The 72,089-nt window shown below is 38.0% G+C and overlaps 3 protein-coding genes and 2 pseudogenes across 4 annotated transcripts; 3 read left to right on the top strand and 2 right to left on the bottom strand.

The window, feature by feature from the left end:
* Positions 1–4,208: 4,208 nt before the first annotated feature.
* Positions 4,209–9,795, top strand: LOC143574422 (DNA repair protein UVH3-like; annotated as a pseudogene).
* A 22,508-nt stretch (positions 9,796–32,303) lies between these two features.
* On the bottom strand, positions 32,304–38,854 carry LOC143574421 (uncharacterized). Its single transcript, XM_077059047.1, has 8 exons — positions 38,485–38,854; positions 37,895–38,410; positions 36,632–37,808; positions 36,185–36,538; positions 35,849–36,086; positions 33,133–35,621; positions 32,903–33,045; positions 32,304–32,807 (listed from the first exon to the last, which is right to left on the bottom strand). The coding sequence occupies exons 1-8, from the start codon at positions 38,709–38,711 to the stop codon at positions 32,423–32,425; spliced, it is 5,529 nt and encodes a 1,842-aa protein (XP_076915162.1). The 5' UTR covers positions 38,712–38,854; the 3' UTR covers positions 32,304–32,422.
* A 14-nt stretch (positions 38,855–38,868) lies between these two features.
* LOC143574420 (uncharacterized) lies at positions 38,869–43,278 on the bottom strand (the record flags this gene model as incomplete). Its single annotated transcript, XM_077059046.1, has 8 exons — positions 43,207–43,278; positions 43,045–43,095; positions 42,861–42,959; positions 41,427–41,963; positions 40,150–41,343; positions 39,720–40,047; positions 39,282–39,537; positions 38,869–39,154 (listed from the first exon to the last, which is right to left on the bottom strand). Coding segments are annotated over exons 1-8 (2,823 nt in total), but the record flags the coding sequence as incomplete, so codon positions are not given.
* An 8,738-nt stretch (positions 43,279–52,016) lies between these two features.
* Positions 52,017–53,266, top strand: LOC143574419 (RING-H2 finger protein ATL46-like). The gene has a single exon (XM_077059045.1). It carries the CDS (start codon positions 52,017–52,019, stop codon positions 53,034–53,036), a length of 1,020 nt encoding a protein of 339 aa, XP_076915160.1. The 3' UTR covers positions 53,037–53,266.
* A 4,422-nt stretch (positions 53,267–57,688) lies between these two features.
* Positions 57,689–63,272, top strand: LOC143574418 (DNA repair protein UVH3-like; annotated as a pseudogene). Its single transcript, XR_013142587.1, has 16 exons — positions 57,689–57,776; positions 57,896–58,163; positions 58,239–58,408; positions 58,491–58,608; positions 59,032–59,109; positions 59,200–59,253; positions 59,335–59,519; positions 59,599–59,971; positions 60,059–61,114; positions 61,206–61,400; positions 61,489–61,574; positions 61,660–61,849; positions 61,938–62,074; positions 62,161–62,245; positions 62,330–62,728; positions 62,805–63,272. The product of XR_013142587.1 is annotated as a DNA repair protein UVH3-like (transcript).
* Positions 63,273–72,089: the final 8,817 nt, after the last annotated feature.

Below are 72,089 nucleotides of genomic sequence, written 5' to 3'. Positions count from 1 at the left end.
AGGAACTTAACATGAGGCAACGCCGATGGAACGAACTCATCAGCGATTACGATTGTGAGATCCGGTATCATCCTGGTAAGGCTAATGTGGTAGCCGATGCGCTCAGCCGAAAACCCTGCCAGCTTAACTGTATCTTGTCGCGCACCCAGCTTCACTTTGCGCCGATTCAAAGCAACCTTGAATCGCGTATTCGTGACGCGCAGCGCGCATCCATCAGTAATGGTAACCTTCGCGCCGAGTTAGCGTGTGGCGCGGAAACACATTTTGTGCCCAATCTGAGTGGAATTCTCTGCTATCTTAATCGCATCTGGATTCCTTGTGATGAGAATCTTCGCGCTGATATCCTGAGTGAAGCGCACAAATCTCGGTATTCTATTCATCCCGGCGCTGATAAGATGTACAAGGATTTGCGCATTACTTATTGGTGGCCCGGTATGAAGAGGGATATTGCTGTGTTCGTAGCTAAATGCCTGACTTGTTCTAAGGTAAAAGCTGAACACCAACGCCCATCTGGTTTGCTCGAACAACCAGAAATTCCTACGTGGAAATGGGAATGTGTAGCGATGGACTTTATTACCAAGTTACCTTTGACAGCAAGCAAACATGATAGCATTTGGGTAATAGTGGATCGTTTGACTAAGTCTGCTCACTTTCTGCCCATTCGTGAAAACTACCGTGTTGAGCAACTCGCGCAGCTTTATGTCAAGGAAATTATCTGCCGCCATGGTACTCCTTTGAGCATCATATCCGATCGCGATGGCCGTTTTATATCTCGCTTTTGGAAATCTCTCCAATCTGCGCTAGGAACTCGCTTGGACATGAGTACGGCATATCATCCTCAGACTGACGGTCAGTCTGAGCGAACTATTCAAACTCTTGAGGATATGCTCCGATCTTGTGTTCTTGATTTTGGAGGTAATTGGGATTCACACCTGCCTTTGATTGAGTTCTCCTATAATAACAGCTATCATTCCAGTATTGGTATGGCCCCATTTGAAGCACTTTGCGGTCGTAAGTGCCGCTCCCCGATTTGTTGGAGCGAAGTGGGTGAAGCTCAAATCACAGGACCCGAACTTGTTCAAGAGACAACCGATAAAATCGCCAAGATCCGTGATCATCTGCTGACTGCCAGAAGCCGACAGAAGAGTTACGCAGATCGTAGGCGGAAGCCTCTCGAATTTCAAGTTGGTGATCTTGTTCTCCTCAAAGTGTCGCCTTGGAAATGTGTTGTCCGCTTTGGGAAGAAAGGTAAGCTTGCTCCTCGATATGTTGGACCATTCAAGATTCTCGCGCGTGTGGGAAAAGTTGCCTACAGACTTGACCTGCCGCCCGCGCTCAGTAATGTGCATCCAACGTTCCATGTATCCAATCTCAAGAAGTGTTTAGCCGACGAGAATCTTCACATTCCACTTGATGAAGTTCAAGTTGATGAAACTATGCATTTCGTTGAGAAGCCTGTTGAGATTATGGATCGCGAGGTAAAGCAAACCAAGCGCAGTCGTATCCCTATCGTGAAAGTTCGCTGGGAGTCCAAGCGCGGAGCCGAGTTTACATGGGAAAGGGAAGATCAAATGAAGATCAAGTACCCGCACCTGTTCTCTGCGCAACCTACTTCGAGATAAATTTCGGGACGAAATTTCTTAAAGTAGGGGAGACTGTAACATCTGCCCCGATCCGACCCGACCCAGGTACCCGTTTCTCTGACCCGATCTCTTTCTTTTATGATTTAATATTTATTTATACTTATATTTTACTTTTAATAATAATATATATATATTTTACTTTCCCGCCTCTTCCTCTCTTTCTTTTCGCCGTCCCATCCCTCTTCTCTCTTTCCGCCTTCTGTTCCCTCTTGTCGCTGTCCCGCCCTTAAGCCTTGTTTCCCTCTTTTTTCTTCTAACTCTTTGCTTGTCCTTTGTTCCTTCCCGCCTAAGGTTGTCTGCGCAGCTCCACGCGCCAGACTCCTTACAAGGAAGCCTGCGTGAAGACCATCTGTTCCAGCGATACGCGAGACGAACTCTTCTCGCAGCGCGCTAAGAATTGTAATTCTTCTTGCAGCGCGCGAAGAACGGTAGTTCTTCCCGCGACGCGCTAAGGATTTGTAGTTCTTCTCGCAGCGCGCGAAGAACGGTAGTTCTTCCCGCGACGCGCTAAGAATGGTAATCCTTCCCGCGACGCGCTAAGAATGGTAGTTCTTCCCGCGGCGCGCTAAGGTTTGTTCTGTCAGCCTTCTCCCTCGCGCGTGCGCTCAAGCCTTCTCGCGCTAAACCCTTTGAGTTTTCTTCTGTTGAATCTAGCCGTTTGCTTTTGTGATGTCTTATCTTTTGAGCTGTTGACCTAATCTGCTTTATGTCTGAAAAGTTACTTTCGGCGCAGCATGCGCACCAACCCCATTGGTTGGCAGAAAAAGTGACTGACATTATCTTTTGAGATCTGCTTTTTCCTTGCTTGACCGGTACCTTTTTCTGATCCGCCCATGCTTTTTACTGTTCCCTGTCAGCCTTTTTCTCTTTTTCCCTGCTGCCATATCTTTTGATATCTTTTGTTTTTGGAATCTTTTGCTTTTTGAGATCTTTTTCCCCTTTTCTAGGGATTGTGTTCCCTAGGGTTTCTCTATAAATAATAATAATATTTTCCTAACACTACACACACAAAACACTTAATCTCTCCTGTTCTCTCTTGCTCCTTGCTCTCTCTGCCGCCTCCTCTCTGCCTCCGTCTTCCTCCCTGTTCTGCCCTGCTTTTCCGGTATATATATTATATATAATAATTTACTTATTAATTATGCTAACTTATAATCAAGACTTAAAACAGATCATTAAAACAATAATCTTATTTTTAGGTTAACTTGTGCTTGTTTAAAGTTGGTTCTTGCCTTATCTTACACCGCATCGTTTATCAAGTGAGTAATCTCGTATCTAATCCCTTTTTATTTTTAATGTTTTGGGATGTTCATGTGTTCGTACAAACTCGAGTCTTAAACTTGTTTATGAACTTTAGTCGCGCAGTATCCCATGTGTTGAGGACGTTTACTTGGCTGTTTATTTGTATGTGTGTATCATTAACCGCTTTGTTCGGCCTATTCCGAAGTTTTCATGGATCCATTAGATGAACACGGGAGACCTATCGTTTACGGTTTTCTTTGTTTACACTTGCACAGATGTTTTCTCGTTTTTGTGCTCAATTGGGAGCACGGATTGAACTATGAACTATGAGCTATGATCTATTTAGGCTTGATCACAATCTGATTGCACCCTTGTTAAACACCAGACATACACGTGTTGCGCGCAGATTTATTGTTATCTATGTATTGTATTAAACTTGATTTCTCACCAACACGCAAGTATTTGACGTTTATTTTAACACATGTTCAGGTTTGCAGTAGCTGTTTTGGAGCTTGTGGACACATAGGAAGTTTTATTTATTTTGGACCTAGATTAAAATGTATCAAGACAAGTTATTTGTTGTTCTAATATTTTGCCTTATAATATATTGATTTATGTTATCTTGTGTTTACCTTGCGCGTGCGCGAATGAATGTATTTATTAAATATTGACACCCAATAGTGTCACGAGTAATGAAACAATATGTGGCGCCCCGATGTATAATCCGCCTTTGGTCGGGGTGTTACAACAGACGTCACAAATATCATAGAGGAATTAATAGAGGTAAAAATCTTGTCGACATGGTATGTTGAAATTGATAAGCTAAAATATGACCCATATATTCAGTTATGTGAAATATATTGACCATATCCCAAACTCGATTAGTTAGTCTATATTTTTGTAAACACAAATCTTTTTTGGTGACATCATTTACACAAGGGTTTCAATCCCTAGGTGTGGCATATTTTTAAGTACTCTAGTGGAAACACAAGTTCAATCTCTACTTATGTTATTTTTTGTGATTATAAGAATAAATGGTTTGAGCTAGATCTTGTGAGGTTCTTGGTTCGAATACCGAGTCCACTAGAGTTTTCGTCACACCGTGTTTTTTGTCTGAGAATTCTGCTCTTGTGATGACACAACCTAACCGACATGATAGTTTCCTGGATACGCCCGACAAACTCTAAAGCCAATATAAACCGTAAAGGTGTATGACGGTGTCGTTTCAGCTTTCAATAGTCCACCCACTTTTACCCCCAAATTCACAAAAATTGGCGGCAACAATTAACAGAACTGTTAACCTAAATCAGACAACAACACACCATGGGCGTCCACGGTCTGTGGGACCTGCTATCTCCTGTCGGCCGCCGTGTCTCCGTCGAAACCCTCGCCGGCAAACGACTCGCAATCGGTACAACAATTCATATTCTTTAATATTAATAAAAACACGTCAACCATTATTAGTTATTCAATTTAGTTATTTCCAGCTCAATTAGTATATGTTGAAATGGTATTGAATTTGTTTTACAGATGCCAGCATATGGATGGTACAGTTTATGAAGGCGATGCATGATGAACAAGGAGAAATGGTGAGAAACGCTCATATTCTAGGGTTCTTTCGTCGAATTTGCAAGCTGCTGTTTTTACGGACAAAACCCGTGTTTGTTTTCGATGGCGCCACGCCCATGGTTTTCCGAAACAAGGAGAAACAAGGAGGACGGTGATTGCGCGTAGGCGCCAGCGCGAGAATGCGCAAGCCAAGATTCGGAAAACCGCTGAAAAGTTGCTGCTTAATCATGTCAGTAGTTTGTTTATAATTTACACTATTAAATTAGGGATTTTTAAGTAATGAGAAGTTAATGTTATTGTATAGCTTAAGGCGATGAGGTTGAAAGAGTTGGCGAATGATTTGGAGAATCAGCGGAAGAGTAACCGGGATAAGGGTAAAACGGTGGTGATGGATAATGATGATTGTTCTGGGAGTAGTGCGAAAGCGAATCCGCCGGATGGTAAGGTTTTGGATCAAGAAGCTTTAGATGCAATGTAAGAGCTATGAACAGTTATCGTTTTTTGTATTGATATTTGTTGTGGAATGGATTCGGATGATGTGAGTTTTGTTTTAAAGGTTGGCAGCGTCGATTGAGGCGGAGGAAGGTGAAGGTTTTATGGGTGAGGCGTCTACGTCTGGTGCTGGAGATCTTGCGGAAGATGACGATGAAGAAGATGATGAAGAGATGCTACTTGTAAGTTATCTTAGTTAAGGTTATAAGATATGTAGGTCTTTAATGAGTGAAGTTATTTGTAGTCTGAGCAGCTGAATAACAATTTTACAGCTCACTACTTATGTGAATTTGTAAGTAAATGTGTATTTTTTTTTCTAACTTAAGTAAAGGAAAAAGTTAGAATATGTGTTAGGCGAACACGTGAAAATGTTAGGTGCTACTAATTACAAAGGTTTTTTTATTTTTATTTTTAAAGTATTTTGATTAGAAGATATAGCGGTATGTAGATGGACAAAGCTTGACATGTCCTTCATATTGAAGTACAGTCGATATGTTACTCTTGTGATGAACACTTAGCTCATGAAAACTACAGAAGAATGCACTTATAATGTTTTTGGTGGTTTATTGGTTTTTAACGTATCTCCTATCTAATCAATTATTCAGCCAACACTAGAAGGAAAGATTGATCCTGCTGTTTTAGCTTCTTTACCACCGTCTATGCAACTTGATCTTCTAGTGCAAGTAAGTACACATGTTAACATCCATCATGTCTTTTGTGAGTTTCAACAACTTTCGTTGATTGATGTATTTTAATATACGTTTTTGTTATAGATGAGAGAACGGTTGATGGCAGAGAATCGGCAAAAGTATCAAAAAGTCAAGAAGGTATTTATTTTTTTTAACGTGGTGACTAAATGTTTATTGCCCTTGCAAGATCTTCTGTGTTACATGTTTCTGTGCTTGTAGGCCCCTGAAAAGTTTTCTGAACTGCAAATAGAGGCTTATCTTAAAACAGTCGCCTTTCGTAGGGAGATTAATGAAGTGCAGAAAGTAGCTGGTGGAAGGGGAGTTGGTGGGGTCCAGACTTCACGGATAGCATCTGAAGCAAACAGAGAGTTTATCTTTTCAACTTCTTTTACCGGAGACAGACAGTATGTATTCAGTTAATAATTTACACTTTTACAGCGCCCCTTGTGGTTCACTTGTTTAGTAACAAGCTTCACTGTGTAGATCCCTTACATCTGCTGGAGTTGAGACAACCAGCAACATGCAAAGCCAGATAGCAACAAGGCTATCATCTATTGGTTCTAGTGTCGGGTCAACCACCAAGTCAAACGGAGCAGTTGAGTCTATCATAAATGGGCCAAAAAAGGCATTTACTGAAGATGTTGAGACATACAGAGATGAAAGGGGACGTGTACGAGTCAGCAAGGTGAGAGCTATGGGAATTCGTATGACTCGTGACCTACAAAGGAACCTGGATCTAATGAAAGAGATTGAAAAGAATAAGATTGATTCGAATAAACTTCCTGAAAGCTCCAACTCCAAGCTTTCTGAGACTTCATATCAGGATCGATTCGGTTTCTCCACCAAAACAAATCAGGTGTCTACCCCACTTAACGGAACATCGATAGAGGTGTCATTTGATGACATTGAGAAGCAGTTTGCAGACAGTGTTAAAACAAATCAGGAATCTACTCCTGTTAATGGAACATCGATAGAGGTTTCATTTGATGATGATAATGAGAAGCAATTTGCAGACAGTGATGATGATATATTTGTTCAGTTAGTGACTCCTCATGATACGTTATCTGAGAAGCAGCCCGTTATTAACCTTTCAGATTGTGAACGGGAAGACGGAATGCCGGGAGAAGTTAAAGGCGATGAAAGTGAAGTGGAATGGGAAGAAGGACCTTCTGATAATAATCCTGATTTGGGCTCTGCACATGAGTTAGAGCAAACGGAGCCTGCTTCAAAAGGTGATTTGCTGGAAGAAATGGATTTTCAGGAAGCAATTAGACGAAGTATGGATGATGCGAGGCACCAGAAAGATACCGATGCATCATCTGCACCTGAAGCGTGTAAAGATATTGATACTCCAAGATTATCCTCAGAGATTGCTCTTCCAAACAAATCATCTGTTGATGTGGATGCAACTACTTTAAATGATCCAGATTTAATGAAAGTACAGATGGAAACTTTGTATCAAAGCGATCAAATGCACCACCATGATTTAGTTAAAGCTGCAAACGATGATCATAATTCTCAAGGAGAGAGACATGTGGAAACAACTGAAGAAGAAAGAGTTAGTGAAGATAACCTTGGAGAGAAGGCTGACATTATCACAAGTTCTGATAATATATCTAGTACTCGAACCCATATTTCTAGTTCACATGATAATCTCACTGGGCCTCAGCAAAGTGAGGTTAAAGACCAGATGGTTGACCATGTTTCCGAGCCACTAGAACCTAAAGGAACTTCTTCTAACAAGTCACAATCCGAATCTGATATCGTGCAGAAGGTTGCAGAGGAACGCGACAGTAATGCAGCTCATGTGCAAATACAAGAAGATGCCAACAGATTTGTTATCAATGATCTGAGCGATGAACAGGTTGAAATCGCTAAGGCTAATATAGAGGAAGAAATGGCAAATTTAAACAAGGAAAGCATCGATCTTGGTGATGAACAAAGAAGGCTTGAACGGAATGCAGAGTCTGTAAGTGGTGATATGTTTACCGAATGCCAGGTAAGCACAAGCAGTCTTTTAGCATCTTTAGAGCCCACATGATACAAATGCTAATAGAAAAGAAGTTAATTTCTGTTTATATATGTTTCAGGAGCTTCTTCAAATGTTTGGATTGCCATATATCATTGCTCCAATGGAAGCGGAAGCTCAATGTGCATACATGGAACTTGAAAAGCTTGTTGATGGAGTTGTCACGGATGACTCTGATGTGTTGTTGTTTGGGGCACGAAGTGTTTACAAAAACATATTTGATGATAGAAAATATGTAGAAACATACTTTATGAAGGTATGCATCAAATATAACTAGTGTATTTTTGTAGAATTTATATATAGTTGAATCTTATTGTATCTGTTGCATATTAATATGGTTTTAGGACATTGAAAAGGAGCTTGGCTTAACGAGAGAAAAGTTAATCCGTATGGCAATGCTTTTGGGAAGTGATTACACTGAAGGTATCAGGTAAGACAATCTTTGTCATTTGTTTTATTTTGTTTTGAAACAAAATATTTTTTGGGTTATCTGATTATTATGCAATATCGTGTAGTGGAATTGGCATTGTGAATGCAGTAGAAGTAATAAATGCTTTTCCCGAGGAAGACGGGTTTCAAAAATTTCGTGTGTGGATAGAACCTCCCGATCCAAGTATCCTTGGTAAAGTTGACTCGTCAAATACAAGGAAAAGAGGGTCAAATGCCAGTGTTGATGACCTGAAGCAAATTTTCATGGACACACATGTAAAATAAATTTGTTTCTCGTTCGTATCATTATTTTTATAACGATTTCTTCATCTTTGATCTCAGTTTGAATATATTTTATATACAGAGAAATGTGAGCAAAAACTGGCATATTCCTTCTACGTTTCCAAGTGATGCAGTGGTTTCTGCATACGCGTCTCCACAAGTAGACAAGTCAACAGAACCTTTTTCATGGGGAAAGCCAGATCTATTTGTTCTTCGCAAGTGAGCGTTTTTTATTAAATATTTTCGTACATAGTGTAACTTAGTTACTCTGTTTCTAATGTTTGTTGATCTTTGTTTTTATAAAGATTGTGTTTTGAGAAGTTTGGTTGGGGTTCACAGAAGGCGGATGAGTTACTACGACCTGTTCTAAAGGAGTACAACAAACATGAGGTGCTCCATCTTCATCATCCTAATTTTTAATTAATTTAAAAAGTTCAGGAAAAATGTCTGGTTTTGACCATTTGTTTTGTGCAGACTCAATTGCGACTGGAAGCGTTTTACACTTTTAACGAGAGGTTTGCTAAAATTCGTAGCAAGAGGATAAGCAAAGCAGTGAAAGGAATGGCAGGGAGTAAAAGCTCAGAGTTAATGGATTACAACGAGCAGGCAAATGTATCCAATGGGAACAAGAGAAAGAAAGTTAAGCATGCAGAAGATAATAATGATATAGAAAAGTCAGAATTGTCTGTTCATGAGAGACAAAGTAAAAAGACCAAAAGAGGTTCAAGTGTTAAAGGAACTGGTAAATCAGTTGGAAGAGGAAGAAGAAAAAAGAAGAATAATCTCGAACTTTCTGGAACAAGTTCTGATGAAGAAAACCAGAGTGACCATGTGCAACAAGTGCATGATGAACATAAACTCGGACCACGGAAGGTAAACACACGCTTTAAATTCAGAAATAAACAGTTATATGTCTTTTATCACTTTCTGATTAACTTACTGTTATTATCAGTCAAAACGTGTTAAAAAGTCAGTGATATCCACATACAATGAAGACTCTGAAACCGATGAACCTACAACACAAGATCATGAGGTGACGCTTGACACTAGTTTGGAGACCGGTGTCGTCGATGCTGATGTGGCGGATGTGGGTAAAGATTGGTGTCAAAATGACGAAGATGACCCGGAGGCGGAATTATCAAAAGAGTACCTTCAAATGGGGGGTGGGTTTTGCTTGGAAGAAGAAGAGGAAAACAAGGAGTCAGGAGGACCTAGTTGCAGCTCTTCAATTGAACCGTTGAATGAACCAGACTCTGACCGCAGAGGGTCAGGGGATGCGGAAGCATTACCTAGCCAAGATGATGCAACCGGGTTAGCGGTGGGTCAAGGTCAAAACAATGAAGAGGATGATGAAGGGATTAGGCCTGTTAGTTACTTTTCTGCTATGCCTAACTTGAGGAGAAAGCGAAAGATGGCATGACTTGCGTTCAAGGGCTTTTTGAGTTATCATGTTTCTTCAAACCCAAGGGTTTAAACTTGGTTTGAACTTTAGAATGTAATAATAGTGACTTGTATTTTTAACTAGTTTAGTTTGTATATCTGATAGGTTTATTTAAACGAATATAGTATATTTGTTATATAGGTTTGGATCAAATATAAATGAAATTAACGCGCTAAATGTGAGAATCAAGTAGAGTAATTATAAATACAAGTAGAGTAATTATGTAATTACTCTATGATGTAATTACATAGTAACCCTACTTGTATATATAATTACTCTACTTAATTCTTACGTTTAGTACGTTAATTTCATTTGTACGTTAACCTTCCCATTTGTTCTATATTATTAATACTAGTTTGAGACCCGTGTATTACACGGGTAATTGTTGAAAATTTTGAACTTTGACCATTAAGTGAAATACAGTTAACAAATTGATCATATATTGTTAATACAATTAAATTAAAATTACATAAATTACATAACTAATATTACACAAATATGTTACAAATAGATAAAAACTTTCTTTTACACTACATTTGTGATTGTATTAGCAAGTATACATTTTTTTTTATCAAAAGTCAAAATCTTTAGAGGAATTTATATGGGAGATATGAGGGATCAAACCTCACTATCACCAATTTATATGAGAGATATGAGGGATGACCCTGGCTTGTCAGGGTTCGAGTCCTGATCTCACACGATTTTACCGGCTTCTCACTGTCGTGCCGTTTGACTGGCGTGGGGGTCAGGTTTTATCCGGGGAATCCCTCAATAGATGGACCGCTAGGGGCTCCGTCCGTCCGGACTCGTGGCCGGCTCGGGCTACCTTTAGCCAATGGAGAACGTGTACGGAGTACCCGGCGTTATTTAATTTGGTCGTTCCAAAATAAAAAAGAGTTAGATTGTTTAAATAAAAGGTATAGCAACGTGACCAAAGTGGCTATTAACTATGATTAAAAGGATTATGACTTTGTTTAAAAGTCTTATTAAATTGGTATAATGATACTTTTAAGAATTAAAAACAAATGCTTTTCAACGCACCACTCAAAATTTGGAGAGAAAATAAGTATAGACCTACACCTACCTAGATAACAATTATTTTTTAATTGATATACTCATACTCATGATATTCGAATATAATATCCGTTTAATGTTTAATATCTTCAACGAAATTTCAATCTAGACTAGATGTGACGTTGCGACGCGATATCTGTTTTTTCCGTACACGAAACCTTGATTAGAACTTATCATGAATTTAAATTAATATTTTTAATTGGCTATTGAAGTTTTTTAAGTATATATGATTCTATGATTTTCTAGGTTAGAGACATTATGATGGATCGGGAATTCATACCGAGGCACCATCATTAAAATCGCATTCAATGCAACTTTTATTCAACACAGCTTTTAATCTACTGCCCTACACGTAAGAGTGACATTGAACTTGACAAGAGTGCCTAACCTTTTAATCAAAATAGTAGTGCGAGTACATGTGGTCCAAATGTTTCTAGGGACCATCAATGGTGTAATTATAGAAGGATGAAATTTGTAAAGACAAAAATTACTATATATAGAAGCGCGAATTTGAAGAGAGCGTTTTTTTGTATTATAATGAAATTTGTCAATTAAACAAAATTTCGCAGTCGCTGATGAGCTAGATATGAACAATCTTTTAGATATACATTATTTGATCAATACACAAACACTACCCTCGATAAAACTTTAAAAGTGATTTAAATGGATTAAAAGTAAACCAAAGAAAGAACGTAATTGTTTTATATATAGATATTTAAACAATCATGTCATCAATCATATAAACCCTTAATCCTATCGCTTTAAATGTTAAAAATATTTTTAAAGACATCAAACAACTTTAATTTGTTACGTGATGTGTAGTGAAACACACTTACTTTCCTTATGATTTTATTATGGTTTTTATGTTTATTTGTCTATTTTATGAAAGTATTGGGGGCTAAGTGCAATAATTTACAAAGTTTAAATGTTATTTGATAGTTTATGAAAGATGGTGAAAAAAGAGTCAATTTGGAAGATTCTAGAGGACTTGTTGGTCAAGTTTTAAAGCTACAACTCAAGGCCCAACCCAAGCCCACAAGTTAGAAGCCTTAAGTAATATTATATGAAGATAATTAAAAGAGTTTTCAGCCATTAAGCCAGCCCTAATCCCGAAATTAAAAAAAAAAACCCTAACCTCTTCACAAGGTTGCGATCGGATAGCAGCAGGAAAAGAAAAAAAAAAGAAAAAAAGGAGGCTGTTGGCGGCTGTGACGGCTGGAGATCAAGGAGGACATCAAGGAGGATCTTGGTACAGTAGCTAGGCATCAATAACATTCCTAATCTCAGCCAAAAACCCTAAGTAATCATCTTTAATCTTTGGTTATTGTTCAAGAACCCTAACTTTGTTGAATTGGTCTTTTATTTTGGATTGTTTTGCAAGTGATTGATAGTTTGACTTGTGATTGATTGTGTTTGAATCTTGAATGAATTTGATCATGTTTAAGTTGATGTTTGTGATGTTTTTCTTAAGTATGCATGGCTGTCCAAAATCAATGTTAGGCTAAACTTGCTTGTTCTGCCTAGAATAGATGATTGTTGAGTAGTTTAGACTTGTATAATGGATTGTTAATGTTCAAGACTTGAATTATTGATGTAAAGTTTAACTAAACCATAAATTAGATTGTGTGTGATGGCTGTGTTTTATGTTTTATTACTTATAATCCTCTTGCATTAGTTAATTGAATTAGTTTTGATTAATTGATTGCTTGTTAGACTCTTGACTTGGTGTTTAGGGTTTATTTGCGGGGTGTACAACCGTAGGGATAAGTGGGTAATATAAATCATCTAAAATCAGTTAAAATACACCTTATTTGAGACCGAGAGGTGATAAGAAGTAATATTGTCTCGTTGCTTTTACTTGTTAGAATTAAGACCGCGCGAGAGCGGGTTTTTGTCTTGTCAAGTTTGAGTGTTTATGTGCAATTAGTTGGTTTAATTTGGGTTAAGTTAAATTGTTCCTCTATCCTTGGTGGCATAGTATTTGTCTCCATTAGGATAGTGTGTCGATGAGACCAAGAGGAGAGTCGTCATTTGAACACGTTAATAATTGTTTTTCCGGTTTATTCTTTAAAATCAATTAAAATAAGTTGGAGTTTGTTAGAGAGACTGAGAGGTAATTTGACTTTCTTAAACAAGTTTTAGTTGTGTCATCTTTTATAACCGGTGTCGTGAATATTTTCAATCCGTTGTCTTGTTATTTCTATCTACATGATTCATTCCTAGGTAGACGTCTTTATTCATTGAATTTAAACCAAAGTTTTCAAAGTTTTGTCAAAAGTTTTCATTCAGTTAAGTTAAGTAGTTAAATAAATTTTAAAATAAATCAATTAAATATTTTGGTGAGTCTTGGTTAGAGTTTAGTAATTATAAACGTTTTCACGTGTCTTCGAGTTCGATATCCGGACTTTCCTCATCTGTGCTGTACGCGACCAGTACACTTGCCGTTTGTGTGAACTAGGATAGATTGTTTGGTTTTTAAAGCTTAGTTGCGACTTGTGTTTTATTTATATATATATTTTCGCACATCAAGTTTTTGGCAAACGGCATACGTTTGTAAGCAAACGTTCCGTAAGGGCAGGTGAAAGTGGTTTTCTCCTGGTCGTCTATCTTTAAGGATGCTCATCTGTTCGTTAAGAGTTGCGATCGTTGCCAGCGTGTCGGCAACATTTTTCACGAAACGAAATGCCCCAGAATGCCATTCAAGTTTGTGAGGTTTTTGATATTTGGGTTATTGATTTCATGGGACCGTTTCCATCTTCGCGTGGAAACAAATACATACTCGTGGCCGTCGATTACGTGTCTAAGTGGGTTGAGGCCAAAGCTCTACCCACCAATGATGCCCGAGTGGTAGTCCATTTTCTAAAAAGTCTATTTGCTCGTTTTGGAATCCCGAAAGCCTTGATCAGTGATCGAGGTACTCACTTTTGCAACTCGCAGATGGATAAGGCGTTGAAGCGTTATGGGGTCACCCATCGGCTTGCGACCGCCTACCACCCACAGACTAGTGGGCAAGTGGAAGTGAGTAATCGGGGAATCAAACGTATTCTCGAGAAAACGGTTGGTTCAAATCGTCTGGATTGGTCCAACAAATTAGATGACGCTCTGTGGGCCTTCCGTACAGCCTACAAGACTCCGACTGGTTCCACACCATTTCGGATGATTTATGGAAGGCCTGTCATCTTCCTGTTGAATTGGAGCACCGCGCTTCATGGGCCCTTCAAAGGGTTAATCTTGATTTACCCGCTGCAGAGGGTAATCGTTTCCATCAATTACATGAATTAGAGGAGCTCCGGGATCACGCATATGCACAATCATTTCGATATAAGGAGCATACGAAGGAACTGCATGACAGGAAATTGAAGGGTAATAAGCAGTTCAAGTGTGGGGATAAGGTTTTACTGTATAACTCACGGTTGAGGTTATTCCCGGGAAAGTTGAAATCCCGATGGTCGGGACCGTTCACGGTCACTGAGGTTTTCCCGTATGGCACGATTGAGATACAAGATCGAAGCGGGAGGTTTAAGGTGAACGACCATAGATTGAAGCACTACATAGGAGAGCCGATAACTGATCAGACAGTCGAGGTGTTCTACCTTGACTCATTCACCGAGGAATAGTCGTGATGGATGCATCATTCGGGAGACAGCCCGAGTTGTAGAGTTTGTATTATGATTCTTTTTATTATCTGTTTTTATTTGTTTTATTTTTATTTATATTTATAAAAACATAAATACAAAAAAAAAATTAAATATTTAATAAAAAACCAAAAAATTAAAAAATTCAAAAACATAAAAATATGTTTACTTCTTATGTTTTTGTTTTCTGTTTCGTACGCCGCTACATGCGAGCGAGTTTGAGTTGTTACAGGTATTATTATGTGCATGGTAGCTCTGATGGCGTTTTGGAACTGGTTCACCCGAGGTTGCGGCTGCGAATGAAATGCTATACGGTCGTTCGTTCGAATCATACACAACTGATGAAGAATTTGCATATAAACCAGGGGAGTAACCCGTTCTCTATTTTAATTTCTGTTCTTTAAAGTTTTAATTTTATGCTTTACATTTTATTTTTATTTTATTTCTTTTCCTTGTTCTCATCGAGGACGATTTCGTTCTAAGTGTGGGGATGGGAATTTATTTTACTTAGTTGTAGAAAAAAATATATAATAATAATAATAAAAAAATTAAAAAAAAAATAGAAAAAATTTTAAAAATAAAAATTTTTCACTTGTTTTTCGTTTTCGTACGTTGTTCAAGTTGATGTTAAAAAAAAAATGTCCCTTGTTTTTAGCTTCTGTTGCATTAAAGTGGGAGATGATGATATTTATCGGAAATCGGTTTTTCAAACTACTAATAATATGAGATAAATAAAAGAAAACGCACTTAACTTAGGATGTGTCGGTAGGCTCAGCCTTGAAAATGAAAGGACAAATTTGATAAAACAGTTAAACGGAAATCTTTTGTGGGTAAAGCGTTTTGTCCGTGGAAAATAAGCAATGAAAGGTCGGGCCATACTCAAGCCTCAAATTTTGGTATGAAAAAGTGGAAATATCATGAGTTTTAAAAATTTGAATACGTTATCATATGATGCTTGGGTAGGTTTAACGTTAGAGTATGCCGTGTAGCCTGTGATATAAGTCTTAAAATGCTAGTTTAGTGTTTTACACCTCATTGGCGTATGGTTTTATAACCTTAAATCCTGTATTGATGGGATGCTTCGGGTCCGGAGACCATGGGTCTGTATGCAATCTATTTAGCTGGGTATTCACAATTCCTAAGTGGGGTTGTGGATATTTAAAATAAAGCCAAAGAGCAAACCCTTATAAGTCTATAAACATGATCATAAAAGTACAAAAGTACAAATACACTACAGACTTGATCATCCACGCTGTTAGCCATGTGGGGTCCCCTTGCTCGCGTCTCATTACCATTAAGAAACGGACCACAAGGGACACGCTACATGTAAGCCCTACAGATGAAATTTTGCATACTCACCTATGGTTATGGATTTGGGGTATTGCTTGATAACGGGGGTATGTCATGTTGTGGGGAGCACTGGCTATAAATAATTGAACCTTAATCGTATCTAATGGCTGCTTGGTAGACTTTGATGCTTAAGCTTAGGTGGATAAACAATACCCTTGATCGTCTTAACTATTCATAAATATTGCGCAACAAAGTTTTAATTCTGCTAACTTTGAGGTTTAAGTCAAGTTGGGGTGGTCTGGTCCGGTAAAAGCTAAAAATAAGCGGGTCTTAATTGTGTAAACCACTAAGTAATATTATTGTCGAATCTTATTTGTCCCGGTAAAGATTAAGGCATGGGTTTAGGTGGACAACAATATCGATGATCGCGGTTTTTGCGTTTTTCTGAGCTTTAAAATATAACCTATATGTTTGATTTAACTTTGATTTTCCGATTCTGATCCAACTGCAGTCAAATCTTTTTCACGGACGAAAAAGTCTTAAGTGTGGGGATGTTTGATGTGTAGTGAAACACACTTACTTTCCTTATGATTTTATTATGGTTTTTATGTTTATTTGTCTATTTTATGAAAGTATTGTGGGCTAAGTGCAATAATTTACAAAGTTTAAATGTTATTTGATAGTTTATGAAAGATGGTGAAAAAGAGTCAATTTGGAAGATTCTAGAGGACTTGTTGGTCAAGTTTTAAAGCTACAACTCAAGGCCCAACCCAAGCCCACAAGTTAGATGTAACATCTGCCCCGATCCGACCCGACCCAGGTACCCGTTTCTCTGACCCGATCTCTTTCTTTTATGATTTAATATTTATACTTATATTTTACTTTTAATAATAATATATATTTTCCTTCCCGCCTCTTTCTCTCTCTTTCTTTCCGCCGTCCCGTCCCTCTCCTCTCTTTCCGCCTTCTTTTCCCTCTTGTCGCCGTCCCGCCCTTACGCCTTGTTTCCCTCTTTTTCTTCTAACTCTTTGCTTGTCCTTTGTTCCTTCCCGCCTAAGGTTGTCTGCGCAGCTCCACGCGCCAGACCCCTTACAAGGAATCCTGCGTGAAGACCACCTGTTTCAGCGTTACGCGAGACGAACTCTTCTCGCAGCGCGCTAAGAATTGTAATTCTTCTCGCAGCGCGCTAAGAACGGTAGTTCTTCCCGCGACGCGCTAAGGATTTGTAGTTCTTCTCGCAGCGCGCTAAGAATCGTAGTTCATCCCTCGACGCGCGAAGAATTATAGTTCTTCCCGCGGCGCGCTAGGAATTTTAGTTCCTCCCGCGGCGCGCTAAGAAATGTGATTCTTCCCGCGGCGCGCTTAGAAATGTAGTTCTTTCCGCGACGCGTTAAGGTTGGTTCCGTCTGCCTTCGCGCTCGCGCTCTCTTGACCTTCTGTGTCTGCCTTCGCTCTCGAGCCTTCTCGCGCTGAACCCTTTGAGTTTTCTTCTGTTTAATCTAGCCGTTTGCTTTTGTGTTGTCTTATCTTTTGTGCTGTTGACCTAATCTGCTTTATGTCTGAAAAGTTACTTTCGGCGCAGCATGCGCACCAACCCCATTGGTTGGCAGAAAAAGTGACTGACATTATCTTTTGAGATCTGCTTTTTCCATGCTTGACCAGTACCTTTTTCTGAACCGCCCATGCCTTTTCACTGTTAACCTGTTAACTTTTTCTCTTTTTCCCTGCTGCCGTATCTTTTGATATCTTTTGCTTTTGGAATCTTTTGCTTTTTGAGATCTTTTTCCCCTTTTTCTAGGGATTGTGTTCCCTAGGGTTTCTCTATAAATAATAGTATTATTTTTCCTAACACTACACACACAAAGCACTTAATCTCTCCTGTTCTCCTTGCTCTCTCTGCCGCCTCCCTCTCTGCCTCCGTCTTCCTCCCTGTTCTGTCCTGCTTTTCCGGTAATATATATATTATATATAATAATTTACTTATGCTAACTTATAATCAAGACAAATCATTAAAACAATAATCTTATTTATAGGTTAACTTGTGCTTGTTTAAAGTTGGTTCTTGCTTTATCTTACACCGCATCGTTTATCAAGTGAGTAATCTCGTACCTAATCCCTTTTTGCTTTTAATATTTTGGGATGTTCATGTGTTCATACAAACTTAGAGTCTTAAACTTGTTTATGAGCTTTAGTCGCGCAGTATCCCATGTGTTGAGGACGTTTACTTGGCTGTTTATTTGTATGTGTGTATCATTAACCGCTTTGTTCGGCCTATTCCGCAGTTTTCATGGATCCATTAGATGAACACGGGAGACCTATCGTTTACGGTTTTCTTTGTTTACACTTGCACAGATGTTTTCTCGTTTTTGTGCTCAATTGGGAGCACGGATTGAACTATGAACTATGAGCTATGATCTATCTAGGCTTGATCACAATCTGATTGCACCCTTGTTAAACACCAGACATACACGTGTTGCGCGCAGATTTATTGTTATCTATGTATTGTATTAAACTTGATTTCTCACCAACACGCAAGTGTTTGACGTTTATTTTAACACATGTTCAGGTTTGCAGTAGCTGTTTTGGAGTTCGAGGACACGTAGGAAGTTCTTTATTTTGGACCTAGATTAAAATGTATCAAGACAAGTTATTGCTGTTCGAATATTTTGATTTATAATATATTGATTTATGATGCTTTATGTTATCTTGTGTTTACCTTGCGCGTGCGCGAATGAATGTATTTATTAAATATTGACACCCAATAGTGTCACGAGTAATGAAACAATATGTGGCGCCCCGATGTATAATCCGCCTTTGGTCGGGGTGTTACAGATTGGTATCAGAGCTCGTTGACTTTAGGATAGGTGGTTAGACGTAACGGCCTAGAATACCTAAGAGTCCCTTCTCGCGCATGAGAGAAATCTCATGTTTGCGCGCTTATTGTTAATTACTCGTTATTTATGAATATGCTCGCGCTTGCGCAGTATATGATTTTATGATTTATTTCGCGATATTTCGACTTTTGCTGAATTTCGATTTTTATTGATTTTACTTACATATTCGTTTGTTGGGTTTGAAAATCCGAAAAAGTCATGGTGATACATGAATAGTTGATTTTCAATTTCCATTTACGATTATGTTCTGAGATTGGAGACTTGAAAAGTCATGGTGATACATGAATTGTCAACCTCCAATACTCATTTTCTTGTATATTTTATATTGAAGATTGAAAAGTCATGGTGATACATGAATCGTCAATCTCCAATACTCGTTTGCTCGTATATTTTAAATTGGGAATTCGGAAAGTCATGGTGATACATGAATTGTCGATTCTTGATTCGAATTCGTTACCTTTATTAAGTCTGCATTTAGGGTCATTTATTTTACTTTAACTTTTGACAGTAACTGACTCCGTGAAACCAAGCTTTTCGAGGTTATACTTTGCGCTATAACCAAGATATTAACTAAAATTAAAATTTTTATAGAATGCCTCCGCTATCAGCTCGCCATCTCAAGAAGAAAGAAGCCGCGCGCAGACGCTCGCAGCAACGTTCCCAGGAAATGGCCGCCGCAATAGCCCAAGCTTTGAGCCAAAACAATACCAACACCTCTGGTTACAACATTAAGTCCTTTAACGCGGGTAACCCTCCAAAGTTCACAGGTCTTGAAGGAGCCACCGTGATGCTCCAGTGGCTTGAGAAAATAGAAAACACTTTCCTCCACACCCAATGCCCCTCAGACAGACGAACCCTATATGCTTCCAGTGTCCTGGAATCTAGAGCGCTTACATGGTGGAATGGAGTAGCTCATGCGCGTGGCGCAGAAGCTGCTTCTAGCATGACATGGGAGGAATTCAAGGAAATTCTGACGCGAGAATTCTGCCCTCCCAACGAAGTTAAGCGCCTGGAGGAAGAATTTTGGAATCTTAAGCAGTACAGTGGCGAAGCGCGCGAGTACGCGACGCGCTTCCATGAACTAAGCCTGCTTGTCCCTCACCTTGTTACCCCTTCCCGCCGAGCCATAGAGAAATTCCTTGGGGGTCTCCCCATGGAAATTCAAGATTCTGTATGGGCCAGAAACCCAGTAACCCTCTCTGACGCCATTGAGTTGGCCGCTGTGCTCAGCGACAACCATGTCAGAGCAGGAACCCTGTTCCTGCGGGGAACTGAGAAAACCAAACTCACCAAGACTGCCCCTGAACCAACAGAAACCAAACCTCAACCCTCACACCATAACAACCCGAAACGTAGGCGCAGACAAGCTTACGCGCTTACCAACCCGCCCATTGTCCAGCAACCCATCTACCAACCTCCAGTTTACGCGCCTAACCTACTGTCAACCTACCCAACACCTCCTGTAGTCCACAACTATGCCTTAACCAATCCCGCACTCCCTGCCCCGCCACCTAAGAAACCGTACACAGGAAATCAACCCTTTTGCCCAACCTGTAGACTTCACCACCCAACCCAAACCCCGTGTCGGCAATGTAACCGATGTGGCCGCGTTGGTCACTCTGCCGAATACTGTAGAGTCCCTCTCGCCAACCCAATTGCGCCAACACCACCAGTCTACCCGCAGAACCCACAACCAACCTACAAAAACCCACGACCCAGATCGTGCTTTAACTGCGGTGATCCCAGTCATTTCCGGAACGCGTGCCCGAGACTACAAGTGCAAATCACACAGGCGAATCCGGTGAACCAGATTTCAAACCAAGTGATGCGTGGACGAGCCTTTAATATAACCACGCACCAAGCGCAAGCGAATAATGACGTAGTTAATGGTACATTTTTGCTTAACGGATTTTATGCTTCTGTACTTTTTGATACTGGCGCCGATCGAAGTTTTATCTCTCGCGCCTTCGAGCAGAAGCTTGCGCGACCGCGCAACGATTTAGAAGAAAATTTTTCAGTTGAATTGGCTAATGGTGAAACTGTTTTAATTAACTCAGTGATTAAGGATTGTACGCTTAACCTTAACGAAAACGATTTTCTGATCGACCTCATCCCCATGCCTCTTGGAAGCTTTGATGTTATCATTGGTATGGACTGGCTCTCGAAGAATCGCGCCGAAGTTATTTGTGCCAAGAAGATGATTCGCATACCTCGAGAAAATGGTGATCTTCATATCTACGGCGAGAAACCCTCCCGCGGTCTTAAACTTATGTCTTGCGCCGAAGCCCAAAGACTCATGCGGAAGAAGTGTATTGCATTCTTAGCCCATGTGGTTAAACCCGATGAAGGAAAGAAGAAGCTTCGCGATATCCCTGTTGTGCGTGATTTCCCTGAAGTTTTTCCTGATGATCTTCCTGGTATCCCTCCCGCTCGTGAAGTCGAGTTTCGTGTTGATCTTGTCCCTGGTGCGTCCCCCGTAGCTAAATCTCCTTATCGTCTTGCACCCGCTGAGATGCAAGAATTGGCCAGCCAACTTCAAGAGTTGACTGCTAAAGGATTCATCCGCCCTAGCTCTTCGCCCTGGGGTGCTCCGGTGTTGTTCGTTAAAAAGAAAGATGGATCGTTTCGCATGTGTATTGATTACCGCGAGTTGAACAAACTCACCATTAAAAACCGGTATCCTTTACCGCGTATTGACGACCTCTTTGATCAACTTCAAGGTGCCTCTTGTTTCTCCAAGATTGATCTCCGCTCTGGCTATCACCAGTTGCGCATCCGCGATGAAGATGTTCCGAAGACTGCTTTTCGAACTCGTTATGGCCATTTTGAATTCTTGGTCATGTCCTTCGGTTTAACCAACGCACCCGCCGTTTTCATGGATCTAATGAATCGGGTGTGTAGGCCTTTCTTGGATAAATTCGTGATCGTGTTTATCGATGATGTTCTGGTGTATTCTAAGACCAAGGCCGAGCATGAGCAACATCTCCGGTTGGTGTTGCAGAAGCTTCGAACCGAGCAGCTCTATGCTAAGCTTTCCAAGTGTGAATTCTGGTCTGATGAAGTACAGTTTCTTGGTCATGTGGTTAACAAGATGGGCATTCATGTCGACCCATCCAAAATTGAAGCAATCAAGAACTGGATTACGCCATCCTCTCCTTCTGAGATCCGTTCCTTTCTGGGCTTAGCTGGTTACTACCGGCGATTTATTTCGAACTTCTCAAAGATCGCTTTGCCTTTAACAGCTCTAACGCACAAAGGTAAACCATATATTTGGGGCTCGAAGCAAGAAGAAGCCTTTCTATCGCTCAAGCGATTGTTGTGTGAAGCTCCTGTTCTTGCGCTACCTGAGGGTAATGATGATTTTGTCGTGTATTGCGATGCATCCAACCAAGGTCTCGGTTGTGTTCTTATGCAACGAGGCAAGGTTATCGCTTACGCATCAAGGCAACTTAAGGTTCATGAAAAGAATTATACAACTCACGACCTCGAACTTGGTGCAGTTGTTTTTGCCTTGAAGATCTGGAGACACTACCTTTATGGTACTAAGTGCATCCTCTACACTGACCATAAAAGCCTTCAGCATATCTTTGATCAAAAGGAACTCAACATGAGGCAACGCCGATGGAACGAACTCATCAGCGATTACGATTGTGAGATCCGGTATCATCCTGGTAAGGCTAATGTGGTAGCCGATGCGCTCAGCCGAAAACCCTGCCAGCTTAACTGTATCTTGCCGCGCACGCATCTTCACTTTGCGCCGATTCAAAGCAACCTTGAATCGCGTATTCGTGACGCGCAGCGCGCATCCATCAGTAATGGTAACTTTCGCGCCGAGTTAGCGTGTGGCGCGGAAGCGCACTTTGTCCCTAATCTGAGTGGAATTCTCTGCTATCTTAATCGCATCTGGATTCCCTTTGATTCGAATCTTCGCGCTGATATCCTGAGTGAAGCGCACAAATCTCGGTATTCTATTCATCCTGGCGCTGATAAGATGTACAAGGATTTGCGCATTACTTATTGGTGGCCCGGTATGAAAAAGGATATTGCTGTGTTCGTAGCTAGATGTCTGACTTGTTCTAAAGTGAAAGCTGAACACCAACGCCCATCTGGTTTGCTCGAACAACCAGAAATTCCTACGTGGAAATGGGAATGTGTTGCGATGGACTTTATTAGCAAGTTACCTTTGACAGCAAGCAAACATGATAGCATTTGGGTAATAGTGGATCGTTTGACTAAGTCTGCTCACTTTCTGCCCATTCGTGAAAACTACCGTGTTGAGCAACTCGCGCAGCTTTATGTCAAGGAAATTGTCTGCCGCCATGGTACTCCTTTGAGCATCATATCCGATCGCGATGGCCGTTTTATATCTCGCTTTTGGAAATCTCTCCAATCTGCGCTAGGAACTCGCTTGGACATGAGTACGGCATATCATCCTCAGACTGACGGTCAGTCTGAGCGAACTATTCAAACTCTTGAGGATATGCTCCGATCTTGTGTTCTTGATTTTGGAGGTAATTGGGATTCGCACCTGCCTTTGATCGAGTTCTCTTATAATAACAGCTATCATTCCAGTATTGGTATGGCCCCATTTGAAGCACTTTACGGTCGTAAGTGCCGCTCCCCGATTTGTTGGAGCGAAGTGGGAGAAACTCAAATCACATGACCCGAACTTGTTCAAGAGACAACCGATAAAATCGCCAAGATCCGTGATCATCTGCTGACTGCCAGAAGCCGACAGAAGAGTTACGCAGATCGTAGGCGGAAGCCTCTCGAATTTCAAGTTGGTGATCTTGTTCTTCTCAAAGTGTCGCCCTGGAAGGGTGTTGTCCGCTTTGGGAAGAAAGGTAAGCTTGCTCCTCGTTATGTTGGTCCATTCAAGATTCTCGCGCGTGTAGGAAAAGTTGCCTACAGACTTGACCTGCCGCCCGCGCTCAGTAATGTGCATCCAACGTTCCATGTATCCAATCTCAAGAAGTGTTTAGCCGACGAGAACCTTCACATACCACTTGATGAAGTTCAAGTTGATGAAACTATGCATTTCGTGGAGAAGCCTGTTGAGATTATGGATCGCGAGGTAAAGCAAACCAAGCGCAGTCGTATCCCTATCGTGAAAGTTCGCTGGGAGTCCAAGCGCGGAGCCGAGTTTACATGGGAAAGGGAAGATCAAATGAAGATCAAGTACCCGCACCTGTTCTCTGCGCCACCTACTTCGAGATAAATTTCGGGACGAAATTTCTTAAAGTAGGGGAGACTGTAACATCTGCCCCGATCCGACCCGACCCAGGTACCCGTTTCTCTGACCCGATCTCTTTCTTTTATGATTTAATATTTATACTTATATTTTACTTTTAATAATAATATATATTTTCCTTCCCGCCTCTTTCTCTCTCTTTCTTTCCGCCGTCCCGTCCCTCTCCTCTCTTTCCGCCTTCTTTTCCCTCTTGTCGCCGTCCCGCCCTTACGCCTTGTTTCCCTCTTTTTCTTCTAACTCTTTGCTTGTCCTTTGTTCCTTCCCGCCTAAGGTTGTCTGCGCAGCTCCACGCGCCAGACCCCTTACAAGGAATCTTGCGTGAAGACCACCTGTTTCAGCGTTACGCGAGACGAACTCTTCTCGCAGCGCGCTAAGAATTGTAATTCTTCTCGCAGCGCGCTAAGAACGGTAGTTCTTCCCGCGACGCGCTAAGGATTTGTAGTTCTTCTCGCAGCGCGCTAAGAATCGTAGTTCATCCCTCGACGCGCGAAGAATTATAGTTCTTCCCGCGGCGCGCTAGGAATTTTAGTTCCTCCCGCGGCGCGCTAAGAAATGTGATTCTTCCCGCGGCGCGCTTAGAAATGTAGTTCTTTCCGCGACGCGTTAAGGTTGGTTCCGTCTGCCTTCGCGCTCGCGCTCTCTTGACCTTCTGTGTCTGCCTTCGCTCTCGAGCCTTCTCGCGCTGAACCCTTTGAGTTTTCTTCTGTTTAATCTAGCCGTTTGCTTTTGTGTTGTCTTATCTTTTGTGCTGTTGACCTAATCTGCTTTATGTCTGAAAAGTTACTTTCGGCGCAGCATGCGCACCAACCCCATTGGTTGGCAGAAAAAGTGACTGACATTATCTTTTGAGATCTGCTTTTTCCATGCTTGACCAGTACCTTTTTCTGAACCGCCCATGCCTTTTCACTGTTAACCTGTCAACTTTTTCTCTTTTTCCCTGCTGCCGTATCTTTTGATATCTTTTGCTTTTGGAATCTTTTGCTTTTTGAGATCTTTTTCCCCTTTTTCTAGGGATTGTGTTCCCTAGGGTTTCTCTATAAATAATAGTATTATTTTTCCTAACACTACACACACAAAGCACTTAATCTCTCCTGTTCTCCTTGCTCTCTCTGCCGCCTCCCTCTCTGCCTCCGTCTTCCTCCCTGTTCTGTCCTGCTTTTCCGGTAATATATATATTATATATAATAATTTACTTATGCTAACTTATAATCAAGACAAATCATTAAAACAATAATCTTATTTATAGGTTAACTTGTGCTTGTTTAAAGTTGGTTCTTGCTTTATCTTACACCGCATCGTTTATCAAGTGAGTAATCTCGTACCTAATCCCTTTTTGCTTTTAATATTTTGGGATGTTCATGTGTTCATACAAACTTAGAGTCTTAAACTTGTTTATGAGCTTTAGTCGCGCAGTATCCCATGTGTTGAGGACGTTTACTTGGCTGTTTATTTGTATGTGTGTATCATTAACCGCTTTGTTCGGCCTATTCCGCAGTTTTCATGGATCCATTAGATGAACACGGGAGACCTATCGTTTACGGTTTTCTTTGTTTACACTTGCACAGATGTTTTCTCGTTTTTGTGCTCAATTGGGAGCACGGATTGAACTATGAACTATGAGCTATGATCTATCTAGGCTTGATCACAATCTGATTGCACCCTTGTTAAACACCAGACATACACGTGTTGCGCGCAGATTTATTGTTATCTATGTATTGTATTAAACTTGATTTCTCACCAACACGCAAGTGTTTGACGTTTATTTTAACACATGTTCAGGTTTGCAGTAGCTGTTTTGGAGTTCGAGGACACGTAGGAAGTTCTTTATTTTGGACCTAGATTAAAATGTATCAAGACAAGTTATTGCTGTTCGAATATTTTGATTTATAATATATTGATTTATGATGCTTTATGTTATCTTGTGTTTACCTTGCGCATGCGCGAATGAATGTATTTATTAAATATTGACACCCAATAGTGTCACGAGTAATGAAACAATATGTGGCGCCCCGATGTATAATCCGCCTTTGGTCGGGGTGTTACATTAGAAGCCTTAAGTAATATTATATGAAGATAATTAAAAGAGTTTTCAGCCATTAAGCCAGCCCTAATCCCGAAATTAAAAAAAACCCTAACCTCTTCACAAGGTTGCGATCGGACAGCAGCAGGAAAAGAAAAAAAAAGGAGGCTGTTGGCGGCTGTGACGGCTGGAGATCAAGGACATCAAGGAGGATCTTGGTACAGTAGCTAGGCATCAATAACATTCCTAATCTCAGCCAAAAACCCTAAGTAATCATCTTTAATCTTTGGTTATTGTTCAAGAACCCTAACTTTGTTGAATTGGTCTTTTATTTTGGATTGTTTTGCAAGTGATTGATAGTTTAACTTGTGATTGATTGTGTTCGAATCTTCAATGAATTTGATCATGTTTAAGTTGATGTTTGTGATGTTTTTCTTAAGTATGCATGGCTGTCCAAAATCAATGTTAGGTTAAACTTGCTTGTTCTGCCTAGAATAGATGATTGTTGAGTAGTTTAGACTTGTATAATGGATTGTTAATGTTCAAGACTTGAATTATTGATGTAAAGTTTAACTAAACCATAAATTAGATTGTGTGTGATGGCTGTGTTTTATGTTTTATTACTTATAATCCTCTTGCATTAGTTAATTGAATTAGTTTTGATTAATTGATTGCTTGTTAGACTCTTGACTTGGTGTTTAGGGTTTATTTGCGGGGTGTACAACCGTAGGGATAAGTGGGTAATATAAATCATCTAAAATCAATTAAAATACACCTTCTTTGAGACCGAGAGGTGATAAGAAGTAATATTGTCTCGTTGCTTTTACTTGTTAGAATTAAGACCGCGCGAGAGCGGGTTTTTGTCTTGTCAAGTTTGAGTGTTTATGTGCAATTAGTTGGTTTAATTTGGGTTAAGTTAAATTGTTCATCTATCCTTGGTGGCATAGTATTTGTCTCCATTAGGATAGTGTGTTCGATGAGACCGAGAGGAGAGTCGTCATTTGAACACGTTAATAATTGTTTTTCCGGTTTATTCTTTAAAATCAATTAAAATAAGTTGGAGTTTGTTAGAGAGACTGAGAGGTAATTTGACTTTCTTAAACAAGTTTTAGTTGTGTCATCTTTTATAACCGGTGTCGTGAATATTTTCAATCCGTTGTCTTGTTATTTCTATCAACATGATTCATTCCTAGGTAGACGTCTTTATTCATTGAATTTAAACCAAAGTTTTCAAAGTTTTGTCAAAAGTTTTCATTCAGTTAAGTTAAGTAGTTAAATAAATTCTAAAATAAATCAATTAAATATTTTGGTGAGTCTTGGTTAGAGTTTAGTAATTATAAACGTTTTCACGTGTCTTCGAGTTCGATATCCGGACTTTCCTCATCTGTGCTGTACGCTACCGGTACACTTGCCGTTTGTGTGAACTAGGATAGATTGTTTGGTTTTTAAAGCTTAGTTGCGACTTGTGTTTTATTTATATATATATTTTCGCACATCATTACGAAAACTTGTAAAACATTATACACATAAAACTTATTAATCAGGTTTTAATTTCTACACAAAGTTAGATATTCATAAGGATTGTCATTTCATATATACTTAGGCTAAGGGTAATGGGGCTTGGTTGAGCCCAAGTGATCAATCAAAACCTGACACGTAGGCGATGGCATTGCTCTGGATCAAGCACCTCAACCAAGCCTCAGAGGGTGTAGTGGTCCAGGTGATCTAGGACTTGATTGAATTTTTTATTTTTTTATGCACACAATTATAAATTAAATACTTCATTACAACATAAATTGACGTTGCGACGTGATATTTGTTTTTTCCGTCACGAAACCTTGATTAGAACTTATCATGAATTTAAATTAAGATTTTTAATTGGCTATTGAAGTTTTTTAAGTATCTATGATTTTCTAGGTTAGAGACATTATGATGTATCGGAATTCATACCGAGGCACCATCATTAAAATCTCATTCAACACAACTTTTATTCAACACAACTTTAATCAATTATACCGAGGCACCATCATTAAAATCGCACTGAACACAACTTTTATTCAACACAGCTTTTAATCTACTACTCTACACGTAAGAGTGACATTGAACTTGACAAGAGTGCCTACCCTTTTAATCAAAATAGTAGTGCAAGTACATGTGGTCCAAATGTTTATAGGGACCATCAATGGTGTAATTATAGAAGGATGAAATTTGTAAAGATAAAAATTACTATATATAGAAGCGCGGATTTAAAGAGAGCATTTTTTGTATTATAATGAAATTTGTCAATTAAACAAAATTTCGCCGTCGCTGATGAGCTGGATATGAACAATCTTTTAGATATACATTATTTGATCAATACACAAACACCACCCTCGATAAAACTTTAAAAGTGATTTAAATGGATTAAAAGTAAACCAAAGAAAGAACGTAATTGTTTTATATATAGATATTTAAACAGTCAAGTCATCAATCATATAAACCCTTAATCCTATCGCGTTAAAAGTTAGAAATATTTTTAAAGACATCGAACAACTTTAATTTGTTATTTTGAAAACTTGGAAAACATTATACAAGTTTTAATTTCTACACAAATTTAGATATTCATAAGGATTGTCATTTCATATATACTTAGGCTAAGGGTAATGGGGCTTGGTTGAGCCTTAAGTGATCCAATCAAAACCCGACACGTAGGTGATGACTTGGCCCTGGATCAAGCTCCTCAACCAAGCCTCAGAGGGTGTAGTGGTTCAGGTGACCCTCGGCTTGATCGAATTTTTTATTTTTTGTTATGCACACAATTATAAATTAAAATACTTCAATACAACATAAATTGACGTTGCGACGTGATATATGTTTTTTCCGTACACGAAACCTTGATTAGAACTTATCATGAATTTAAATTATGGTTTTTAATTGGCTATTGAAGTTTTTTAAGTATCTATGATTCTATGATTTTCTAGGTTAGAGACATTATGGTGTATCGGAATTCATACCGAGGCACCATCATTAAAATCGCATTCAATACAACTTTTATTCAACACAACTTTTAATCTATTCAACACAACTTTTAATCAATTATACCGAGGCACCATCATTAAAATCGCATTCAACACAACTTTTATTCAACACAGCTTTTAATCTACCGCACTACACGCAAGAGTGACATTGAACATGACAAGAGTGCCTAACCTTTTAATCAAAATAGTAGTGCAAGTACATGTGGTCCAACTGTTTCTAGGTACCATTAATGGTGTAATTGTAGAATGATGAAATTTGTAAAGATAAAAATTACTATATATAGAAGCGCGAATTTAAAGAGAGCATTTTTTGTATTATAATGAAATTTGTCAATTAAACATTAAAACTTATTAATCAAGTTTTAATTTCTACACAAATTTAGATATTCATAAGGATTGTCATTTCATATATACTTAGGCTAAGGGTAATGGGGCTTGGTTGAGCCTTAAGTGATCCAATCAAAACCCGACACGTAGGTGATGACATGGCCCTGGATCAAGCTCCTCAACCAAGCCTCAGAGGGTGTAGTGGTTCAGGTGACCCTCGGCTTGATCGAATTTTTTATTTTTTGTTATGCACACAATTATAAATTAAAATACTTCAATACAACATAAATTGACGTTGCGACGTGATATATGTTTTTTCCGTACACGAAACCTTGATTAGAACTTATCATGAATTTAAATTATGGTTTTTAATTGGCTATTGTAGTTTTTTAAGTATCTATGATTCTATGATTTTCTAGGTTAGAGACATTATGGTGTATCGGAATTCATACCGAGGCACCATCATTAAAATCGCATTCAATACAACTTTTATTCAACACAACTTTTAATCTATTCAACACAACTTTTAATCAATTATACCGAGGCACCATCATTAAAATCGCATTCAACACAACTTTTATTCAACACAGCTTTTAATCTACCGCACTACACGCAAGAGTGACATTGAACATGACAAGAGTGCCTAACCTTTTAATCAAAATAGTAGTGCAAGTACATGTGGTCCAACTGTTTCTAGGTACCATTAATGGTGTAATTGTAGAATAATGAAATTTGTAAAGATAAAAATTACTATATATAGAAGCGCGAATTTAAAGAGAGCATTTTTTGTACTATAATGAAATTTGTCAATTAAACATTAAAACTTATTAATCAAGTTTTAATTTCTACACAAATTTAGATATTCATAAGGATTGTCATTTCATATATACTTAGGCTAAGGGTAATGGGGCTTGGTTGAGCCTTAAGTGATCCAATCAAAACCCGACACGTAGGTGATGACATGGCCCTGGATCAAGCTCCTCAACCAAGCCTCAGAGGGTGTAGTGGTTCAGGTGACCCTCGGCTTGATCGAATTTTTTATTTTTTGTTATGCACACAATTATAAATTAAAATACTTCAATACAACATAAATTGACCTTGCGACGTGATATATGTTTTTTCCGTACACGAAACCTTGATTAGAACTTATCATGAATTTAAATTATGGTTTTTAATTGGCTATTGTAGTTTTTTAAGTATCTATGATTCTATGATTTTCTAGGTTAGAGACATTATGGTGTATCGGAATTCATACCGAGGCACCATCATTAAAATCGCATTCAATACAACTTTTATTCAACACAACTTTTAATCTATTCAACACAACTTTTAATCAATTATACCGAGGCACCATCATTAAAATCGCATTCAACACAACTTTTATTCAACACAGCTTTTAATCTACCGCACTACACGCAAGAGTGACATTGAACATGACAAGAGTGCCTAACCTTTTAATCAAAATAGTAGTGCAAGTACATGTGGTCCAACTGTTTCTAGGTACCATCAATGGTGTAATTGTAGAATGATGAAATTTGTAAAGATAAAAATTACTATATATAGAAGCGCGAATTTAAAGAGAGCATTTTTTGTATTATAATGTAATTTGTCAAATAAACAAAATTTCGCCGTCGCTGATGAACTGGATTGAACAATCTTGTAGATATACATTATTTGATCAATACACAAACACCACCCTTGATAAAACTTTAAAATTGATTTAAATGGATTAAAAGTAAACGAAAGAAAGAACGTAATTGTTTTATATATAGATATTTAAACAATCATGTCATCAATATATAAACCGTTAATCCTGTCGCTTTAAAAGTAAGAAATATTTTTAAAGACATCAAACAACTTTAATTTGTTATTTCAAAAACTAGGAAAACATTATACACATAAAACTTATTAATCAAGTTTTAATTTCTACACAAATTTAGATATTCAAAAGGATTGTCATTTCATATATACTTAGGCTAAAGGTAATGGGGCTTGGTTGAGCCCCAAGTGATCCAATCAAAACCCGACACGTAAGCGATGGCATGGCCTTGGATCAAGCCCCTCAACCAAGCCTGAGAAGGTGTAGTGGTCCAGGTGATCCGAGCCTTGATTGAATTTTTTATTTTTTGTTATGCACACAATTATAAATTAAAATACTTCATTTCAACATAAATTGACTTTGCGACGTGATATTTGTTTTTCCATACACGAAGCCTTGATTAGAACTTATCATGAATTTAAATTAAGATTTTTAATTGGCTATTGAAGTTTTTTTAAGTATCTATGATTCTATGATTTTCTAGGTTAGAGACATTATGGTGTATCGGAATTCATACCGAGGCACCATCATTAAAATCGCATTCAATACAACTTTTATTCAACACAACTTTTAATCTATTCAACATAACTTTTAATCAATTATAACGAGGCACCATCATTAAAATCGCATTCAACACAACTTTTATTCAACACAGCTTTTAATCTACCGCACTACACGTAAGAGCGACATTGAACTTGACAAGAGTGCCTAACCTTTTAATCAAAATAGTAGTGCAAGTACATGTGGTCCAACTGTTTCTAGGGACCATCAATGGTGTAATTATAGAAGGATGAAATTTGTAAAGATAAAAATTACTATATATAGAAGCGCGAATTTAAAGAGAGCATTTTTTGTATTATAATGAAATTTGTCAATTAAACAAAATTTCGCCGTCGCCGATGAGCTAGATGTGAACAATCTTTTAGATATACATTATTTGATCAACACACAAACACCACCCTCGATAAAACTTTAAAAGTGATTTAAATGAATTAAAAGTAAACGAAAGAAAGAACGTAATTGTTGGTCCCTAGAAACCGAACTAACCGAATCATTATCAGATGTCAGAATTTGAATACTGTGATATCGATAGTTATGTGTAAAACCAACCAGCTTGAAACCGAACTGCCCCGAATATGAAAATAACACTAGGCACATTTCCACAGCCAAAAACATGAGACCACTCTACATAACCCAAAGCAAACATGACCTTAAATATGTTCTCAGTATATACACACTTTAGATTCTCAAACTCAAAAGACATGATCTTCCATAATCATTACTTTTTACCTTTGTTCTTTTTGCTCTTCTTTTTCTTCGCTTTCTTGCCTTTAGCATCCTGAGTGTTACCACCACCGGTTTGATTTTCTACCACCGTGCCGGTTCCCTTGACATTATTCTTCCCTTTATTGCTTTTTGCATCCTGAGTGTTACCGCCACCGGTTTGATTTTCTATCACTGCGCCGGTTCCCTTGACATTATCCTTCTCCTCACTCGTTTGACCAACCTCAGTTGTCTCCGACACCACCTTTTGCTCAATCTTTGACTCCTGACCCGTGACAGTATCGCTCAAGAAGCCATCTATTGTTGGCCTAACATTCTGCAGTTCTTCCACCAACCTTCGCACCATCTTCAGAAAATCTGAACGTTCCAAAATTGTTTGACTGAAAGATCAAAATAAACCCAAGAAAATCTTGTTATTATGTATGTAAACACATCAATCAACAATAAAAACTGCTTCATAGTTCACAAGTCTAACCGTGTGCCAAATGCAGAAGAAAGCATCTCTAGATTAGTTTTTGCATCCATCGCTTCATGTACAACACGTTCATCTTTTCCAGTACAGAATCGTTTGTCCGCAAGAGCAGTAGCTAATATGTTTATATTCTTATCCAATTCTTTCTGAAACCAAAACATTAAACATACACCAATGATGATAAAAGTAAACTAACATAATTATTCAATACAACCACAATGATACAATATTACCTTTATCATAGGCGCAGCAGGTAAGGTGTTTAGTGTCACATCCCGCTTCTCATTTACAGCTTTAGATATATCTTCAAGAACTTTCCAATTAAATTGCAGTTTCACAGGATTCACATTCAGATTGTCATCCGGTGATGCATTTGAAGATGGTGCCTCAGGAATCACCACAGTTTCATCATCGTTTGAAGGTACAACTTTTCTTGGAAATAATACGCGCATTATCTCTTCTTTGGATTTCCTAAGGTCCACAAACAGAGCACAAGGAGCATGGATTCTTGGATTGGCATTGCCCGTGCACACGATTAGGAGAGAATCATTTATGCTCGTAAACGCCTCTGCAACCACTTCTGGATGCAAGTTCAAGTAACGGCCCTTTCTCCTACTTAGAAGACAAGTCATGAACTCCCTCGGAAGCAAATAAGCAACATTATTATTTCCCAACAGCAAATCAAGTAGTACTTGAGAACAGTCTGATACTTGCAGACAGATTAAAGCCAGCATCATAACCAGCTTCAAAGATAACAATCGATGGTAATTAGAGAAAGTAATACCAGAACTTTGAATCCATGATTTAGTATCACTTTTATTGTAGAGAATCTGTTGAATCAGTCCAACGATAAAGTTTGTTGCGTTTGAAACTATCTGTTGGGATGCCAAGTAGGTTGTGGTAGAGTGGACGTCTGTGAACCATCCAACAAAAGAAGACTTTGTGGTGTAAAAGATTCTAGAATAGAAAGACGTCATGAAATAAAGACTTTCCAAGAGATAAACAAAACTGTGAGGTGACATGTAACCGGCAGTTCTCCAATTGGCTCTAAACGTATCTTCCAAAGCACTAAGTAGTGCTTGAGAAATATAAACCTCTTTAAAGCCACCATTCATGAATATCTCAAAACATTGCTTCCATGCGGGATTCCATTGAATCCGTGTAGTTATATGCTCGTAAAGTGCTGCAGGTTTTCTAGAACCTAGACATATCATCATCACCCTCCCGATTGTCCGATAGGTGATGACACCACCCTTCATGTTAACATTTTGATGAATAATCTCCTCAAGCAAGTTATGAGACAGATTGGTGTCCCTTAACGAAATTAAATCACCAGAGACCGATCTTCTCCAGTCTAATGGAAACACGAGATCAAAATAATTTGAAGAAATCCCTAGGTACCTTTCCAGCTTCCTTGTATCTTTGGCGTTAACGTACTTGCAGTCTATGAGAAACTTGGAAACCTCAAACATATGAAGAAGGGATGTGCTTTGATGAAATGCAGAACCGTTGACTGACTTATAAAGACCTTCAAGAACTTCAAGCACTTTAATACCCACAGAAACTAATTCACATTGCCAATAAGACCTTATAGAAAACACCAAATCTTTTACATTCATAGTAAGAAGCTTCCCGTCCCTTTGAAGACCCTTTTGACCCGCATTTCTTATCCAATCAGCCTGCTCGTTGACTAACATGTAAACGATATTGCCTTTTAGAAACTGCTTCCTCACCCCAAAATAATTTAAAAGAAAGTCAACACAACCCTCGTGTTCATGTTCTTCTTTGTGGAAGCTTTCAAGACACTCAAATATATCCAGAACACTTTCCTTCCATGCATTCCAGTAAAAAACAAGTGTTCTAACAGACACTTGGTTCTGCCAAATCTTGTTCTCACAGTGCTTATTAACATCAACCGGTAATTCATCCTCCCAGTCATACTTCGAATAATTCAAACGAGTATGAGAATCCAAGATTTTTCTAATAATAAAGTTTTCTCCCCTTAAACTCTTGTTTATCTGGGAAACATGAAAATCTTTTTTGAGCTCGCGCAAGCTGCCATGCTGATCAGAGACTACTTTAAGCTCACTACAAACAAATTCATAGAAATCGTCTGATAACATTTTTGCAAGCGATTTTGCTTTGTCACAAAGCTCTTCCTTCTGAGCAAACTGCTTCAATGGCCAGCCTTTGTTGTTGTTTCCCCATAACGAGCTAAAAAACACATACCAAAGCAACAGAACCGCTGCATCTTTAAAACAACCAGCCTTGTCCAAAAGATCAGCTTCTTTCAAAACATCACCCCAAGACCTTGCCAGCTCAGCAGCATCAAGAAAATTGCCAGACTCTTCTTCCAAAACCAAAAGGTCGTCAAGGCAGCCTAATGACTTTAAGAACACGCGCTTGGACTCCATAGAACAGAAAGCACGAACAAACTTCATCATGGATTTAAGATCTTTATGCTCATGGAAATCGAGGGCACAGCTCTCCAGAAACTCTTGTTCAATCAGTTCTAACTCTTTGCTTTGAACAGTAGATAACTCTTTCCAGTGTTCTATGAACTGCAATCCTTTATCGAAAAGTTTCCCTTTTCTGCAAACTGATAAACACTTGGAGAACTCCTCTCCTTTTGCATAGGCTTTGGCTGCATCAATATAGCACCCTGCTAGAGTGAAACATTCAGCTGCTGCGTTCATCTTTCCACACTTAAGCTGCATTTTTCCTGCACAAAAAACAAGAGATCAAAATAAATGTGTCAAGATAGACGAGTCAGGTTGGTTGATTATGAACAAAAACACACAGTTATCACACCGGAAAAAATAACTATATCTTTGAATAACCAGTTCAACGTGTTTAATAAGACACCAGAGAGAATGCAAATGTGAGCACTAGTCACGCAATTGTTGAGTAAATCTTTAGACAGGCATTTATGGTTAAAATAGACGTTACCTGCTGTTTCATACTCCTCCAAATCACAAAAACAAGATGCAGCAAGCTCAAGTTTCCCAATAGATTCAAACATTTCCGCCGCTTGTCTAGCATAACCTGTAAAAGCTTCATGATTTGTACCCCGCATTTGATCAGCAGATGCTCTGAGACCAGAAGCCTTGGCTAAAGTCTCCCACTTTATATCACCAGCTCTTTCAAAACACATGGTTGCCATCACAAAATTATTCTCATAATAAAGCTGAAAACCATACGAGAATCACAAAAGCATGTTAAAAATGTAATAAAAATAAAATATCATAAAATAACTACAACAGTAATACATTTAAAAAATATTACCTTTTTGCCACGCTCCCTCCATTCTTGAGGGCTGCTTGCAACTCGCATTGCCTGCGCAACTGAATCATCCAGCTTTCTAATCTGAACGAGTCCCCTTCTTTTCCAGTATTCAAACATTGGCTTGGAGAGTTCCTCTTTATTTTCACATATCCATAGCCTTTGTCGTGTGCGGGTGATTGCCACATATAACTGTTTCAATTCAGAACATAAGACACTATGTCTTGACTCACTGAAACTAGGGAATGACTGAGCAAGTTTCTCATCGAGCCAGTCACGCTCCTTCATGTATTCATATATTACCCTCCACTGATCTTTCAGAGGAGACGTCCCAAAAAAGTTATAGAGTAACACATCCTATAAATCATGCAACACAAACATTAAAAATAAAAGTAAAGTAAAGTTACAAAAAAAATGATCGGTTAGTGAAAGAAAGAATAAGAAACTGACCTGAAACTCAAGGCCTTTACACTCCACAACAGTGAGAACAAGAGCCTGTTTTCCAATATAATCACATATCTCGGTTTTTGCTTCATCATCCCGTACCAAAATCACTTGTTCAGCACCAAAACCAACAATTTCTGCACCACTCCCACTGCCACCAAAGATTGTCACTATCGCGTTTTCATCATTACCAGACTCTAGCAAAACTGGTGCTTCCCCAGAAATCAGACTAGTCTCAGGCTCCAAAATATCAATCGAGTGACGAAAGTAACAGTACAAAATGTCAATGACACTTTGAGCCAAATCAAGAACGCCCGCGTGAGTTCGGAAGTTTTGTTTCAATTGAAAGATTTCAGATACAATGCCTTTCTCTTGTTTCCCAGCTCGTCGGGAGCTTAAAAACTCGGTATAAAACAAAGATCTAATATCTTGAAACCTAAAGTCAATGCCTCTTGCAATGGTTTGTGCAGTATCACCAGCAAAAATAAAACCCTCGTCAACATTTTGGCAAATATATTTAAAAAGAGAGATTTGCCTCATGCTAAGATCTTGAACTTCATCAATGTAAACAAAATCCATCTGATCACCTTCGTACCTTGAATTTTTTAACCGATGATGAAGGTCAATGACTAGATCGCCCAAATCAAATTCCCCACGTTCCGTTTTCATAGTTTCATAGGCTTGAAAAAGAGAGTAGACGTTCTCTCTTTTCTTTTTGGTTACTTTGGAACCACGTGTTTCAGCCAATAAAGAGTATCCCTCTAAACTTAGTTTACCATCACTGCATTCTCCTGCTTGCAGGCCCCCTTTTATATGAGAAATTATTTCTGTAAATACTCGAGAAGGGTCAAGTTTCTTTTTATGATTTAGATTAAAGTGAGGCCAGTAAAATGAACAAAACCTATCGAACGTAACCTCCTTCTGTCTTATGAATTTTTGCAATGCAACAGATCCTAAACTTATAAAGTTAGATTGAGGACTCTCTCTTGCCTCGATAAATCTTTCAAAAAATGAACTCCCCAGTGTGCCATCCAACATCAGTAGAAACTTCTGGAAAGTCAACACTAGAGGATACTTCTTCACGGGAATGTCAACAAATTTGTTCGGGAAATCACTAAATTCCAATGTAGAATCTGCATCCTCAAGATTAATCTCAGCTGGTGAACTTCCATGACTCGAAATACTGTCATATACATCAATTCTTGATGTCAGAAAACTACCAATGCAAAATAATAATAATAATAAATTAACAGACAGGTATTTATTCACCTTGTAAGTTGAGAAACATGCTGCTTTACAGCATAACACAACTTTGGGCTGACTGTCACAAAAAGCTGACGAAGAACACTCGGTTTTCTACTTTCCGAGTCATTAGCAACTTCACCATCCCTAACTCGACTGTTTTCTGCTTCATTAATCCCTTCAGAAGCAATGCGAAAATTTTGATCATTTTGGAACAACTTCATAGTCAAAATTGTGGTTTTACCGGTTCCCGATCGCCCAATTATGAAAGAACTTTTGTCAAAAAGAATTATATCCATTTGCTCATCGGTTACTTGCATTGGTAAGTCAAGTTCTTTACCAGAAAGCAAATGGGTCACCACCCCACGTGACAACGAGTAGAACTTCATCAGCAGTAAGCTTTCACTCACTTTGGAGTTTTCAACATAAATTCTTCCATCACCAGCACTCGCACCCGCTTCACTATCACCTTCACAGTTGGCTAAAGAATTAAATCTGATTAATTCTTGTGAAGCCGACCAACTCCTAGGAACTTCAAAATTCCTGAACACGAAAAAATTGAAAATTAGCATGTATAACCGCTATTTAGTAATTAGTAGACATCATATTAGCATTACCCTTCCAAACATTTTGCTGTGCAACGATTAATATAATCATCTGTATAAGCGGAAAATATGCTCTCAAGTCGTTTTGTGAGTTTAGGAATTTCCTCCAAGGGTAATATATCCCAAACCTTTAAAACTTGGGTGTATTTGACTTCTTTGATTATGTCAACTGAACAGATAATGTACAAACCTTCAACCTTAAACTTTTTCAAAATTTGTGAAGATTTTTCGCAACACATGTCTACACTTGTGTTTTTAGGACGCCAACCACCGGAAAGTTTCAGTAAAAGATTTAAAACCACCTTCTTTAATCGAGCAAATGTCAGTTTTCCAAACGACTTTCTGAAATCATCACTAAAGAGAACCTGATTGGATAAAAGTAACAAAATAGATAAACAAAAGCACAAAATATACCACATAATGAGATACGTTTATGTTGGAAAAAAAAGCATATAGGTACAATACCTTCCATTTAGAATGTTTAAAAAGAATGCTACTGCCATTAACCAGATCATCAAGTTGGTCTAGTTCTTTCTTTGCAGCTATGATTGTAGACTGCAAACATTCATCAGCATCAGCATCAAACAAACAATGGCGAGTCTTTGCGTCATAAATTAACGCGTTCCATTCACATTCACTATTAGTGAGGGTTCTTTCATTGCCCAATATCCAAAGACAGTGTCTAGAAAAATGAAAGACAAAACATTAACAAAGTCAAACATACTGAGGTTCAAGACAAGTTTTATCATAACTACAAGAGGAATATTATTCTAAATAACTGAATAAAACAATCTGATAAGCTATCATACCGTGCTCTAGTCAAGGCTACGTTAGTCCTTTGAGGACTAGATAAAAAGCCAACATTCCGATGGTTATTAGATCTTACTGTTGATAAGATAATAATATCTTCTTCACCACCTTGAAAACCATCAATGGTTTTCACCTTTACTGAGAATCCATCAAGTTTCTCATACTTTTTAGCAAGCTTTTCTTGAATGGAAACAACTTGTGCAGCATAAGGAGACACAACACCGATAGTAAATTTCTTCTTTGACTCCTGCCATGCTATAACACCAAAAAAAAGATAAAACTTAAACAAAATTTCACAGCTACTTATGTTTTAGTGTTACAACATTATTCTACTTTGTCTTCTCTAGAATTATAAGTATACATAAATCGAGCCCGCAACAAAATTATGAAGAAACAAAATGTTGGTGTAAATGATAAAATATAAAGAACTCGCATACCTTTGTAAAGATTTTGTACAATCTTAATCACTATAGCCACCTCAACCATGTTTCTCCGGCTTCTTTCTTCGTCATCTTTTTCTTCCCTTCCACCAACAACATTTATAAACGAATATGAACCAAACATTGGTCCAGAAAGATATTGTTTCTCATAGCTTTTACATTTTACATTTTCAGCATCCAGAATATTATTTTGATAGAATTTCCAATTTGGGAAATAACTTATAGAAGGATGCATCCTGTACTGCACATCAAGTAAGTGCTTAGAATGTCCCAAAGAACTCAGTCTGCCAAACAGGCTTCTTCCAAAATCAGATTCAGCACATAACTGTCAACAAACAAAAAAATTGTTTTGTCAAATATATGTATCAATATCGGTTTCTGGTTTCTTTAACTTAGTAACCATAAAACAGAGGAAGTATAGACTTACATTGCTGAAAACCATTGCAGGTAACTGGCATTCATCTCCAATAAGAATCGCATGTTTAATTCCCGGCAGCTGAAGAGGAATAGTGGATTCAGCCTCTTTTAACTGAGCAGCTTCATCTATCACCAAAATCTCCAAAGGCTTCATTTGAACCATATGCAACTTGTAGGAAGTAGAAGTTGTGCAGAACAAAAGAGAAGCATTTTGATAGCAAAAGTCCATTATCACAAAACTGTTCAAAACACTTGGAAGACGGAGTCCTCCAAGAGATATATTCAAAGCTTTCAGAACAGACAAAGTCTTGGTTCTAGCAGAATTTAATGATGACATGTCACTCGACTCATCAAAATCATTTAGCAATGATTGAGAAGTTAAAAATTGCTCAAGCTCTTCAGAAACCAATTTCTCTTGAAACAATAGTGACCTAAACAAACTTAAATCATCCAAAAGAGAAACCATCATTTGGAAATTGTGTTCCTTCATGAAACTTTTTGGAATATGAGTCAAGAACAGTAAAATGCATCTCCTGAGTGGAATTAGACACGAAATGAAACGATCACGAACAAACTCAATGAACGATTTTACTACCAACTCAGTAGTTTCAGTTTCTTTTTCATTTTCATTTTCATCTTCATTTTTAGCTGCAAGTTGTTTTTCATTGTCCACAAAAACATGATATTCAGAAACAGAATCTTCAAGTAAATCAACCATAGACTTTATGCATAGCCTCCAACCCGTGAATGACCCGAGGCACTCTGTAAGCCTCTTAACCCGATTTTCCAGATAAATTTCTTCAACTTCTGAACCAACTTTCAACCTCTGTTTGTTCCCAAACAAAAGCACGTCTCCGATACCATAAAAGGAATCTCCACTCGCAGTTGTAATTTTGGACCATTCCTTAACCAGACTAAGCACACGCGAAGCTACTTGTACTATAGCCACATTTGTTGGAGCACAAGTAACTGTCCTATGATTCATTTGCAGAAGAATAAACAGCAACACGCTGACAGTTGTCGTCTTCCCGGTTCCAGGTGGTCCCCATATCTGCTCCACAAAGGAACCGTGGCTACATTCTGTTTTACAAAGAGCTGCCTTAATTGCCCCTGCTTGTGATTCGTTCAACCGATCTAAAACATGTGAATCAAACTTTTGAGAAAAATCGCTATCAACAGAGCAAATATCGCAGCCCTCTTTAACCTGTAACCAACACATTCACAATTAACAACAAAGTTACCAACAAAAAATAAATATTATTAGAGTTATCTTAACAAAAATCTTACCATAGAATCGTTGTAAAGAATCTCTCTGATGATATTCATATTTCGGTGCATGTGCAACGAATTCCAGATTCTTTTGTTGGTGGTAATATTGGTCAAGAAAACAACAAACATCCCCTCTTGGAATTCAATATCTTTCGAAGCTTTAACTTTAAAACGTATTGATGTATTATCATCATCAATATCATCATCTTGACTGATTTGAGTAACTAATGAAAAAGCCCATGTTCTTCCCACACGCTCCAAATCTTCAACAGATTCGGGTTTTCCATCTGCTAAAATAAGCAGATCACCTGGTAATGTCCGGTAAGGCTCTTTACCACGTTCGCTAACTTTGTTTCTCCATTTTCCCACAGTAACATCATGCAGTGTTTCCCCGTGACGTTTGGTTTCGGTTAAAGAGATTATTTCAGCGTATGGAGCTCTATACATGACCTCCATAGATGAAGCCAACTCAGCACGCGTTTCCTCTAACAAAGGATAAACAAAAGAGCCAACATAGTGGTGTTCTGATTGGAAAGTAAGTGGTATGTCCTCCACCTATATCAGGTTACAAGAATGATTCATGTTATCGATATATGATCCAAAAAACAATAGTTAAGCTTCATAAATCATTATCATGATCTATGAACACTTGAAACTAGGGATGACAATCAACCCCAAACCCATAACCGGGCATGGGATTTCGTGATATGCACGTTTACCCGGCCCAATTACCCGATAACATATACCTATTTACCCAAATATTTACCCGATTATATTCCTAATTCCTACCAATCTTGTTTATCTTTACTCCTTACTATATATATGATATACAGTGTATGAAGATAGTCAGATGAGAACCAAAAACATTGTTAAGAGCCTCAAGAACCGCATAATACACTTAAGGGTGTGTATGGTTCGGTTATTAGCCTCAAACAAATTAACCAATTGGTTTTCGGTTAATTTTGGTTCATACCAAAATCAAATTTGGGCTAAAAATTTACTTAGAAATGCATGCATAACTACAAAAATGAAGATATAAATACATAATACTGGTATATAAATGCATAAAATGGTAGTATAGAACATGAAAAACATGAAATGAAGGTATAAAAGCTATAAATATATGAAAATATTAATGGTTCGGTTCGGTCAATTTTCGGTTAACCGTGGGTACAAAAAATAATCGATAACCACTTTTCTAGTTAACTTTGATTCGGTTTCGTCGGTTTTCAGTTAAGTTCGATTATTGCTCACCCCTAAAAACACTTGTAATTGGTGCTTTAATTGTGGTACATAAGACGGTTATGTAACCGCCACGCTTTCTCTCTCCCGCTACCTTGACTATCTCTAATGCACTGTGTACAGGTGCATTATGCAGCAGTTCTCAACATTTTTTTTTATTCTGAAAAGAATGCATCCCATATATAATATACTAATGAAAAAGAGATAAACCTGATGTTTATACAAGTCGTGATTCAAGATATCAGCAAGAGACCATGAAAAGAGCATATGGTCAAACCCATGATTATGATGCTGAGGGGATATCAATCCCTGTATCAAAAATGAAACTTTAATAAACTTATATAAAAATCAATATTATTAATTGAATACAGTAAAAGCATAATAGATAACAGACCTGGTTTTGATAATGATAAAAGTCGTCGTAGTCTTCTTCTTCCATCATCGCCTGTATCAAATGAAACGAAATGCAGGTAAGTTAACAAAGCTTACTTATTATTATTATTATTATTATTATTATTATTTAAAAAGGTAAATAAATGAAAAGGGTGTTACTTACTTTCGAAGGAATTGATGGTGAAGCAGTGGTAGCAGTAATGCTTTGGAACGATTGAATAATCTTTTTCAACATCTTTCTTTCTCCGTACAAATAATCAACAGAAGAAGAATGCGTTGGAAAGGAGGATCATTTACTTGATTTTCGAAAAACTACTGAGTGAGTCAATTTGGAGTCTACTCAACTTCTTCTTTCATTTCTTTGTGCTTTTGATCATCCACTGGCGTACGTACGCCCATTTGTATTCTTTTCTTTTCTTTTCTTTTGTTGTCAATTCATTTTCTTAATTATTAAACCGCCAAAAATATGTGTATCCCGGTATGAAACACGAAATTTTGGTACGATAAGTTTTATGCTCATTTTGATTTTTGAACGTGTGTGTGCTAGTTGAATCAATCAATCAATCATGCCCAGTAAAATCTCACCGACAGCAAAGCTATAAGTAGGGTCTGGGGAGGGTGGGATGTAGGCACACCGTACCTCTATCCAAAGGAATAAAGAGGTGGCTTCCAGAGAGACCCTCGGCTCTAAGAACATGCGTATGAAGCAAAATAAAGGAAAATAAAGCAAAATAAAGGAAATCAAATTTTAACAGTTATATAAAAACTACTACTAATTATAATAATATTAATATTAATATTAATATTATTATATAATATTAATAATAAGATCACAGTTTAACAGCTATATAAAAGCTAATAATAATAATAATAATAATAATAATAATAATAATAATAATAATAATAATATATGCAAGGGAAATACCATTATGGTATGTGGACTAAATAAGTTAAGTCTAAGCCCTAAGGTATTCAATTCTCTCTAAAAATCCTTAACTTTAATTCTACTTCTCCACGAATTCCTATCCTCAACCATGTCCTCGGAGAGGTTTAGGTCTATCAAATCATGCCTAATCCTCTCATCCCAAGTTATCCTTTGAGTTTATTTAGTAATATTGTTTCATGCAAAGCTGGCTATATATTTTTTATTGCACATTTGTTAAAGCTTCTATTGAAGCTACATGAGTCTGTTGTAACTCAGACGAACGAGAATAAAATATAAAATAACTTATCGAAGTGCTAAAGCATTGAATAACATATAGACCGGTTATGATCCATGACCCATAAGTCTTTATCAAACTTTGAAAAATAAATTATTTTTTTATACAGGTTTCAAACCTAAGACCTTTGAGTTTATTTAGTAATATTGTTTCATGCAAAGCTAGTTGAAGTTATCCTTTGAGTTTATTTAGTAATATTGTTTCATGCAAAGCTGGCTATATATTTTTTATTGCACATTTGTTAAAGCTTCTATTGAAGCTACATGAGTCTGTTGTAACTCAGACGAACGAGAATAAAATATAAAATAACTTATCGAAGTGCTAAAGCATTGAATAAAATATAAACCAGTTATGATCCATGACCCATAAGTCTTTATCAAACTTTGAAAAATAAATTATTTTTTTATACAGGTTTCAAACCTAAGACCTTATGTTTCAAACCAAATATGCTTACCAACTCAACTAAGGGGTTGTTTGTTTACATCTGAATGGAACCATTAAGATGTAAACATCTAATTCATTCAGAATTCAGACTGTTTAATTCCAAACGAAAAAACATCTGAATGGTTAAAATTAGGTATGAATCATTCAGACTTATTGTTGTTGCTGAATAGGACAGAGGTTCATTCAGATCTGACTCATTCATATCTGAATGAACCAAACAGCCCCTAAAATGGTAATTGTGTTGATTTCTTACCTTAGCATATACAAATGTGATTTCTATTCAAGTATAAAACCAAACTTATATTTGACTATTAACATTTCCATAATTCACATTGTATTCTCATATCTTTTTAAAACAACCATTTAAGATTGTTCGTCGTTTCTCTTTTTATTATTTTAAAATATTTTTATTTATTTTTCTTTTATAACAATACCTTAGTTTTTGTAAATTTGGTTTTTAAATCTGTGACAACATTTTGTTATAAATATCATTCTTATATGCACAATATTTAATAAAACAATATCGGTATGAATGTTTTATTTTAAATAAATTAAATACCAAGATTTGGTTTAACTTAAAACTATAGTGCATAGTATATCAAATGCTTAATAAAAAAAGTCATAAATAAAAATTATTATATGAAATAATTAAATTTACATATTACATATAATAACCTTTTATTTTTATTATATTTTCTTAGCATGTAGAGCACGGACTATAGCCTAATTTTTTATTATGGAACAATATGATAAAAAAACCATGTAACTAAAAATAAAAGGTCTATGTAACTAAATTTGAGCAAGGAAATAAAAGCTCATGTAATTTAAATTAGGGCAAAATCATTTTTTTCATCGTCTAGATTTGCCCTTCCTTCTCCTTCATTTAGCTTTAACTTTGATTTTGTTAATAATAAAAAACGGTCACATGTGACCATTTGCACAACATCCAACATCTCCAACAGACATCTCTCACGCGAGCCGGCGCGCAGAAGCTCTTTCGCGCATGTGTGTTGTGATGTGTGTGGCTCGCGCCGTCTTTTCGCGCACCACAACTAGGGTTGACAATTCGTGTCTTAACAGGTTTAACATGTTTGAAGCGACGCGCTTAACAGAAGTATCAAACATGAATACGACTCATTTAACTACTTTATATAGCATGACTATAAGACAGCTTTAAGAAAATAAAAAAATCACATACCACATTTTTTTTATTAATATGTCTTATCATGTCTTAAACAAGTACCCAATTACCAGTCCTAACCACAACGCCTAAGTTTACGGTTTGAATCTACATCAAGTCTCAGACAAAGTTTTTGAACCTGTTTTCTTTTGAAAGAGGGATATACATGTTCCAAAGGGGGTTAACCCTTATTAAAATGGATGAACTCCTGCCAAAGTTAAACAAGTGGTACGATGAATAATAAAGCATAGGTATTTAGGTATGTGGTCTTGGATTCAAATCCTTTTTAAGCTACATGATTTTTTTAAATTTTAGTTATCAAAATGTTTCTTTCCAAGAAATTTCCTTCACTTATCTTTTGCATTTCCATCGTACGAGTTTTTAATATTTAACTAGAAGTTTTACCCGCACGCTACGCGGCGCGAGGCAACGTTCGATCGTACATCACGCGCTTATTCCTATGTTTATGTCGTACAGAACGCAAAAATTGTGAAGGCCTACCAATCATTCACATGTAAAAATGAGTCACTTGTTACAAACATACATTAATAATGTAGAGCGTTCTGAAATTTTGAACTATTATATAAAGCCATTGAAACTTTTAACTGCAAGTTGAACTCAAAATAAAACCCAAATTTCTTCATCAAAAAGCTATTCACTGTATCGATGCATGTAGAACTAATGTACTACTGCAAAAGAGAATGTAATGTTAGATGCTTAGATCATACACATAACAGGGGGCATGATTTGTATGTTAGGTTATTGTATTTTAACATGTTGCTTCTATTCCTAAATTTTAATGCATACAGAAAACAGATTGTGCTAAAGACTAAACAACACTGTAAAACATTGACCTTGTAAATGAGGATAAAATCTGTAATGTTTGTTTGCATCCTATTAACCAAGCTTGGTATTAAAACTTTTAACATCTAATCTCCTATTGATTAAGTCAAGCCAAGGGCAAAATCGTAATTGTTATCACCAGTTCAAAACTTTCTTGTTACCGCAGCAAATGATCTTTACACTTTAAAGTCTGCAACATCCAGATTGTGACCCGTTAGAGATAAAAGGTAAGCTGAATTGGATACACTCGGGTTATGTTTTGTCTCTAACGTGTCGAACTCAACTATAGTTTATCTAAAGGGTCAAACTCAAGTAAAAGTTTGTACAATTTATTGAGGCTCAGACCTGTTTTGTCATCTAAGCAAGAGAATTAAATTGCCATGGCTGCAAAATTGCAAGCGGAGAACTAAACATACTACTCGCACTTGCCATCCTCCTATATCACGACGCTAGGCTGCATCAAATCTCATATCTTTAGTTGGCTGCAAGAAATCTCAGATCTTGAGTCGATTCACGTTCAGTCATCATAGCCTTACTATACATACCTGTACAATCAGAAGACAATTAGTCTCGTCTATTAGACAACAATTCATTTATATATGAACTGAATAATCAAAAATTATAAAGACCACAATTAGGTTTTCTAATAATTTCATTAAGACTACACTTCCATGACGATACTTTGTTTATGTTCTAGCTTATGTAAAACAGGCCAATTTAACATAATTTACCAACAATACAACTGAATTTGTGCATAGGCCGTTAACATAGTTGAATCCATAATTGAGTAAGTTATATAAAGATCCAATGCTAGCTGTTAAAACCTCAATTAGGTTTTCTAATAGTTTCATAAACACTAAAATAATTCCAAATATCTTCCTCGATGATCCTCTTTTTATGATGTAAAAATACACAATTTACCAACAATACAACCGATTACATGCATAAATCATTGTCAATTTATCATAAGTTATAGCAAAGATCCAACACTACATCCACATTACCAAATGTATTACCAAAAACCCAGTTATCAAAAATCCAATCAAATGTATCAGTGTCAAAAGTTGGGTATTGCAAGGTATGAAGAATGATGCCGGCGCCGATGCTTTACAGGCGGAAATGAAGTGACGATCATCATATGTTTGCGGAAATCGATGAATCAAATATTGGTTGAACGAATACAATAGGACTTTGTAGATCTGGAGCCACCGTAAATGGTAGGGAAACAGCCACCTAACACACAACCCATCGGCATCGATTAGATTGATGGTCCACTTGAGTTACATGCCTCTGCAATTCTCATTCAAGACATAAACAGTTGATATAGAGACAGAGAAGGTCCAATAACCGTCACATTGAAATTAGTGTTTCTTTTCTATACCTGTCAGAAGCTGATATGGTGGTGAAATGAACAGTAATATTTGTAGCCGAATGTAGGTTTCCTAGAAGGTACAGCCGGCTGAATAGTAATCCTGTTCCACCAACAGTAGACTACGCACAGGCCATGCTGGTTGGTGGATAGGCTACGGCCAACAGTAAAGGTCGGCTGTATACTGTTCCTTTACTGCCGGCTACGCACTGTTCCACCAACTGTAGGCTGCGCACGTCCCATCGTAAGGGTTGGTGAGTAGGCAGCGGCTAATAGTGACAAACAGTACTAGAGGGTGCTCCTCCTCGTATTGTTGTCGGTGAGCTGTCACCCTGTGATTGGTTCATGGGCTGCTCTGGTCAAATTGTCTGTTCCGCCCATACCTTAGTAGGTATAGTACGAAAGACCTTCCAGAAGCATACGGACTGGCTCATTTAGGCGGGAGTATTCCCGCCTTGCTCATTCCTTCATGTGACTACTGAAGTGGCTAATGCCTTGTGCGTGTAGCCTTGCTGTTAGTGCGGGTAGCCTTCCCTGATGGCTTGTATCCGCAGCTGCGGGAACAGGCGGGGTACTTCACCATTGGGAGGCTTTCCCTGTGGGTACAGCTGGCGTACTGCGCGTAAGGTTCTTTGAGCATGGTGGGTCCTGCTGGAGCAGTTGGTCATTGCGCAGACGTCCCTGTTCAAGGTGAGTCTTGCGGGTCCAACTGGGCTCTGCTGGGACCTACCTCTTCAAGTCCCCCCAGTCCAATGTTCTTCTCATGAATTATTAATAAGTGAGGTGAACTTTTGGACTTAGCAAGGGGTTTTGAAAAGGTTTTAGTTTTTCGGTTTTCCGTGGTGATTCATCCCGCGGTTTTCCTGATGTCACGCAGAAATTCCTGACTTTTCTGCTTGATCTTTGGGTGTGAAGCGGGTAGGTTTGTAACCTCCTCGCACGTCAGGAGCGTTGAGTCCCACTTGTGTGGATTCTCCATGGGGTCTTGGTAGTTTTCAACATAGTGATCAATTATGCTAAAACCACCAATTCCATCTTGGAGTTTCAAACAATATAGTTCTCGACGTTCCCGTCGTGCGGGGATGTTATTCCCGTTTCCGCAAGCATGGCCCAGAAGATCCTTCTTGGTTTGAATTCCCTGCAGAGTGCTAAGTATGTGAAGGGTTTTGCCTTGACACTGTACCCGCACTCGTCTTACGGTTACTTTACTTCCAAGGTATTCCTGGCGTCAATTCCCTGTGGGTGCTAAGTATGTGAAGGGTTTTGCCTTGACACTGTACCCGCATCCGTCTTACGGTTACTTGGTTGCCAAGTTATTCTTGGCTTCAATTCCCTGCGGGTGCTAGGTATGTGAAGGGTTTTGCCTTAACACTGTACCCGCAACCGTCTTACGGTTACTTGGTTGCCAAGGTAAGGGGTATTTTCCCGCTTACTTTTGAATCTTTTTGAATTTTGAATTTTGAAATTCGAAGAGTTGGTGAAAGGATAAGAACAGTCCAAACCTCTGAAACGTCGTGCGACGGTTTCTTCTGACTGTGTCAGGACGTGCAGGAAGTTATGGTGACGTGACAGTACATGGTCATTCCAGACGCTTTTTCAGGCGCGTGGGCGCGATTTTTCGGGCGCGTGGCCGCGAAATTAATGGTATGCGTCCTGTCAACAGCTGTTGCCAGCTTGCTTTTTGCCACGTGTCATAGTTTCATTGCACCTTCGTTTTCTCTCTCTTCCGCATTAATTTCATCGCATTAATTGCGATTAGTATATAAAGGGGGAGAGGGTTCTTTGTAATCCACACTTTCACTCTTCTCTTCATCTTCTTTGCGATTTCCGGCGAATACTAACCTTTTCAGGCAAGCATTCTCCCGAAATCGTTTTCTTCTTCTTTTACAAGATGTCTCGTGATCTCGAATCTACGGCTGATGACAAGAGTACTGCTGGCGAGTGCCAGTGTGCTCTGCCTGGCGACCTGTATCGGTACGTCGTCAGGAAGTTCATGCTCGAGTCTCTCGAGCCTGAGTTTCCTGAACCCCACCAGACGGTGTACGATGCCCCCAGAGGCAAGGTCGGGGTTTATGCTGCATTCTTTGTTTATGGGAATCTTAGGTTCCCATTGACAAAGTTTGTTTACCGTGTCCTTGAGAGGCACGGTGTTCATTTGACCGAGTTACACCCCATGGCGATCGCCAAGATTCGCCACTTCGAGTGGGTGTGCCGGATTTTGGGCATTGAGCCCTATGTTGACCGCCTGATGACCTTCTACACTTGGAGGTGCATCCAGGGGTGGTACACGTTGATAACCCGGATAAAGGGTTTGAAGATTTGCGCAACCGAGCGCAGTCTTCGCGCGTGGAAGCGGGAGTTCTTCTTCATCTCCGCTCGCGCCATCCCCCTTGCCATGAAATTCAAGAACGGGCAAGCCCTTCCTAGCCTTCACGCCTCCAACTACGAGGAGGCGGAATGGTTTTCGAAGATTTCCCGGGTCCAATATCCGGTTTACCGGTTTGCGGAGTCCGGGATGGTGATGCTGGGGATGAGCCGGGTGTGGAAGGAGGCTGATGCGCGCAAGATTCCGATCGTCCTCGAATACGGTTCGAACTCTGTTCCTTACGGTATGCTTTGTTTCCTTTTGTTGATTTTGAATTTCTTCTAACTTCTTTCCTGTTTATTTCAGAGGGGAACGACTTGCAGTCGCTCCTGAACCCGCGGGAGGCTGACGGTCCCGCACGGATGGGTACTCGCGCTCTAGATGAGAACGAGTTGCCCATCCTAGAACAAACGGCGGATCGGTTCGTGGAGGTCTATCCGCTAGGCCATGAGATCCTTAGCGCCCGTCGGCCAGGTAAGGCGCTATTCGACCCTCGACCCCTCAATGTTGAAAACTCCGCTGGAATTCCTTTAATCGTATGCTCTGATGAGGAATCCGCAGATGGTCCTCCGTTGGTGCGGAAGAAGAAGGCTGCCGGCGGGAAGGAGAAGGCCTCCACTGCCGATCCAGCGCCTCGGTCTGATTCGGAGACCGAGAGCGAAGAGGTGGCGGGGAATCCCGGTGGTGATAAGACCACCGCTCCGGAGGTTGCGACTGTCACCTCCGGAGAGCCAAAGAAGACGACGGTGACCGGCGCAAAGAGGCCGGCTCCATCGGGTTCGTCCCCGCCTCTCCGTACCTTTAGACTCAAGAAAACCCGTAAGTACAAACTTCGTCTTTTTACTTCATAGCTTAATATCATTAACACTTTTCTTCTTTACGCAGGCGTGGATGTTGACGCATTCCAGGGTGGAGCGCAGAGGAGTACCTCTCCGCCAATGACGGTAGGCTTGGTCAACCTACCTGAGGCGTCGACCCAGGCGCCTGCGCCTGCTTCCGCTGGTTCAGTTGCTCACTCTGAGCCGACTGTTCCAGCTGAGATGACGTCACCCGCCGGCTGTGAGTGCTATTTTTACAGCATCCTTCACCGAGCCGGCGGTTACTATTGCTGCGGCGACCGCGGCGGCTGCTACCATGCCCCCGCCATCGGCAACGACGGCCGACCCATCAGGTACGCATGGGGCTTCTCGCCAATCTCTGCCACCTTCCCATCTGCCTGACCTCTTGGATGGATTTCCGTTGGGTTCAGGTGATGGGTTCGGCGGCTATCGACCTGTTATTGACCCTACAGGTGCGTAGGGTTCTTTTGGCCTATTTTTTATATATTTTTTCTTTATCATCTTTTCCTAACTGCTTTGTGTTTTTTGCAGTGTCGGATTCCAATGAAGTGTATGTTCCACGATGGAACATTCGCCGAGGAACAACCCTTCGCACCCCTGTGGAGTGCGTGGAATGGGCTCGTCAAGCTGCTCCCAGTGGTGCGTTGGGGGAAGCCATGGCTAGCTACCAGGAGGGTAGGCTAACCAATGAGCTTCGGGTTCTCCTGGCCCGGATGCAGCCGCGCGTCGAGCTGCTTTGTCGTGAAAACGACAAGTTAAAAGCAGCTCGCCTTAATACAGCAAACCCTTCATCATCTTCAGGTATTAAGATCAGTCCTGCAGTTCTTTTCATCATCATAATATTAGCTGTCTTGTTTTTCATATCTGCTTTGCTCCATTTGCTTGTGAGAGTATTGAATAAGTACCACTCGTCGTCGAATTTCACTCGATCTAGTCGGTATCCAACCGGTCCCGTCTCGGATACGCTCCAAAGACAGCTTCAACAGCTGTTTCATTTACATGATTCCGGTTTAGATCAAGTGTTTATCGACTCGTTGCCGGTTTTCATGTACAAGGAGATTGTGGGGGCAAAAGGGTCATTTGACTGTGCGGTTTGTTTGTCCGAGTTTGTTGAGTCGGATGAGTTAAGATTGCTTCCCACTTGCAGCCATGCTTTTCATATAAGTTGTATAGATACATGGCTTCAGTCGAATTCGACGTGTCCCCTTTGCAGAAATACCCTTTTTAACCCTGGGATTTCGTTAGATAATCCGATTTTTGAGTTTGATGATATGAGGGAAGAAAATGAGGATGATGGACAAAAGATTGTTGAACATGAACAGATGATTGCTGAAAAAGGTGTTTATATGGTTAGGCTTGGTAAGTTTAGAAGATTAACCGAAGGTGAAAAGGAAACAGGGGAGACTAGTAGTAGAAAGCTGGATGCAAGAAGGTGTTATTCAATGGGTTCATACGAGTATGTGGTTGGTAATACGCGCCTCAAGCTGGCGTTAAACAATAAAAGAAACCGTTTGGAAGGAAAGATCGAAGAAGGGGATGAAAGTTTAAAAGTTAATGATGATATGGAGGGAAAAAAGATCAGTATTAGTGCGAAAACTGATAGTTATTCAGTTTCAAAAATTTGGTTATGGTCAAAAAAGGGGAAGTTTACGGGTGCTTCAGAGGATCAGATTCATAATCCATCTTCGGTTGACATGAAATTACCTTGGATGAGCAGAAGGCAAGGTACATGAAAGAGTTTGGTTCTTTTTCATGTTATTTATGATAATTTTTCTTACTGATTAGTCCCTCTATATAATAATGCTATCTCGTCGTTTTGGCATGAAATGGTGATTCTAATTGTTCAAGAATTTGTTACAAAAGAGAGTTTTATCGGTATAGAGCAATAATATGCGGTTTCCTGCTTTCAAAATGATAACTTTGTAGTTGAGTGGCTTATATGTGCAAACCCTGATCAATACTTTAAATGAAATAATACATTATTTTAAAGATTCAAACTTTGTGTGTTTCTTGTATAGTCTTGTGATTATTAATGGGTTCTGAAGCAAGAACTTCAGAGGCTTATTACTGCTAAAGATTGAAACTTTATAGTATTATGGCTTACATATTAACAACTGATAGTGATAATAAAAAACCAAACTTTTTTTTTGTTTTTTTGTTTTTTGTTAAAGAGTTCAAGAAGAAACATATGTAAAACTATAGTGTCTTGATGATTAAGATTATGACTGTTTAAGAGAATAATTTAAGGGTAATGGAGGAGCAAACTTTGCTTTATCTTTTGCTTTTGCTTTTGCAATTGCAATCTCAAATTCTCTTTTACTTTTTTATCATGTCTTTGGTAGTTTGGTTGTTTCTACTGCCTCTTTTTAAGCCATATTTTTGTATAGAGGTGTGTGTAATCCATGGAGGCAAGCCTGAGCATCATGAAGAATCTTTTTTTCTTTCATATGAAGGAAAGTATGATTTATTGCTTTTTTCATGATTCCAAAATTGGTCATGGTGGGGATGGTGTGGGTCATTTAAACTGTTCTTTATGTTAATGTGACCTTGTTTTGGACTTTTGGGTATGAACTTTCTAATATTTATTTATTTTTTTAATTTACATTTTTTTATTGTATGAAAGTTAATAATATACTTATGGTTTAATAATAAATTGTTTTATAAATAAATGAGATGTTATAACCCGGTTTAAAAGCTATATGGTTTTGATGAGACCCAAGACCCGTTTATTTTTTTTACTATGAAATTGTCCTTTTAATTATAAATAATATTTATGAAAGTTAATAATATACTTATGATTTGATGAGACCCAAGACCCGTTTATTTTTTTTACTATCAAATTAGTTTTTTAATTTAAATAATATATATATCTTTTTTAAAATAAATAAGATATTATTTTTTATTATATCCTATTTTATATGATTTTTACATAAATAATTTGGTGAGAATAATTTTTAATTTAATGAGATGTCATAACCTATTTAAGGAATATATGGGTTTGGTAAAACCCATACCTATGAATTCGGGTCAAATGCATGAGAAACCTTCATTTATAAATCAAGCAAATCTGATGACTTTAAAAAAAGGGGAGCGACCACATCACAACACGTAGGATTTTATGTCTTCGTTTATATGTATATGTATATGTATATGTATATGTAATATGCTTTATTGCCATTTAACTTCGAGTCCGAACCTAACTTACTTGATGCAAGTTGTTTCAACTCGTCTTATAATTTTACATTCGTAGAAACTCGTCTTAAGTGAAACTGTAGAACCAACAACAAAAGTCTAAGAATGTGGCATACAAAAACAATAACAGGAAGAAAAAGAATTTTACATTCGCTTCAACGACTCTACAGGCGACACGTTCAATGAACAAACTATGTAATTGATAACATTTGATGCCCATATCGATAGGAAAAGCTATGTTGGTTGCGGGTTATCAACAGGCCGTGGATCCTTCTAGTTATGGCTTGTAAAACATTTTGTATCGACAATATAGGATTTATACATAATGTACAAAATTCAATTCTAATAATCCTTTTGGCGCCTGCGAAAGCCATCAATTCTTGCCTAGTTGGTTGGTGAACACATGTTGAATATCATCGTCTGAATCCATCGAATGGGGGACCATAATCAACAAGTACCTCATGGAGAAATTTGGAACGGACTGATCATCATCTTCCAAATACCCTATACCTTCGTCAAAATTTAGCATATAACTCGTTGGATCATATTGGAATTTACTGTGCCTAAAACGTTGCATGCTAAATTGATGGATAAACGTTTTCAATTTGGGAATGGCAACAAGCTGCGACCACTCCTTTAACGGTGATAATCCCTTAGACCAGCACCGGCATGGCATCCGGAAATAACACCCTCTTTGGGAGGGCAATTCTTCATTGACGTTGGATAGATTGTTATTGATGCCATTAATGTAGAAATGATGGTTTGGATAATTTAAAAGGAAAAATGGCTTGAATTTGGAACAGAGAACGCATAATTGTGTGGTTAATAAAATACAATCAGATTTATAAGTTTAGAACTAATTTTTTATCTTAATATGAGGGGGGGGGGTAGACGTTCTCGTGTAATAATAATATAAAATGAGTTATACCGGTCATATTGGCTACAGAGGTCCTATCAGCCGTATCGGCTCAAGAGGTCTTACTAGCCTTATTGGTTATGTGAATAGGAGAAGAGACAGGTCATAAACTTGTAAGCTTGCAATGCATACATAAATAACACGAAGATAACTTTAATATCATACAAACCAAACCACTAAATAAGTAAATGGGAATCCACATTTGTGGAACACAATTGGTAATTTGGTATGGTGGAATTGAATAGGTAGCCCAGCCCACCATCAAATAATCCTTCCACAAACAAACGAATTGGGCTCAAAGCAATAATGAATGGTGGTAATCTCAATTCTCTAGACACGTTTAGACCAAGTATTGTATGGTGGACATCACCCATCGGCTAAAAGGGGCAGGGTTTCCAAAATAGTTAAGATGGCTAACTTGCTAGTAGGGGTGTCCAAGATACCCGAACTTGATTAATCCGACCCGACTCGAACCCAAATAAGCAAATCCGGGTCGGGTTAAATCGGGTCAAAAAGTATTAATCGGGTTATTCGGGTCAACCCGAATAACCCGAATTGTTAATAGGGTCGGGTTTCGGGTTCATTTTTGGGAAAAAGTCGGGTTTCGGGTTAGCCCGAATAACTCGATTAGTGGCGATACTTAACTTTATATACAATGATTAAAAGGTGAAATAAGCACTATAAAGACAATAATGTTTCATTTATGTTGTGTTCATTTAAATAAACGAACGAGCATGAACACATATTTCACTCGTTCATCTATGTTTGTGAATGTTTGTTTATGATCGTTCATTTAAGTTTGTTTACGTTCGTTCATGTTCGTTTGCATATTAATAAAAAATTATTAAATATTATTTGCATTTAGTAATTATATCACCCTAATATGTTTTATAGTTGTTTGTTTGTGTTTATTTAAATGCGTTCATTTATGTTTGTTAATGTATGTCTGTGTTTGTTAATGTATGTACATATATGTTCCTTCATGTTCGTTTATCTTCGTTTAATTATGTTCATTTATGTTCGTGAATTCTTCGTTTAGATTTTAAATGAATGATCATGAACACAAATATTTGTTTGATTAAGTGTTTGTGTTCGTTAAAAGTTAAATGAAAGAATACGGACGCCTTTGTTCATGTTCGTTCGGTTCATTTACAGGTTTATATTGGAAATTATAAGATAATTGCTTGTAAAAGAAATTGAAAATTAAGTGGAATGAGAAATTTTGCAACCTACAAGTTACAAACACATAAAACAACTTAAAATTATAAAGTAACATGGTTAACCCGATTAACCCGACCCGACAAACCCGAAACCCGAATAACCCAAACCCGACTAACCCAAACCTTAATAGGGTCGGGTTGCGGGTTAGATATTATTTAAGGAAAACCCGACTAACCCGACCCGATTAACCCGAAAGCCGATCGGGTTGACCCGATTAACACCCCTACTTGCTAGCTAAAGCCCTTCCAATACACATGATTTATGGATTAATTAGTTAATGTCCCACTGTCTATGTGATTGTAACATGACGATACTTTTTTTTAGTTAACTAGCCACATTCAACTACACTTGATCTTAAGGCACGAGCTTAAAGGAGCTGAACATGAATGATTTATTCATTTTTATCAAAAAGCTAAAAATACCTATATGCTAAAACTAAGTTTTAGGCGTAAACCTCTTTCATAGATTACAGACGTCACAAATATCATAGAGGAATTAATAGAGGTAAAAATCTTGTCGACATGGTATGTTGAAATTGATAAGCTAAAATATGACCCATATATTCAGTTATGTGAAATATATTGACCATATCCCAAACTCGATTAGTTAGTCTATATTTTTGTAAACACAAATCTTTTTTGGTGACATCATTTACACAAGGGTTTCAATCCCTAGGTGTGGCATATTTTTAAGTACTCTGGTGGAAACACAAGTTCAATCTCTACTTATGTTATTTTTTGTGATTATAAGAATAAATGATTTGAGCTAGATCTTGTGAGGTTCTTGGTTCGAATACCGAGTCCACTAGAGTTTTCGTCACACCGTGTTTTTTGTCTGAGAATTCTGCTCTTGTGATGACACAACGACTGTCTAGACGTAACCGACATGATAGTTTCCTGGATACGCCCGACAAACTCTAAAGCCAATATAAACCGTAAAGGTGTATGACGGTGTCGTTTCAGCTTTCAATAGTCCACCCACTTTTACCCCCAAATTCACAAAAATTGGCGGCAACAATTAACAGAACTGTTAACCTAAATCAGACAACAACACACCATGGGCGTCCACGGTCTGTGGGACCTGCTATCTCCTGTCGGCCGCCGTGTCTCCGTCGAAACCCTCGCCGGCAAACGACTCGCAATCGGTACAACAATTCATATTCTTTAATATTAATAAAAACACGTCAACCATTATTAGTTATTCAATTTAGTTATTTCCAGCTCAATTAGTATATGTTGAAATGGTATTGAATTTGTTTTACAGATGCCAGCATATGGATGGTACAGTTTATGAAGGCGATGCATGATGAACAAGGAGAAATGGTGAGAAACGCTCATATTCTAGGGTTCTTTCGTCGAATTTGCAAGCTGCTGTTTTTACGGACAAAACCCGTGTTTGTTTTCGATGGCGCCACGCCCATGGTTTTCCGAAACAAGGAGAAACAAGGAGGACGGTGATTGCGCGTAGGCGCCAGCGCGAGAATGCGCAAGCCAAGATTCGGAAAACCGCTGAAAAGTTGCTGCTTAATCATGTCAGTAGTTTGTTTATAATTTACACTATTAAATTAGGGATTTTTAAGTAATGAGAAGTTAATGTTATTGTATAGCTTAAGGCGATGAGGTTGAAAGAGTTGGCGAATGATTTGGAGAATCAGCGGAAGAGTAACCGGGATAAGGGTAAAACGGTGGTGATGGATAATGATGATTGTTCTGGGAGTAGTGCGAAAGCGAATCCGCCGGATGGTAAGGTTTTGGATCAAGAAGCTTTAGATGCAATGTAAGAGCTATGAACAGTTATCGTTTTTTGTATTGATATTTGTTGTGGAATGGATTCGGATGATGTGAGTTTTGTTTTAAAGGTTGGCAGCGTCGATTGAGGCGGAGGAAGGTGAAGGTTTTATGGGTGAGGCGTCTACGTCTGGTGCTGGAGATCTTGCGGAAGATGACGATGAAGAAGATGATGAAGAGATGCTACTTGTAAGTTATCTTAGTTAAGGTTATAAGATATGTAGGTCTTTAATGAGTGAAGTTATTTGGAGTCTGAGCAGCTGAATAACAATTTTACAGCTCACTACTTATGTGAATTTGTAAGTAAATGTGTATTTTTTTTTCTAACTTAAGTAAAGGAAAAAGTTAGAATATGTGTTAGGCGAACACGTGAAAATGTTAGGTGCTACTAATTACAAAGGTTTTTTTATTTTTATTTTTAAAGTATTTTGATTAGAAGATATAGCGGTATGTAGATGGACAAAGCTTGACATGTCCTTCATATTGAAGTACAGTCGATATGTTACTCTTGTGATGAACACTTAGCTCATGAAAACTACAGAAGAATGCACTTATAATGTTTTTGGTGGTTTATTGGTTTTTAACGTATCTCCTATCTAATCAATTATTCAGCCAACACTAGAAGGAAAGATTGATCCTGCTGTTTTAGCTTCTTTACCACCGTCTATGCAACTTGATCTTCTAGTGCAAGTAAGTACACATATTAACATCCATCATGTCTTTTGTGAGTTTCAACAACTTTCGTTGATTGATGTATTTTAATATACGTTTTTGTTATAGATGAGAGAACGGTTGATGGCAGAGAATCGGCAAAAGTATCAAAAAGTCAAGAAGGTATTTATTTTTTTTAACGTGGTGACTAAATGTTTATTGCCCTTGCAAGATCTTCTGTGTTACATGTTTCTGTGCTTGTAGGCCCCTGAAAAGTTTTCTGAACTGCAAATAGAGGCTTATCTTAAAACAGTCGCCTTTCGTAGGGAGATTAATGAAGTGCAGAAAGTAGCTGGTGGAAGGGGAGTTGGTGGGGTCCAGACTTCACGGATAGCATCTGAAGCAAACAGAGAGTTTATCTTTTCAACTTCTTTTACCGGAGACAGACAGTATGTATTCAGTTAATAATTTACACTTTTACAGCGCCCCTTGTGGTTCACTTGTTTAGTAACAAGCTTCACTGTGTAGATCCCTTACATCTGCTGGAGTTGAGACAACCAGCAACATGCAAAGCCAGATAGCAACAAGGCTATCATCTATTGGTTCTAGTGTCGGGTCAACCACCAAGTCAAACGGAGCAGTTGAGTCTATCATAAATGGGCCAAAAAAGGCATTTACTGAAGATGTTGAGACATACAGAGATGAAAGGGGACGTGTACGAGTCAGCAAGGTGAGAGCTATGGGAATTCGTATGACTCGTGACCTACAAAGGAACCTGGATCTAATGAAAGAGATTGAAAAGAATAAGATTGATTCGAATAAACTTCCTGAAAGCTCCAACTCCAAGCTTTCTGAGACTTCATATCAGGATCGATTCGGTTTCTCCACCAAAACAAATCAGGTGTCTACCCCACTTAACGGAACATCGATAGAGGTGTCATTTGATGACATTGAGAAGCAGTTTGCAGACAGTGTTAAAACAAATCAGGAATCTACTCCTGTTAATGGAACATCGATAGAGGTTTCATTTGATGATGATAATGAGAAGCAATTTGCAGACAGTGATGATGATATATTTGTTCAGTTAGTGACTCCTCATGATACGTTATCTGAGAAGCAGCCCGTTATTAACCTTTCAGATTGTGAATGGGAAGACGGAATGCCGGGAGAAGTTAAAGGCGATGAAAGTGAAGTGGAATGGGAAGAAGGACCTTCTGATAATAATCCTGATTTGGGCTCTGCACATGAGTTAGAGCAAACGGAGCCTGCTTCAAAAGGTGATTTGCTGGAAGAAATGGATTTTCAGGAAGCAATTAGACGAAGTATGGATGATGCGAGGCACCAGAAAGATACCGATGCATCATCTGCACCTGAAGCGTGTAAAGATATTGATACTCCAAGATTATCCTCAGAGATTGCTCTTCCAAACAAATCATCTGTTGATGTGGATGCAACTACTTTAAATGATCCAGATTTAATGAAAGTACAGATGGAAACTTTGTATCAAAGCGATCAAATGCACCACCATGATTTAGTTAAAGCTGCAAACGATGATCATAATTCTCAAGGAGAGAGACATGTGGAAACAACTGAAGAAGAAAGAGTTAGTGAAGATAACCTTGGAGAGAAGGCTGACATTATCACAAGTTCTGATAATATATCTAGTACTCGAACCCATATTTCTAGTTCACATGATAATCTCACTGGGCCTCAGCAAAGTGAGGTTAAAGACCAGATGGTTGACCATGTTTCCGAGCCACTAGAACCTAAAGGAACTTCTTCTAACAAGTCACAATCCGAATCTGATATCGTGCAGAAGGTTGCAGAGGAACGCGACAGTAATGCAGCTCATGTGCAAATACAAGAAGATGCCAACAGATTTGTTATCAATGATCTGAGCGATGAACAGGTTGAAATCGCTAAGGCTAATATAGAGGAAGAAATGGCAAATTTAAACAAGGAAAGCATCGATCTTGGCGATGAACAAAGAAGGCTTGAACGGAATGCAGAGTCTGTAAGTGGTGATATGTTTACCGAATGCCAGGTAAGCACAAGCAGTCTTTTAGCATCTTTAGAGCCCACATGATACAAATGCTAATAGAAAAGAAGTTAATTTCTGTTTATATATGTTTCAGGAGCTTCTTCAAATGTTTGGATTGCCATATATCATTGCTCCAATGGAAGCGGAAGCTCAATGTGCATACATGGAACTTGAAAAGCTTGTTGATGGAGTTGTCACGGATGACTCTGATGTGTTGTTGTTTGGGGCACAAAGTGTTTACAAAAACATATTTGATGATAGAAAATATGTAGAAACATACTTTATGAAGGTATGCATCAAATATAACTAGTGTATTTTTGTAGAATTTATATATAGTTGAATCTTATTGTATCTGTTGCATATTAATATGGTTTTAGGACATTGAAACGGAGCTTGGCTTAACGAGAGAAAAGTTAATCCGTATGGCAATGCTTTTGGGGAGTGATTACACTGAAGGTATCAGGTAAGACAATCTTTGTCATTTGTTTTATTTTGTTTTGAAACAAAATATTTTTTGGGTTATCTGATTATTATGCAATATCGTGTAGTGGAATTGGCATTGTGAATGCAGTAGAAGTAATAAATGCTTTTCCCGAGGAAGACGGGTTTCAAAAATTTCGTGTGTGGATAGAACCTCCCGATCCAAGTATCCTTGGTAAAGTTGACTCGTCAAATACAAGGAAAAGAGGGTCAAATGCCAGTGTTGATGACCTGAAGCAAATTTTCATGGACACACATGTAAAATAAATTTGTTTCTCGTTCGTATCATTATTTTTATAACGATTTCTTCATCTTTGATCTCAGTTTGAATATATTTTATATACAGAGAAATGTGAGCAAAAACTGGCATATTCCTTCTACGTTTCCAAGTGATGCAGTGGTTTCTGCATACGCGTCTCCACAAGTAGACAAGTCAACAGAACCTTTTTCATGGGGAAAGCCAGATCTATTTGTTCTTCGCAAGTGAGCGTTTTTTATTAAATATTTTCGTACATAGTGTAACTTAGTTACTCTGTTTCTAATGTTTGTTGATCTTTGTTTTTATAAAGATTGTGTTTTGAGAAGTTTGGTTGGGGTTCACAGAAGGCGGATGAGTTACTACGACCTGTTCTAAAGGAGTACAACAAACATGAGGTGCTCCATCTTCATCATCCTAATTTTTAATTAATTTAAAAAGTTCAGGAAAAATGTCTGGTTTTGACCATTTGTTTTGTGCAGACTCAATTGCGACTGGAAGCGTTTTACACTTTTAACGAGAGGTTTGCTAAAATTCGTAGCAAGAGGATAAGCAAAGCAGTGAAAGGAATGGCAGGGAGTAAAAGCTCAGAGTTAATGGATTACAACGAGCAGGCAAATGCATCCAATGGGAACAAGAGAAAGAAAGTTAAGCATGCAGAAGATAATAATGATATAGAAAAGTCAGAATTGTCTGTTCATGAGAGACAAAGTAAAAAGACCAAAAGAGGTTCAAGTGTTAAAGGAACTGGTAAATCAGTTGGAAGAGGAAGAAGAAAAAAGAAGAATAATCTCGAACTTTCTGGAACAAGTTCTGATGAAGAAAACCAGAGTGACCATGTGCAACAAGTGCATGATGAACATAAACTCGGACCACGGAAGGTAAACACACGCTTTAAATTCAGAAATAAACAGTTATATGTCTTTTATCACTTTCTGATTAACTTACTGTTATCAGTCAAAACGTGTTAAAAAGTCAGTGATATCCACATACAATGAAGACTCTGAAACCGATGAACCTACAACACAAGATCATGAGGTGACGCTTGACACTAGTTTGGAGACCGGTGTCGTCGATGCTGATGTGGCGGATGTGGGTAAAGATTGGTGTCAAAATGACGAAGATGACCCGGAGGCGGAATTATCAAAAGAGTACCTTCAAATGGGGGGTGGGTTTTGCTTGGAAGAAGAAGAGGAAAACAAGGAGTCAGGAGGACCTAGTTGCAGCCCTTCAATCGAACCGTTGAATGAACCAGACTCTGACCGCAGAGGGTCAGGGGATGCGGAAGCATTACCTAGCCAAGATGATGCAACCGGGTTAGCGGTGGGTCAAGGTCAAAACAATGAAGAGGATGATGAAGGGATTAGGCCTGTTAGTTACTTTTCTGCTATGCCTAACTTGAGGAGAAAGCGAAAGATGGCATGACTTGGGTTCAAGGGCTTTTTGAGTTATCATGTTTCTTCAAACCCAAGGGTTTAAACTTGGTTTGAACTTTAGAATGTAATAATAGTGACTTGTATTTTTAACTAGTTTAGTTTGTGTATCTGATAGGTTTATTTAAACGAATATAGTATATTTGTTATATAGGTTTGGATCAAATATAAATGAAATTAACGCGCTAAATGTGAGAATCAAGTAGAGTAATTATAAATACAAGTAGAGTAATTATGTAATTACTCTATGATAATTACTCTATGATGTAATTACATAGTTACTCTACTTGTATATATAATTACTCTACTTAATTCTTACGTTTAGTACGTTAATTTCATTTGTACGTTAACCTTCCCATTTGTTCTATATTATTAATACTAGTTTGAGACCTGTGTATTACACGGGTAATTGTTGAAAATTTTAAACTTTGACCATTAAGTGAAATACAGTTAACAAATTGATCATATATTGTTAATACAATTACAATTAAATTAAAATTACAGAAATTACATAACTAATATTACACAAATATGTTACAAATAGATAAAAACTTCCTTTTACACTAAATTTGTGATTGTATTAGCAAGTATACATTTTTTTTTATCAAAAGTCGAAATCTTTAGAGGAATTTATATGGGAGATATGAGGGATCAAACCTCACTATCACCAATTTATATGAGAGATATGAGGGATGACCCTGGCTTGTCAGGGTTCGAGTCCTGATCTCACACGATTTTACCGGCTTCTCACTGTCGTGCCGTTTGACGGGCGTGGGGGTCAGGTTTTATCCGGGGAATCCCTCAATAGATGGACCGCTAGGGGCTCCGTCCGTCCGGACTCGTGGCCGGCTCGGGCTACCTTTAGCCAATGGAGAACGTGTACGGAGTACCCGGCGTTATTTAATTTGGTCGTTCCAAAATAAAAAAGAGTTAGATTGTTTAAAAAAAAGGTATAGCAACGTGACCAAAGTGGCTATTAACTATGATTAAAAGGATTATGACTTTGTTTAAAAGTCTTATTAAATTGGTATAATGATACTTTTAAGAATTAAAAACAAATGCTTTTCAACGCACCACTCAAAATTTGGAGAGAAAATAAGTATAGACCTACACCTACCTAGATAACAATTATTTTTTAATTGATATACTCATACTCATGATATTCGAATATAATATCCGTTTAATGTTTAATATCTTCAACGAAATTTCAATCTAGACTAGATGTGACGTTGCGACGTGATATCTGTTTTTTCCGTACACGAAACCTTGATTAGAACTTATCATGAATTTAAATTAATATTTTTAATTGGCTATTGAAGTTTTTTAAGTATATATGATTCTATGATTTTCTAGGTTAGAGACATTATGATGGATCGGGAATTCATACCGAGGCACCATCATTAAAATCGCATTCAATGCAACTTTTATTCAATACAGCTTTTAATCTACTGCCCTACACGTAAGAGTGACATTGAACTTGACAAGAGTGCCTAACCTTTTAATCAAAATAGTAGTGCGAGTACATGTGGTCCAAATGTTTCTAGGGACCATCAATGGTGTAATTATAGAAGGATGAAATTTGTAAAGACAAAAATTACTATATATAGAAGCGCGAATTTGAAGAGAGCGTTTTTTTGTATTATAATGAAATTTGTCAATTAAACAAAATTTCGCAGTCGCTGATGAGCTAGATATGAACAATCTTTTAGATATACATTATTTGATCAATACACAAACACTACCCTCGATAAAACTTTAAAAGTGATTTAAATGGATTAAAAGTAAACCAAAGAAAGAACGTAATTGTTTTATATATAGATATTTAAACAATCATGTCATCAATCATATAAACCCTTAATCCTATCGCTTTAAATGTTAAAAATATTTTTAAAGACATCAAACAACTTTAATTTGTTACGTGATGTGTAGTGAAACACACTTACTTTCCTTATGATTTTATTATGGTTTTTATGTTTATTTGTCTATTTTATGAAAGTATTGGGGGCTAAGTGCAATAATTTACAAAGTTTAAATGTTATTTGATAGTTTATGAAAGATGGTGAAAAAAGAGTCAATTTGGAAGATTCTAGAGGACTTGTTGGTCAAGTTTTAAAGCTACAACTCAAGGCCCAACCCAAGCCCACAAGTTAGAAGCCTTAAGTAATATTATATGAAGATAATTAAAAGAGTTTTCAGCCATTAAGCCAGCCCTAATCCCGAAATTAAAAAAAAACCCTAACCTCTTCACAAGGTTGCGATCGGATAGCAGCAGGAAAAGAAAAAAAAAGAAAAAAAGGAGGCTGTTGGCGGCTGTGACGGCTGGAGATCAAGGAGGACATCAAGGAGGATCTTGGTACAGTAGCTAGGCATCAATAACATTCCTAATCTCAGCCAAAAACCCTAAGTAATCATCTTTAATCTTTGGTTATTGTTCAAGAACCCTAACTTTGTTGAATTGGTCTTTTATTTTGGATTGTTTTGCAAGTGATTGATAGTTTGACTTGTGATTGATTGTGTTTGAATCTTGAATGAATTTGATCATGTTTAAGTTGATGTTTGTGATGTTTTTCTTAAGTATGCATGGCTGTCCAAAATCAATGTTAGGCTAAACTTGCTTGTTCTGCCTAGAATAGATGATTGTTGAGTAGTTTAGACTTGTATAATGGATTGTTAATGTTCAAGACTTGAATTATTGATGTAAAGTTTAACTAAACCATAAATTAGATTGTGTGTGATGGCTGTGTTTTATGTTTTATTACTTATAATCCTCTTGCATTAGTTAATTGAATTAGTTTTGATTAATTGATTGCTTGTTAGACTCTTGACTTGGTGTTTAGGGTTTATTTGCGGGGTGTACAACCGTAGGGATAAGTGGGTAATATAAATCATCTAAAATCAGTTAAAATACACCTTATTTGAGACCGAGAGATGATAAGAAGTAATATTGTCTCGTTGCTTTTACTTGTTAGAATTAAGACCGCGCGAGAGCGGGTTTTTGTCTTGTCAAGTTTGAGTGTTTATGTGCAATTAGTTGGTTTAATTTGGGTTAAGTTAAATTGTTCCTCTATCCTTGGTGGCATAGTATTTGTCTCCATTAGGATAGTGTGTCGATGAGACCGAGAGGAGAGTCGTCATTTGAACACGTTAATAATTGTTTTTCTGGAACAAGTTCTGATGAAGAAAACCAGAGTGACCATGTGCAACAAGTGCATGATGAACATAAACTCGGACCACGGAAGGTAAACACACGCTTTAAATTCAGAAATAAACAGTTATATGTCTTTTATCACTTTCTGATTAACTTACTGTTATTATCAGTCAAAACGTGTTAAAAAGTCAGTGATATCCACATACAATGAAGCCTCTGAAACCGATGAACCTACAACACAAGATCATGAGGTGACGCTTGACACTAGTTTGGAGACCGGTGTCGTCGATGCTGATGTGGCGGATGTGGGTAAAGATTGGTGTCAAAATGACGAAGATGACCCGGAGGCGGAATTATCAAAAGAGTACCTTCAAATGGGGGGGGGGGGGTGGGTTTTGCTTGGAAGAAGAAGAGGAAAACAAGGAGTCAGGAGGACCTAGTTGCAGCCCTTCAATCGAACCGTTGAATGAACCAGACTCTGACCGCGGAGGGTCAGGGGATGCGGAAGCATTACCTAGCCAAGATGATGCAACCGGGTTAGCGGTGGGTCAAGGTCAAAACAATGAAGAGGATGATGAAGGGATTAGGCCTGTTAGTTACTTTTCTGCTATGCCTAACTTGAGGAGAAAGCTAAAATGGCATGACTTGGGTTCAAGGGCTTTTTGAGTTATCATGTTTCTTCAAACCCAAGGGTTTAAACTTGGTTTGAACTTTAGAATGTAATAATAGTGACTTGTATTTTTAACTAGTTTAGTTTGTGTATCTGATAGGTTTATTTAAACGAATATAGTATATTTGTTATATAGGTTTGGATCAAATATAAATGAAATTAACGCGCTAAATGTGAGAATCAAGTAGAGTAATTATGTAATCTCTATGATGTAATTACATAGTTACTCTACTTGTATATAAATTATTCTACTTGATTCTCACGTTTAGCACGTTAATATCATTTGTACGTTAACCTTCCCATTTGTTCGATATTATTAATACTAGTTTGAGGCCCGTGTATTACACGGGTAATTGTTGAAAATTATAAACTTTGACCATTAAGTGAAATACAGTTAACAAATTGATCATATATTGTTAATACAATTACAATTAAATTAAAATTACAGAACTAATATTACACAAATATGATACAAATAGGTAAAAACTTCCTTTTACACTACATTTGTGATTGTATTAGCAAGCAATGTTGCAAAAGTCGCTAGGCGGTCTCTTGGCGGCCGACCCCCTTGCAGGGAGTACTCGGGAAATACTCGGACATGATAAATATAAAGAAAAATTATTTTTTGGGTAATATATATTTCAAATATCATAAGTTTACTAATATTTATAACAAAATAAGTGAATATCAATATAAATAAGATAAATACATTTTTAAATATAAAATTATTCTAAAAACTTTAATCATTAATTAAAAAAATGATATTCGTTCTTTAATATGATAGAAATACAAATTATGTTGTATTTTTAAGTCAAAATATGACCAAGTTAACCGACTAGATATATTTCTGGCTGATGTTGACCACATTTGAACAATTTTTAGTAACTAGGCGGAGTTAAAGAAACTCCCCTCGGCACCATACCTTGGAGGAAGTACTCGGATAGTACTCGGCCTTGTATACCTACTTTTACAACATTGTTAGCAAGTATACATTTCTTTTTTCTTTTATCAAAAATCAAAATCTTTAGAGCAATTTATATGGGAGATATGAGGGATCAAACCTCACTATCACCAATTTATATGAGAGATATGAGGGATGACCCTGACTTGTCAGGGTTCGAGTCCTGATCTCACCCGGTTTTACCGGCTCCTCGCTGTCGTGCCGTTTGGCGGGCGTGGGGGTCGGGTTTTATCCGAGGAATCCCTCAATAGATGGACAGCTAGGGGCTCTGTCCGTCTGGACTCGTGGCCGGATCGGGCTACCTTTAGCCAATGGAGGACGTGTTCGGAGTACCCGACGTTATTTAATTGGTCGTTCCAAAATAAAAAAGAGTTAGATTGTTTAAAAAAAAGGTATGGCAACGTGACCAAAGTGGCTATTAACTATGTTAAAAGGATTATGACTTTGTTTAAAAGTCTTATTAAATTGGTATAATGATACTTTTAAGAATTAAAAACAAATGCTTTTTAACGCACCACTCTAAATTCGGAGAGAAAATAAGTGTAGACCTACACCTACCTAGATAACAATTATTTTTTAATTGATATACTCATACTCATGATATTGGAATATAATATCCGTTTAATGTTTAATATCTTCAACGAAATTTCAATCTAGACTATATGTGACGTTGCGACGTGATATTTGTTTTTTCCGTACACGAAACCTTGATTAGAACTTATCACGAATTTAAATTAAGTTTTTAATTGGCTATTGAAGTTTTTTTTAAGTATCTATGATTCTATGATTTTCTAGGTTAGAGACATTATGATGTATAGGGAATTCATACCGAGGCACCATCATTAAAATCGCATTCAACACAACTTTTATTTAACACAACTTTTAATCAATTATACCGAGGCACCATCATTAAAATCACATTCAACACAACTTTTATTCAACACAGCTTTTAATCTACCGCACTACACGTAAGAGTGACATTGAACTTGACAAGAGTGCCTAACCTTTTAATCAAAATAGTAGTGCAAGTACATGTGGTCCAAATATTTCTAGGGACCATCAATGGTGTAATTACAGAAGGATGAAATTTGTGAAGATAAAAATTACTATATATAGAAGCGCGAATTTAAAGAGAGCATTTTTTGTATTACAATGAAATTTGTCAATTAAACAAAATTTCGCCGTCGCTGATGAGCTATATATGAACAATATTTTAGATATACATTATTTGATCAATACAAAAACACCACCCTCGATAAAACTTTAAAAGTGATTTAAATGGATTAAAAGTAAACAAAAGAAAGAACGTAATTGTTTTATATATAGATATTTAAACAATCATGTCATCAATCATATAAACCCTTAATCCTATCGCTTTAAAAGTTAGAAATCTTTTTAAAGACATCGAACAACTTTAATTTGTTATTTCGAAAAATTGGAAAACATTATACACATAAAACTTATTAATCAAGTTTTAATTTCTACACAAATTTAGATATTCATAAGGATTATAATTTCATATATACTTAGGCTAAGGGTAATGGGGCTTGGTTGAGCCCCAAGTGATCCAATCAAAACCCGACACGTAGGTGATGGCATGACCCTGGATCAAGCCCCTCAACCAAGCCTCAGTGGGTGTAGTGGTCCAGGTGATCCGGGGCTTGATTGATTTTTTTATTTTTTGTTATGCACACAATTATAAATTAAAATACTTCATTACAACATAAATAAAAAGGAAAATAAAAAGAAAAATAAAAAAAATACATAAATAGCGTTGAAACGTTTCAAACGCATTCTCCGGTGCCGGCTCCGGTTGTGTTTCCGGGACCGAATGGATTGTGACATATCCATGAAGGCTTGAAACAATTTGTCGTCCATGTAGTTCTATCCCTCGGGAAATTGAGTGTCGTTGATGTTGATATTACCGTAAACCGACCCCGACATGGTTTTTAATTTAGCATGATGAACATACACACGGACCACAAAAGGTAAACCCACATTATTCGGAAAGCAGATATACACTTATGTGTCTTTTCTCACTTTCTGATCAGCTTACTATTATTATTAGTCAAGACGCGTCAAAAAGTCAGTGATATCCACATACAACGAAGATTCTGAAACCTATGAACCTACAACACAAGATCATGAGGTGACGCTTGGCACTAGTTTGGAGACCGTGTCAGTGGGGATCATGGAAGCATAGTCGACGTTGATGTGGTGGATGTGGGTAAAGAGTGGGGTCAAAATGATCAAGACGACCCTTGGGGGCGGAATTATCAAAAGAATACCTTTAAATGGGGGGCAGGTTTTGCTTGGAAGAAGATGTAACATCCTGTTTTCTGATATCAGTTAATAAACAAAATATAAGTTGTTATGAGTCGGACTAGTGTTGGGTAAATGGATATGGGTTATGAAAGAAATAAGGAAAGACCATGGGCTTAAGTCCATGATCAATAATTATATAAACCATTAATTACCCATTTAATCCTTCATTTACACATATACCTTACACCACCAAAACACACACTTAAGCTCTCTCTCTAGTTTCTCTCTTACTCTAGCCGAAATATAGAAGAAGAAACGGATCCCGACCCAAGGTATGATAGTATTTTGTTGTATGAGCTTAAATCCGTTAGTTATGGTCACGAAACGACGAGCCGACACCGTTAAACCGTTTAAGTCACGAGATCCGGGTGGAATCGGGTATAAACCGAACCTATGATGAGCTTAGGGGTCACCCTAGCTCAGATCTGGATCGAACGGGACGAAAAACGGTGAAAAACGAGTTAAAACTCGTTTTTTCCGACGTGTTCGCGGTTTTCCGGCGGCTTTCCGGCAAAGGCGGCGCCGGAATAGTAGTACGAGGATAAGGAATGTCAGGGAATGTTCTGACATTCCCTGACCTAACCCTAGTTCGCTATGGGGACTTAACGAATTGAAGGTGATTCGTTAGTTGATCCGCATAAGGCAGCACAGCGAACTAGCTCTAGTTCGCCTATGATTCGTCTCTGATTCGTTAAGGGAAAAGGGTAACGAATTACCCTTGATTCGTTATGATTAGTTCGTTAAAAGAAATAATGAATTAGAAGGTCCGATTCGCTTCTTGGACTGGTTCGCTATATGGACTGATTCGTTAAGAAGTCCAGTTCGTTAAAGGGGTCAATTCGCTATGAGAAGCAGTTCGTTATGATAACCCAATTCTCTAAGAATAGGTAACGAACTAGAAGTTTACCAAAATGGCAGAATGGTCCCTGGACTTAGAAAAGAATGATTTAATTACAAAGAAGCCCTTGGACTTTTAAGTAGCAAATTATTTAATGATTCAAAATCCTAATGGAAAATGTGTAAAGATAGTTAATGAAAATAAAATTTTTCATTAACCCCAGCTCTTGGATCCCGCTAGGGGCTACCGCCCCTAGAACCCCGCTGCCAGGGGCGCTGCCTCCGGACCCCCGTTCGTTGAGGGTAATAATTAAACTAGAAAGACGATATGTGTAGTGATAGTCTATTAATACGTATAATTATTATACAGTTGGTCGTGCACAGCTCAAAAGGGGAATACCCGTAAACGGTGAGCGCAACCGCATTGAGGTGAGTTTCTAGCCCCACTTCCTTGTTATGTTTTCGGGGCTGTGTGCATTCTTGATGTGATAAGTTAATACACTTACCTTAAGTGGTAAGTGTATGCCTTGTATGATTTATGTATGATGATTGCTTGACGGTGCGTGAACGATCTTCAGATATTGCATGTACCGTCAGGTGGTAGCTAAAGCTGTGATTGCCATGTATGATGTGAGATAAGATGCATGTATGAATATATATGATGTATGCATAATGTACGTATGATATGTTAATGGTACGTGAAAGCTCTTCGGAGATTGCACGTATTGTCAGGAAAAGTATTTAAGAACAGGTATAGTATGAAGCTATGGAAGAAAGGGTACCGGACCCTAATAATATCCGAGGATGAAGGGTACCGGACCCTAATAATATCCGAGGATGAAGGGTGACCGGACCCTAATAATATCCG

This window comes from Bidens hawaiensis, unplaced genomic scaffold, assembly GCF_021521415.1.
Source record: "Bidens hawaiensis isolate Kalapana, Puna unplaced genomic scaffold, B.hawaiensis_p1.1 tig00026908_1, whole genome shotgun sequence".
Lineage (NCBI taxonomy): Eukaryota > Viridiplantae > Streptophyta > Magnoliopsida > Asterales > Asteraceae > Bidens > Bidens hawaiensis.
This window is presented reverse-complemented; position numbering and strand designations above follow the sequence as displayed.

Bases quoted from the DNA above. Each gene is read 5' to 3' on its own strand.
- LOC143574421 (XM_077059047.1), bottom strand. From the start codon at position 38,711: ATGTGTTGCGAAAAATCTTCACAAATTTTGAAAAAGTTTAAGGTTGAA. The intron at 36,087-36,184 runs GTAATATTTTTT...TATGGTTTTCAG, and splicing joins GGAGGGAGCGTGGCAAAAAG to CTTTATTATGAGAATAATTT. The intron at 33,046-33,132 runs GTAATATTGTAT...TTTTGGTTTCAG, and splicing joins CTGCTGCGCCTATGATAAAG to AAAGAATTGGATAAGAATAT.
- LOC143574419 (XM_077059045.1), top strand. From the start codon at position 52,017: ATGCAGCCGCGCGTCGAGCTGCTTTGTCGTGAAAACGACAAGTTAAAA.